The sequence below is a fragment of the Eschscholzia californica genome, unplaced genomic scaffold (assembly GCF_041429995.1).
Source record: "Eschscholzia californica isolate CP2 unplaced genomic scaffold, dmEscCali1.0.p SCAF_5, whole genome shotgun sequence".
In the NCBI taxonomy this organism is placed as follows: domain Eukaryota; kingdom Viridiplantae; phylum Streptophyta; class Magnoliopsida; order Ranunculales; family Papaveraceae; genus Eschscholzia; species Eschscholzia californica.
This window is the reverse complement of record NW_028238472.1, coordinates 9,445,832-9,517,920: the sequence shown is the minus strand read 5'-3', so window position 1 is coordinate 9,517,920 and position 72,089 is coordinate 9,445,832. Positions and strand designations below refer to the sequence as shown.

Here is a 72,089-nt window from a genome sequence, read left to right as displayed (position 1 = left end):
AAGAGAAGACAAATCACTTGGACTGATGCTAATTCCAGCTCCAAGAGTACCCTTTAAGTACCTAAGTACCTTCTTGAGAAGTACAAGATGTGATGTTCTAGGTTGATGCATGAATTGAGCCAAGTAATTGACTGCATAAGTAACATCTGGCCTTGTCATGGTAGTATATTGGAGGCCTCCTACCATACTTCTGTAGAAGAGTGGATCCTCAATAAGATCACCATCTAACTTTGAGACTCTCTTGCCATGAGAAACAGGAACCAAGCTTGGTTTACAGTCAAGAAGTGCAGCTTTATGAAGTAATTCAGCTATGTACTTGGTCTGTGTGAGTTGGAGTGAGGAGGAGGAGTGTGTGATCTCTATACCCAAGAAGTAACTAAGTGAACCCAGCTGCTTCATAGCAAACTCTCTGCATAAATCAGCCACTAGTCTACCCATCAAGACTTTACTTGAACCAGTAAGGATGATGTCATCCACATAAAGAAGAAATATGAGCATTTGATCACCTGCATGATATATGAACATGGATGTGTCTGAGGAACTCCTGAGAAAACCCCATTTAAGAAGATAGGTAGCAATCTTGGTGAACCAGGCTCTTGGTGCCTGTTTGAGGCCATAGAGAGCTTTGTGGAGGTGGCAAACCCAATCAGGGTGATGGGTATCTTCAAAACCAGTAGGTTGCTTCATATAAACATCCTCAGTTAAATCCCCATGAAGGAAGGCATTGGACACATCAAGTTGTTGGATAAACCACTGATGTGTAACAGCAATTGTCAAGGCTATTCTTACTGTTTGAATCTTAACCACAGGACTAAAGGTTTCTTGGTAATCAAGACCTTCTTGCTGATTATAGCCCATTGCAACCAACCTGGCCTTATACCTTTCTAAAGACCCATCAGACTTATATTTTACTTTGAATACCCATTTACACCCAAGAACATTCATGGAGGGAAGCTTGGGAGTAAGAGACCAAGTATGATTCTGTACTAGAGCTTGATGCTCTAAATGCATTGCCTGAACCCAATGAGGAGATGTGACAGCCTCCTTATAAGACTTTGGTTCAGGGATAGGGGAAATAGCAGCTATGAAAGAAGTGGGAAGAGCATGAGGAACAGTATAGTGAGCCACATGGTCTGGAATACCCTTAGGTTTGACAATACCACTTTTGAGCCTAGTTTGCATAGGATGCACATTTTGACCAATTTGGGAGGTGGAGACAGCCTGTGTGGAAGTAGTTGATGTAGTAGATGGAGAAGATTGAGATGGTTCATTGAGATATGGTGAACCAATATGAAAATCAGGTGAAGAGGAAGATGAAGGTGAAGTAAGAGAAGTGGACAACTCTTGATCATGTTGTGAATAGTCAGTATGGTAAGATGGAGTATTAGGTGAGGGAAGAGAGGGAAAATTTGGCAATTGGTGAATATAATAGGGAAAAGGAGATGCCTGTGTGGAAGAAGGAGTGAGGTCTGCTGATTCAGCAAATGGGAAGCAATTCTCATCAAAAATTACATGTCTAGATACATACTCCTTTTGAGTAGAAAGGTCTAGACATTTATAACCCTTATGAATAGGACTATAGCCTATGAAAACACATCTAGCAGACTTTGGACTTAGTTTGTCACTTCTAATGTCACCTAAAAAGGGATAACATATTGACCCAAAAACCTTAATCATAGAATAGTTTGGAAGTTTATGAAATAAAACTTCATAAGGAGTTTGAAAAGAGAGTACCTTGGTTGGTGTCCTATTTATTAGGTAAGCAGCTGTGTCAAAAGCATGAAACCAGAAGTTCTTAGGCATAGAGGCTTGAATCAGCAATGTATTACCCATGGAGGTGATTTGTCTGTTCTTCCTCTCAGCCTTTCCATTCTGTTGTTGTGTATATGGACATGAGCATCTAAAAAATATACCACATTTGTTCAAGTAAGCCTGAAACTCTCCTTTAGCTAACTCAGGAGCTCCATCACTCTGGAAGGATTTAATTGATGTAGAGAATAATTTCTCATAGTGTCTTTGGAAATGTTGAAAACATTTCAAGCAATCTGATCTCTGTTGCATTGGATAGATTGCTGAAGTCATCCATGAACAGGATATAGTATCTTACTCCTGTTTTGGTAGTGACAGGAGAGGGACCCCATACATCACTATGGATCAATTCAAGAGGACCATGAGTGATACTTTCAGATTGAGGAAAGGGGAGTTTCTGACTTTTACCTAATTGACAAGAGGTGCATAGAGAGTGAAAATCCTTGGAAGACAACTTGATCATCTTTTTCTTTTCCATTTCTATAATGATATCCTTTGAAGGATGCCCAAGTCTATTGTGCCATGTCTTAGCAGTTGCACTGGCAGTATAAGCCTCTTCATAGACATCCTGAGTGCTCTCATAAGGACTGATAGTAAAGTCAATACTATAAAGGTTATTGACCATTGGTCCTTCAGCAAGAGTTTCTTTTGACCACAAATCCTTAATGAGAAAACCCCATGGCAAGAATTCCACACTACAAAAATTTTCTTTGGTAAACTTAGAAATGGACAATAAGTTCTTTTGAATCTTTGGGACATGAAGGACTTTCTTAAGCTGAAAAGAGGATGCACCATCACAAACAGTAGATTGTCCTATATTATCAATGTTCAAGGACTTTCCATCACCAATCATAACACCATTACCACCTTCATAGATTGTACTGTTTCTCAAATTTTCCTTTGTATGAGTCATATGACTTGTTGCTCCTGTGTCAGCAATCCATTTCTTGTCTTCTTTAGTTTGACAAGAAATGTTTGCTACTTCAAGTGTGTGTGAGGGTTCATCAATACTATAGTGAGCTTGCTCATCTTCTTCAATGTTTTGATCTACAAATTCATTTTCCTCTTCCTCTTCTTCTTCTTCAACCTCTTCCAAGTGTAAATTTGCAAAGTTTCTTTGAGGGGGTTTGCTAGAAGAAGATTCAGAGAAGTCCTTGAATCTCATTTTGCACTGTCTTGCTGTGTGTCCCCATTTATAGCAAATTCCACAAGGATTTGTAGTATAGTCAAAGAAATTGTTTCTAGGTTGAAATGTACTTGGTTTAGCAAGTTGTCTATTCTGACTTCTTGATGAAGACCCTTCATAGGACTGATTCTGACTTGTCATTCTCTGATTCTGAAATGGTGATCTTATAGCACCTATATTTTGAATTTTCTTGACCCAAAAGACCTCATTCTCATCATTGATTTCTTGTTCCTTCAACCAGTGTTCATGATGAGTCAATCTGCTTCTAAGTTCAGCAAAATTCAAAGGCCCATCTCTATTTTGAATAGTAATTACAAATTGGGAGTATTCCTTCCCTAGACCTTGAAGTGCAATTCTAGCTAACTCAGAATCACCTACTCTATCATTAACTGCTATAAGTGAGTCTGCAAGATTCTTTATCTTGCTCAAATATTCAGAGATTGAAGATGAACCCTTCTTAATATTTTGAAGCTTATTCCTCAAAGAGGATTTCTTGGCTTCAAATTCTTGGGTATAGATTAATTCAAGATAATTCCAAATATCTCTAGCAGTTTTCAATCCTAATATATCAGAAGCTCTGATACCATGAAAGCAAAACTTAAGTTTTATTCATTTATCAATTCTATTTTATACACCAGATTATAGAGAGAGAGAGAAAGTTAGTTAGGAGGCTAATTGTCTTAGTAACTAACTTTCCACTTAACTCACTAAATACATACACACGTGCCACTCACTGTAAGTGAACTGTGTGTCAATAGAATCCTTAAGCCTAGCCCTTTATTGTAACCCAGAAGCCCATGTGAGAGCCCTATTACAAAACAGTTAATTCTGTTAACACCCATCTCCTTCTCCTTTCTCTTCTTCTAGCTTACAAAAGGGATGTTTTCTTTTTTGTATTTCCGCATAAATTGAACCATGAATTTGCACCCTCAAATTCTTTTTCTCATCAAGCCAGAGTCTACCCCAAGTCTTACTTAGACAAGAAAGAAAAAACGATACTTATCCCGGAGTAACTAGCCCGGAAACAAAATTAGATTGGCTGGCTTCCTAATATGGTTAGTAACAGAAAAAAGAGCATTTCCACAGAATTATATCAATGTATTAATATGGTCTAAGATGCAAGGTGAGAACCATTACTTAACTTCTAACCCCGTCCGACTGTTGTGATACTTGATAGTAACTACCTAAGCTTTACAAATAAGCTATTATTTCACACTGGCTAATTATAAATACATATAAGATATATATAGTATGTGATAGTTATAAGAGCTTACGAGCAATGGTAAACAACGGGGACAAACAGCTGGCCTAGTATCATTTTAGTGTTCATTAATACTTCCACTAAGAAACGGCTTCTCTTTTTTTCTCTATCTTCTTCTTCTTCTTTTTCCTTTTCTTTTCCTTTCTGATTTTTTGTTTAGTGGAAGTCTTTTTTTTTTGTGTGTTGAAAGGAATGGAAGTCATTTTAGCGTATTTTGGAACCACTTCTAAGCCTACTTAAAGTCATTTGGCACAGAGAGGAGGGGTACTGATTCATTTTAGTTGAACTGTTGAAGCTATTCAAAGCTATTGAATCCTGTGATATTTGTGGGTGAGTAGTTCTATGTTTTCAACTGGTGATTTTGCAATATCTAACAATCTTGGAATCAGCATTATGGGGTCCAGTAGTCTTTTTTTTTTTGTTGAAAGGGGTCCAGTAGTCTTTTAGTTTTTAGAAATACTGCTTGGCCCGAGTGGCCGGCCGACGTCAGCCCAAAATCTGACTTGGCTGGCCAGCTCGGACCAAATCTCATTTCCGTGTCCGTGATGAGAGAGGGAGAGTTTTAGAGAGATTTCGAGTTTCCTCTCTGGTTTTGTCCCATTTTAGACGAGAGAGAAAGAGAGGGAAAGAACGAACTCGATCTAAAGAGAATAATCTAGAGGAGCTGAAGAGGAAAACTAGAAAGACTAGGGATTCGTCAGAACAAAGGGTTATCATCTTCTCTAGAGATGGATCGAAGTGAAGAAGCTTGTTGACATCGATTCATCGTGGGTTTCTGTCGATGACATGGAAGGTCGAGATGGATCATGATAATGGGTACTTTGAATTAAGATGTTGTTTGTCATCTACTTGATCATCTCCAGTAAGAGGAAATGCTTGATGGGTCCTTTGAATGAAGATGTTGTTTGTCATCTACTCGAGGACTCAGAAAATTTGACGAAAAAGATCAATCTAATTTCGAATACTATTTTGTATTTTTGTGTAAATGTGTGTTGTATGAATGGTGAATATTGAACTTAATGTTTGTGTTATTGTATACTTCTAACCCTAATTACCCGAGTAACTTAACTGTAATTTTTATGTTTAACTTCCTAAGCCAAAATGTCAGAAGTTCCCCAAGTAAGTAAATGAAGGAAGACAATACATTCGTATTTCAAACCACGAGAGGACAAGAAAACAAAAGAAGATGCTCATTGTACTTCTAAGGTCAATGCGTCATTGTCTAATGAGCAAGTTCCTAATTCAACATTAATTGATAACCAAGGAGTTGCATACGGAGTAGCTCATAATCAAGGACTTAAATCTCCAGAAAATATACCTTCCACGTTTGAAGTCGATGCTCAAAGAGTTGAAGATGGAGAAACTGGTAAGCAACCAGTTGAACCTTCAGGAAAAGTCGAAGCTTCAACGTGATCCTGGATTTACCTCTTCAAATATGGCAGCATCCTATTAATAAAGAAGATGAGGTTCGAAGAGCTTATCCAAATGTTGGACCGTACCAACCAATACTTGATGAGTATCCACAAACTGAATTTGAAAAAACACTCTGTAGATTCCAAGCTTTGTGGTCAGGGTCGACCTTCAACAGATCTGTTGAAGGTCGACGGAACCTTCAACAGAGCTGTTGAAGGTCAAAGTTCTAGAGAGAGAGAGAAGAAAGAAAAAAAAATTTTAGAGAGAGAGAGGAAGAGAGAAAAAAAATTTGTTTTTTTCTTAGGTTTGAAGTCGCCGGCTGGAAATTGGCCGGCCGACGACTATCGCCGGAGAAGGTGATGAGGTGGCGTAACAGATGATGTGGCATGACTTGGCAGAGAGAGAAAACATGATGGAGGAGAGAGAGTGACGGTGTTATAACGGAAGGGGGCCATATGGGTATTTCTTGTAAAGTAGGGGGCCAGGCGGGAAGCTGATCACAAAGTTGGGGGCCATTAGGGAAATAACCCTTCTTATTATGAAAGACCAGGGAAAGTATTTGTTTTAGCCTAAAATCTGAATTTGTGAACTAAATCGATCAATGCAAATGAAAAAATCCGCTCGCACACAGTTAAAACTTAAAACCCATTGATGCACCAACGCAATGGATGTTAAAGGTTTATGCTTGTTGATTGTGTAATAGTATTAATTTTGGAAGATGCTACGGCAGGAAGATGCCTAATCTTGGCAGATAGGCAGAGAAAGGTTAGGTGGAATGAATTTTAATTGCCTCCTATTTAGAAATGGAGTTTGTGAAAAGGTTTAGTTATAACAATGAAAGCCAGTGGATTATCCCTACTACAATAACAAACTTGCAGAATAAATAAAGAGAGAGATAGACGGGCATAAGAAAGAGAGAGATAGAGAGACAGAAGATAGAGAAAATCACGAGATGAAGATTGGTGGGTAAATATCATCCTATGACACGCTCTACTGTAATGTGGTGTCGGGAGGGTGTTTTGTTAACGATCTCACATCGGTGGTGAGACGGAGTGTGCTGCTTCTCTTAAGAGGTTAAACACTCTTCCATAGTGAGGTCTTTTAAAACTTTGAGGCCTAGATGTGCCAAAGCAGACAGTACCATTAGCAGCCCAAAAGGTTGATCGACGTCATCCTATTACAATCACGATAATATCACACAAATTTCTAAGTCAAATTTCGAAAAAGACTATAAGAAACATTTCCCAAAGAACCAATATATAAACTTTAGTCACTTATAATGAGCTATCACTTAGAACACGAATAGTTTGACAGAAATAAATCAAACTAGCGGCTTACAGTTGTTGCCACCTTCCCCACCAAATACCATAGTTGACTTCCAATCACCTTGTTCTCCTAAGAAAGACGCGTCATAACCAGGGACGGATCCAGGATTTTCACCTTGGGGGTGCGGATTTATATACTTAAATAAATTATTTTTTTTGTAAACAGAGTAATTAACAAAATATTTATATTCATTAATTACATTAATACTTCAACGATTACAAATGAAATTGACCTCAGAGAGTTCATATTTTGAAATGTTTTCATAATCGACTCATTGTCAATTTCATCTCATTCCCAGTTCCCTCTCTCGTTCTATCTCTCTCTTTATTATTTATATTTCAGGGTTATACGAATTAGGGATTCTTCCAATTCTAACAGATTTATACAAGGGTTTTAACAGATTAGGCAAAGACAGACAGAGAGAGAGAAAATTCGATTTGCATCCTGGTTTCATCAATCTTCAGGCAATTTCGTAAATCTTCAAGCGATTTCATCGAAATCTTCAAGCAATTTCGTCGATATTGAAACGATTTCGTCAATCTTCAAGCAATTCCATTGATTCTAAGCGACTTTAGCAAGCTTCAATTTAAGTTTTCCAAGATTTGTGTTTTCAATTTTATCATCTAAAAGGTGGCAAATAATTAGATTATTTTCACACCTTTTCTTCTCATGCGAATTCGATTTTTACATACAAATGGAATCAAATTTTCTTACTAGGAATTTAGGATAGTTGAAAACTTGAAATATTAAAACTTAAAAATAGTTCAATGAGACTCGAACTCAGTACCTAATGGCTCCCACCCACCCAAAATGCAAAGGCTTAACCGTTGAGCTAAGTACTTCTCAATGTTATTTATAAACCCGATGGGGTATATAAGTTTGGAAACATAAATGTAAAAAAAAAATTAAAATGTTTGCAAAAGATTCGAACCCACATCCTCAAAATCTCGCCATCAAGCCAACCCACACCTTAACCACTAAGCCAAGGCTTTCTCTTTGTCATCTTGTTGCATCAGACCTTACATATAAGGTATACTTACATAGTTACATGTATATTTACTACTCCACTATTATATTTTTTTTTTCGGGAGGATCCACGGGGTGCGGCCGCACCCCCTCGCACCCCCATGGATCCGCCCCTGGTCATAACAGTCTTTGACATCTACTAGGGTCCTAATTTTATCCTCATTCACCTGCACAGGTTTTCCTTGATCATTAACAACCTCCATGTTGGATATGTAACAAACCCCATAGTATGATTTCTTATAAACACCAGTTCCCATTGGTGGCATTGGCAAATTATTTTCTGCCCCTGCTCTCCCACCATATGTAATGACTGAAGCACTATTTGATAGATGGGTGAAGAGTTCTTTTGGCCAATACCCTACTATTACATCATCAGCTGAACAACATCTCAACCACCAATTCCCACTTGTTGGATCCTGCATTCCAATACAAAATACTTTGAAATTCTCATTTTCTTTTTTTGAAACACATACATACTACTGCAAGGACTAAAATTCGACAGTGTCAACCAAGCCCACAAATTAAATTATGTCGTTATCTGTCCAAGGTGAAAGTCTCTCTCCATGATCATAGCCCAAGAGTATACACGTTGCAAACGTTACGCTATCCCTTCTTAATACCTAAATTCAAGATTGCAGTTGGCTCGTGACGAATGAATCAGCTCAATGATACAACAGAGGAGATCATCCAATGTCGAATGAAAACTCTTCTCTCTATCTCTCTCCAACTTATTAGCAAGGCATGGTATGGTGTCAAAATGATAATTTATACACATTCATTTTTCTTAGTTGGTATACCAATATTATATGTTGTCAAATTGAATCGACACGTCATGTTCTATAATCAAATGACCTTAAAATCCCCTAAAAGAAATATTTATAATAAAGTACTTACCCGAGATACGGAGATAATAAGGGCATATAGGTGTTCTCCAGACGAATAACGACTGAAAGCATCCCCCAAGACTATTGTAGGATGAACTTGCACAAAACCTGAGCATAGTGTATTAAAGCAGCCTGTCTGATATCCATTAGCCTGCGTTTCCCGCCCAAACAATATCAAAATTACTACAAATTTAAAACTTATCGCATCATTGTTTATGTGATTGAAAGTATATTTTCTTGTAACAATCATAATTATCAGATAAAATTATTCTCCATTATTGATGGTATGGTTGTTGAGTAGCTTCACCCGTCTTCTTTATTTGTTGGGGAAATAGAGTCTTCTTATATCACTTTTTTTCAATTTGATTGAGTACAGGATATGCGTAAATTTCTAGAATGACCACGAAAATTAAGAAACGTTGAATCTTACCGTCCAATATCCAAATAAGCGACTCATGTTGTCTTTCGATAACTGTGGGTATACCTGATTAATCCAATATATAGAAATTAATGTAATACTAATCAGATATAATAAGGGTAACAGAATTTGAGCAGTTGAAAAATGTTACTTACCATCCATCCAGCTTCTATACTATTTATTTCGGAAAATTGTCCATTTTGAATAGAAATTTGTCCAGTGGAAAATTGCCCAGAGATAACATTTGGATTGTACAAACCAATAATACCTTTTCCTCCATAATATTGTATTCTGTCATCCCCCGTATCAACAGCAGCAAACTAAAGAAAAAATAATAATAACTTAATTTAGGCATCAATTTCTCTCGAAGTTAGAATAAATCGTTACTAGCTTTCGATGCATTTGACATTTATGTTTTTCCAAGAACTCCTCCAAAAGTTAATTAAGGTTACCAAAGTTCTAAATGAAACTCATTTCAAAAGGGATTTTGTATTTTTTGTATTTTAATTAAAATTATTCATTCCAAATTAGTTTATACTTTCACCCTTGAAAAGAAAATGTCAGGAATATAAAATAAAATGTGAATATTTACAATAAGTACAAAAATACAAGGGATTCCAAAACTACATAATATATAAATATAAGATTACTTACATGGGTAACCATAGGTGTTAGAGGATATGTATCAGGATGGAATGATTTGGATACATATTTTGCATTTATCAAATCTTCTTTTGTTGTCCTTCTAATTGGAACAGTTCCTTCTGGGCACCTTTCATTCTGAACTTCAAATAAAGTCTTTGCTCCATTTTTGTATGATGAGGTTTTTTTACTGATAGATTCTTTTTCTATGATATCTGGTTTCAACTGCACGTATATAAACCGTTTATTTTTTTTTTTCAGAAAAATTAATTACCAAACTAAAGAAGATGAATTATCATTTTGTGAGACGGGAACAAAGATTTATACCTGAATTTTATGATTCTTGAGCAATGGATTGTCAAATGCTGGTTGTTTGTATATATCTACGCAATCGAACAAATCCCCAATACTAGTCTGTCAATCACCATAACAAAAATTACAAAATTTTAGTTTATTTACCAAAATATAATAATATTATATATGTAAAGTTAATGTTTGATTTATTCATATCTTAATATGATTAGTTTTTTTTTTAGATTTCGACATCTTCTAAAGCTGGAACAAGATCACGATGGAATAAAAGAAAGAGGCATATTACAAGATCATGATCTAATTCCACTCGATTGATGCAACCACTCGTGGTTGCAAAAATAATATTTAGGTTCATGTTTTAAAGTATAGGAAACACAAGGCCTAAAACAAAGACTACTATATCTTACTCGAATGGTCTTGAAGGAAGGCTTATTGAGAATTCTTAATTGTTCTCCGAACTCCAACTCATCTTCTTTTGTTAGAACTCTTCTTCCTTCTGCAACATAATAATTTTGATAAAACATAAAAATTATGGTTATCGCCAATAACAATGACTTTGAGTCCATAGTGAAATTCATCGATTGAAAATTTTCATGGTTTTGCATCTTATTTATTCACGAAAAAGGAACTTGATGAGTTGTTGTTGCGATTTTCTTCTTAAAGATTATACCATATAATTTAGGGAGGTAATCATGAGATAATACATTAGATATATTGCATTTATGATAAAAGCAAGAGGGCTGACTTAATGAGTTCAATCTCATAAATTGTCTTAAATTGTCTTAAAGATCTCAGTCCTAAAATGAATGACTTATTTTGAAAATCCAATTTTTTAATGGAACATCATTAATTAGAGTTTGACTATAAAGAATAACATGATTTTTCCAATTGTGCCTTCATTAATTATAATGAAAAAGCTTAACTTATTTTTAAATAAAGTTGACATTAAATTTATAGTCATGGATATTATTGGAAAGGGTAAAAAGTTCTTTTCTTTATTTTTAGAAACGGGACACTAAAATGGGACAACCAAAAAGGAAATTAGGTCATTCAATTTGGGACCGAGGGAGTATAATTTAAGGAGGTAATCATGAGATAATATCTTAGATATATTGCATTTTATGATAAAAACAAGAGGGTTGATTTAATGAGCTCAACCTCATAAATTGTCTTAAAGATTATAACATATAATTTAAGGAGATAATAATGAGATAATATCTTAGACATATTGCATACGATAAAACAAAGAGGTTGATTTAGTAACCTCATAAAGCGTCTTAAAGATTATACCATATAAATTAGGGAGGAAATCCTCAGATAATTAGGGAGGCAATGTCGATGAATTTACTGATAATACCCTAGAGCCTGAACGGTCTGATGACCTTGTTGTCTTGTTCCCTCCACCCGTGTTGTCTCACCATGATAGGACTGCAGTAGACGTTGATGTTCAGGATGATGGCTCTATGGGCAAGTTTGGGGATGACACGATTCTAAACTATCCGGTATTTGACACGTGTAAGGAGTCAGTCTTAGATGAAATGCTAGGAAGGCATGATATTATAACTGACTGCGAGGGTCCAGATGTCTTTGAGGACATTGATGACGTTAGGAACATGCTAGATAGTTTGTCAGACCATTTACCTAAGGAAAACATGGACTTGGTCCCTGAGCATGTTGCCTTACCCTTAGAGTTTAGTTTGACCTTGAACATGGTCTCAGACTCGGTTGTTGATCCCTTTTGAGACAATTCAGACGTCTCCTCATGTACGTCTATGGACATAGAGGACATTTTATCCACTAAGCTTGCAAATGACTTTCTGCCTTCGACTGATATATTGGGCCTTCACTGTTATGTCGATCCTTTTGATAACTTTCTAGTCGCTGGTCCTAGTATCTATACTTACTTAGTGGACAGTGCATCCACTAAGTTTGGGGATTGTCCTTCTTTTTTTATAGTCTTACATGCACTATCAACAGTTCACAAAAATGTGAGACTATCGTTCACTAAAAACTTTGTGTTTTGGGTGGACCCACAGATGTTTCGATTATTGGTTTATAGTTAGTTACACTTCTGGAATCTAATAGGTAGAATTCTTTCTATTTTTCGAGTCATCTGTTTTGTCTGGCTGAAGACGTCAAACTTGACGCTTTCTGGGAGGCAACCCACGGCTAGGACGTTGGAATCAGGTAATATCTTTCCCTTCACCCTGTCATTTTTTGCATAGTCTTCAGAACATTGAGAACAATGTTCGGTTTATGTTTGGGGATAAGGGAATGAATTTTTTGTTACGTCCTTATTTGAAAAATTTTAAAGGTTTCAAAGTTTCAAAATTTTTTGATTGAAAATGTGAGTCTAGTTGTTTTTGCTTGTTAATAGTTATAGAGTCTAGTTGATCGAGTTATCCATTTGCTAATGGTTTTTCCATGAATTTCGAGTCTTGAAGTTGTCTGTGCACTAGCCATGTGAGTGTTAGATTGGTGAAGTGTGGACTTTTCTAGGAGAACTTAATCGATCATTAGTGGAGACTTAACCCATGTGAGATTCTGAGTCTTTCTTTTTGCTTTGAGTGATCTCTTCTGCGCTAACTCCGAGTAGAGTGAAGAGCTACTCAACCTCGCAATAATCAAAAGAGCTCATTTGGTCTCTTGAGTTCAAATTTTACAACCACTAGGGATGTCCTCAAGAATGTGAACCTTTCTCTTGTAGTCTGATAAACTTGAAAACAGTGTCAACTAGAGGAAGATATAAACTCCATTCACCATTAGAACCCTGAGAATAAGGCATGAAGCAAAATGAAAAGAATTTTACCACAAGGAAAGAATAATGTGAAGAAAGTGGTATTTTGAGTTTTATTACCAGAAGTGTATAAAAAAAAGAAAAAAAAAAGAAAAATGAAAGAAAAAAGTATGTGTTTGTTTAGTTTAAGTGTTTATCCCTTGAAGTAGTTCTTGAAGATTTGAAGACGTCGAGTTCTCAGGAGTTCTAATTCATCCTTAGCATCTATTGACCTCTAGGAAACATTGTTAGACAGTTGATCAGGTGAGAAGAGTTGGTTAGCTTCCGCATTCCATATTAGTGGTTGTTTCCTTTCTATGAGATCAGTCGTTTACGAAAAATTTAGTCCGTCTTTTGTAATGTGTTGAGTTTTTCTTCATGCTCGTACTCACACATAGAGTGAACCATTTTTTAGTGACTTAAATTTTGAGTGTATGACCGTGAGGCAATATTCGGGTCGAAATGTATCGAGAAAAAAATCAAAGTCTTGTCTGTTATGAACCGAAATGATATTCATATTGGCTGGTCACGTGCACTTCGAGTCTAGATTACTAGTGAAGGGATTTTTAGCTTTTGTATGGTTTGGTCGACTTGGATTTCATTTCTATTAGCTTTTGAAAATCTACCGGATAAACATTGTTAGTCCATATCATATTAGACCCTTCTGCATTTTTGAGATTTTTGAATTTTGTGGGTATATTCACTACAAACCCATAGGAGACAAAACTCGTGCTCTTGGGTGACCCAGAGGCTTAACGGCTTGTTGCATGTGCTAAGTGCAATCGTGATTCCCTATGAAAGCGGTGAACTGGGCTTAGTTTTGTTTTTCTGTTGTGCTCGAGGACTAGCAAAATCTAAGTTTGGGGATGTTTGATGGGACATGAAAATATCCCGTCTTAGTCTATTAATTTGGGCTAGTTAGCCTATTTCGGGCAGTTACTATGATGATTTGGTTGTTTCTCTGTCTCAGGTCTCATTTACGGAGTTCGGTGCGAAGAATGATAAAAACAGGAGAAATACACATTAAGGGCATTTCGGTCATTCAGTGGTATTGGTGTTCTGGAAATTTTAGTGCTCGGTTGAAAAGTAGTGTCCAAGACGAACCCAACGGCGAAAGCGAGAGTCAAATTGGAGTCCGAACGAGGAAAATAGAGTAAGTCAAAGTTTTGTTCAAAATCGGATCTTTTTGTCACACGTGGCGCGGATCTGGCGTGAGGACGTGGGGCAACCTGACGGTGCGAGGGATAATTTTGGTACACTGGTGGGCACCACGGGACAAGGTTCGTGATCTGGACGAGTCAAGATCCAGTATGTCACATGGGCAGGCTTCAATACTCCCTCGTGCGAATTTGTGGAAGATGGATGGCGTAGATCTCTCCTACACACATGCCCGCATCCGGACGTGCGAGGTATATTCTTCCCCTCTACCGAGACGCACCAAATCATTCTCCTCACTACATCCAGCCTTTACCCGGGATTGGGTAATTCCCAAATTAATGGGAAATTTTTACTTACCTTTTCTCTTAATCTCTATCTCCTCTGGAAATAGTAGAGAGAAAAAGATAATGGAGAGAGATGGAATGTGATAGTTGAACAGAGAAGGAAATTTTTGAGATGAAATCAAAGATTCGAAATGGGAAGATAAATCGGGAAGCAAAGATTGAGAGTGATGGTTTGGGTAAAAGCTGAGTATAAAGGGGTGACATATATATTTTTAGAGAGGAAGGTGTTGTTTGTTTTTTTTTTATGTCTGAATCTGAATTGGCTGGATCTGAAAAGTCTGAACTTAATTGGCTGAATTTGAATTGGTTAGTTATTTTAGAAGTTAGATGTTTGTTTTCGAAATCTGAATTAGTGGATCTGAATTATAATTTTAACATATATACCCCTACTTGATATTTTACACAAACAAGCCCTAACCCTTCACCATTCTCTAAAATAAAAAGAAAACCCTAAACTCTTTATTCTCTCTCTCTCCAAGTCTCCAACAACCTCCCTCTCTCACCCTACCACTTTCAAACACTTATTCCGGCGAAAAAGTCTAGCAATGGAAGTCCGACGAGGTTTAGACTCTCTCAATCCCATTCTCTTTTCGTCCCTCTTTCTCTCTCCAACAGATCCGGCGTTATGTGGTGGTGGTGGTGGTTTGTGTGGTTTGTGTGGTTGTGTGGTTGTTGTGGTGGTGATCTAGGTTGTGTGGTTGCGGTTGTGGTGGTCTAGATTTAGTGGTTGTGGTGGTGGTTTCGATGGTGGTGGTTGTGTGGTTGTGGTGGTGGTTTCGGTGGTGGTGCTGATTTCGGTTGTGGTGGTTGTGTGGTTGTGGTCTAGGTTGTGTGGTTGTGGTGGTGGTGGTCTAGATTGTGTGGTGGTGGTGGTCTAGGTTGTGTGGTTGTGGTGGTGGTGGTCTAGGTTTTGTGGTGGTCTAGGTTGTGTGGTGGTGGTTTGGGTGGTGGTGTTGATTTTGGTGGTCGTGGTGGTGGTGTTGCTAAATAAAATAATGACTGAGAATAGTAAAATCTATGGGGGTATAAATGACATTTAGCACATTCCGACATTGGAGATTTGTTTTCAGACTTGTTTTGAAGTCTGAAAAATATGGGCTCCTTTTCAGCCAATTCAGACAATTGACCAAATTCAGACGATATTTCATATTTTCTTAAACACAAAAAACAAACATCTGAAATCTGAATTGATCCCCATTCAGATTTCAGATCTGAAAAATTTTAAAAACAAACATCACCGAAGTGATGGAGCCAAGATATTAGAGAGAAAGAGAATTTTGAAAGCAATCAGACTTGGGAATCCATATCTCTTTCCCTCACAGCAAGTTCTTGGGTAGAGAGTTGTAGATAGAAAGAATGAGAAGGAATCATGGAGGTTTGATCGAGATGATTGATAGGGAAAGAAATAAATTAGATTCAGATTTATAGAGAGATAAAATCTATGGAGGGAGATACGTTTGGAAATTTAACAGAGAGAGACAGCCACACCACAGAGATTTGGAATTTTGGATTTTTTTCGTCTTCTTTCTCTATAAAACAGGAACTCTTCATCAGACAAGGGTATCTCATCTCGGGGGATAATCCTCTCTTGAGCTTCATGTTATAATCTACAGAGAGACAGAGAGTATTTTAGAGAGAGAGAGAGAGAGAGAGAGAGATAAAAATAGAGAAGTTTCAAAGGGAGTTTTTGTTTTCAATGTTGTTCTTCATTTGAGAAATTAAGAGAGTAAAACAGAAAAAGAATGAGTGATTTGTAGAGTGAGACATAGAGGAAGACGAGCAAATTGGTTGTAGCAGAGAAAGACGAGCAAATTGGTTGGAAAATCCCTTATTCAAAGTTTTGATTCTCTGATTTGAATAAAAACAGTTGAGGAAGACGAGCAAATTGGTTGGAAAATTATTTTCCTTAGGGGTGCGTTTCGCTAGGGGTGTTCTTTGGTTCGGTATCCGGTAATTTGGTATCATCCGTTACCAAACCGCTCATGGTTTGGTTAGTGATTTTTCAAACCATTACCAAACCGCTCATGGTTCGGTTACTAACCAAACCATCATAAGCGGTTTGGATACTACTGGATACCAAACCATCCATAATACAATTTAGTCTCCATGAAAATTGGCGAATCAAGTTACTTTCTTCATACACTGACTTATAAAATCAAGAAAACACTCTTTAAAAATCTGGAGAAACAATCAAACTAACATAATACGTCGAAAAACGTTTGAAACATTAAAGACATGTGCAGACCACCGACCGAAATATTATGTAGTAGCTAGTATATTATCGATACATGAATTGTTTTAATATAATACTAGCTAGTAACATTATATTGTAGTGGTGTTGTTGTATTTGTATGAAACTATGGAGATATGATAGATATATTTTAAAAAAAAAATATGTAAATATACAATTATAAATATTAATTGAACTTAACTGGTTCGACTTGGTTTTAATGGTTCCTAAAAATTACATCCATATACCGAACCAAACTAGTTGGTTTTTGAAAATCTACAACCATACCAAACCACTCGTTGTTTGGCCTGGTTAGAAAACCGACTTGACCGGTTTGGATCGGTTTGGTTAGTGCTTTCTCAAACCGTTACCAAATTGCTCATGGTTTGGTTCCGTTACCAACCAAACCGTCAATGAGCGGTTCGGTCTACTTTTGCACAACCCTACGTTCCACTGCAACAGAGAAAATCAGCAAGAAATGTTTGATCCTTTTTCCATTTCCTCTCTATTCTTCGTATTTATTTTAATCTCTCACCATGATTAACTGACCCACCAATCTAGGGTTGGGATGAAACCATGTTCAATATTTTAATCGGGTTTTTAACGAAAATATCTTCCGGAATTCGTGCAGTTCATTACCTTGAATTTTGACTTATAAAAAGGGTTATTTCCCAAATTACCCCCAACTTTGTAACTAGCTTCCTGCCTGGCCCCCTACTTTAGCAATAATTCCCGTATGGTCCCCTTTTTCCGTTATCTTTAACATTCCGTTACTCTCTCTCCTCCATCTCATTTTCTCTCTCTGCCACATCATTTCAGCACGCCACATTATCGTCTTCACCGGCAGGGGTCGTCGGCCGGCCAAATTCCCGGCCGGCGACCTTCAAGTTTATTTATTTTTCTCTCTCTCCCTCTAAATTTTTATTTTTTTAAAAATTCTCTCCTCTCTCTCTCTCTCTAAACTCCGTTGAAGGGGGTTTCCCTTCGCCAGAGGCCTGTTCATCACGAACAGACCCAGATCAGGGCCTGTTTGTGATGAACAGACCTAGATCTGGGTTGGTTAGTGATGAACGGACCTCTGTTTATCACGAACAAACCTCACGAACAGACCCTGATCTGGGTCTGTTCGTGATGAACAGGCCTCCGGCGAAGGGAAACCCCCTTCGCCGGAGTTTAAAGAGAGAGAGATGAGAGAATTTTAAATAAAAAATAAAAATAAAATTTAGAAAAAGATAGAGAAAAAAAATTGAAGGTCGCCGGTCGGCGACCCCTACTGGTGAAGACGATGATGTGGCGTGCTGAAATGATGTGGCAGAGAGAGAAAATGAGATGGAGGAGAGAGAGTAACGGAGTGTTAAAGATAACGGAAAAAGGGGGTCATACGGGAATTATTGCTAAAGTAGGGGGCCAGGCAGGAAGCTGGTCACAAAGTTGGGGGACATTTGGGAAATAACCCTTATAAAAAAAAAGATTTCATTCGACTAATTATTGGTTCTTAAACTGATTGTATGTGGTGAATTCAGAAAATCCTAGGCTTTTTCCCCATTTGAGTTCATCTTTTTATTCGTTTTAATATTTTATTCATTTTATTTTATCACCAAAATCAATTTCAAAATCAAAACCGTACTAGTTCTAAGTTTTAGAATAGGTTTGACTAGTCTCTTTGGATCGACCCCGGTCTTACCGGAAAATTACAACTTGACACCTGTGCACTTGCGGGTGTAGACTTATTTAGGAAACATTTTAGGCCCAAACAATGATCGGTTGATCGATTTTTCAAGCGAGCCGAATTGAATATCAATACTGGCCCTGACTTTTGGGTGGCCCTAGGCGGACTTATACTACTTAAACACCGTTCTTGGCCCCTAGGCGGCCGAGTTGAAACATGGACCTTGACTTGGCCCCTACATTTTAAGTCGAAAAAATATAAAGTTGACATTTTTTATAAAGTTTATAGTTTTTAAAATTACACATAAAACAAATACTACTTAAACACCGTTCTTCTCGCCTTATTCTATATAAGATCACTAATCACATTTTCTTTTAGTATCTCTTTTGAAAAGAAAAAATTATCTAAAAAAAAATGTAGGTCATTGGACACGAACCCTTGACCTTAGGATCACTAATCAACTCTTACCAACTCTACTACCCAAACAAACTTGTAAAATATGTCCATAAAACAATACATATAATGATACTATCAATATATACATTATATAATGTTATATAAAATGGGTGCCCCCTAAATTTGGGGGCCCTAGGTGATCGCCTGGGTCGCCTAGGCCTAGGGCCGGCCCTGTCGAATATGGTTCCGTTCGGCCTTAAAGGCATTTGGTTCGATTTGGCCGACCGTTGCTCACCCCTAGTATTTCCTACTCTCTACTTCTATATAATGTTTTAGTACGATAAATACCTAAGGATTTGGTCGGTTTGGCTTGGGCGGGTTTTAGAAACCCCGACCGAAGTCAAACCAAACCAATTTAAGTTGCTCGGTTTTTCGGCCGGACCGAGTCGAACGGTGATAGGTTCGGCCCGAAATTCGATCGGTTCGGTTCGATTTGGTTTGACCGATTAGTTTGTTTTTTGCGCACCCCTATACTGGAGTAGAAAAGAGAAGGTGCAAGTCTCGACGAAAGTGGGCGAGACCTCAAGTCCCGGGCAAAGTAATATGAGATAACTAAGCCTGCCATAATGATGGGAAAATGGTAGGGGTGTTCGTTGGTTCGGTATCTGGTATTTTGGTGTCATCCATTACTAAACTGTACATGGTTTGGTTAGTGCTTTCTCAAACCGTTACCAAATCGCTCATGGTTTGGTTCCGTTACCAACAAAACCGTCAATGAGCGGTTTGGATACTACTGGATACCAAACCAGCCATAGAAACAGTTTATTCTCCATGAAAATCGACGAATCGAGTTACTTTCTTCATACATTGACGTATAAAATGAAGACAACACTCCTTAAAAACTTGAAGACATGTGCAGGCCATCGCTCGAAATATTACATAGCAGCCAGTAACATTAATTATACATGGATCGCTTTTGTCTAATACTAGCTAGTAACATTATATTGTAGCACTGTTGTTGTTTTGTATGAGTAATAGTTATTCTTATTTCTGACAAAAACTTGGTGAAAGATATGTATTTGTATGAAGTTATACAGATGCGATAGATATGTTTTAGAAAAAATTATGTACATATAATTGTATATATATATATATATATATATATATATATATATATATATATATATATACATTAATTGAACTTGATTGGTTCAGTTTGATTTTAATGGTTTCTAAAAATTACATTCACAAACCGAACCAAACGACTTGGTTTTTAGAAACCTACAACCGTACCAGATCACTCGTTGTTTGGTTCGGTTTGAAAACTGACTTGACCGGTTTGGTTTGATTGGTTCGGTCTATTTTTGCACACTCCTAGAAAATTGACGTGCCCATAGAGATGTCCTGAGAGAAGTATAAGGCTAACGCCTATTTTGTCCCGCCTCCATGTTCCACGGCGTAAGGCTTTAAGGTCTAGCTAATAAAAGAACATAGACCTGCAACTAAGCATGTAGTTTGAGTATTTTCTCCTGACGTGCAGACCAAACCTAAGATGGGGAGAGAGAAACTTTTCAGTTGTTTAAAAAAGTGAGCGAACTAAAGAGTTCACAAGATCTTCAAGTATAAACATTACGATCATAAGGAGATTAAGAAGAAGGTCGTGGTTGTTGTTCTAGCTAATATCGAATGGTGATCGAAATGTAGTATTCTTGTGTCTCAAGAAGAAGAAACTCAATTGAACTTCTTGATCTTAATGTGGCAAAGAGTATTATTCTTATTAGTAGGAAGTTGAAACAAATATATGTTTTGATAACTCAAGTTAATTCATATAAGATCTGTAGATGCTAACTCAAGTTAATTCATATAAGATCTCTGTGGATGCGAACCTAAACAGTTAATGATAGATATTTGATATCTAAAATACCGCTAATAATATCAGACTTCTTAATTAGGACCAATTTAAGTTGCTCGGTTTTTCGGTCGGACCGAGTCGAACGGTGATAGGTTCGGCCCGAAATTCGATCGGTGCGGTTCGATTTGGTTTGGTTTGACCGATTAGTTTGGTTTTTGCTCACCCCTATACTGGAGTAGAAAAGAGAAGGTGCAAGTCTCGACGAAAGTGGGCGAGACCTCAAGTCCCGGGCAAAGTAATATGAGATAACTAAGCCTGCCATAATGATGGGAAAATGGTAGGGGTGTTCGTTGGTTCGGTATCTGGTATTTTGGTGTAATCCGTTACTAAACTGTACATGGTTTGGTTAGTGCTTTCTCAAACCGTTACCAAATCGCTCATGGTTTGGTTACGTTACCAACCAAACCGTCAATGAGCGGTTTGGATACTACTGGATACCAAACCAGCCATAGAAACAGTTTATTCTCCATGAAAATCGACGAATCGAGTTACTTTCTTCATACATTGACGTATAAAATGAAGACAACACTCCTTAAAAACCTGAAGACATGTGCATGCCATCGCTCGAAATATTATATAGCAGTCAGTAACATTAATTATACATGGATCGCTTTTGTCTGATACTAGCTAGTAACATTATATTGCAGCAGTGTTGTTGTTTTGTATGAGTAATAGTTATTCTTATTTCTGACAAAAACTTGGTGAACGATATATTTTTGTATGAAGTTTTACAGATGCGATAGATATGTTTTAGAAAAAATTATGTACATATAATTGTATATATATATATATATATATATATATATATATATATATATATATATATATATATATATATACATTAATTGAACTTGACTGGTTCAGTTTGGTTTTAATGGTTTCTAAAAATTACATTCACTAACCGAACCAAACGACTTGGTTTTTTGAAACCTACAACCGTACCAGACCACTCGTTGTTTGGTTTGGTTTGAAAACTGACTGAACCGGTTTGGTTTGATTGGTTCGGTCTATTTTTGCACACCCCTAGAAAATTGACGTGCCCATAGAGATGTCCTGAGAGTAAAATCGAGAAGTATAAGGCTAATGCCTCTTTTGTCCCGCCCCCATGTTCCACGGCATAAGGCTTTAAGGTCTAGCTATTAAAAGAACATAGACTTGCAACTAAGCATGTAGTTTGAATATTTTTTCCTGATTTGCAGACCAAATCTAAGATGGGGAGAGAGAAAATTTTTCAGTTGTTTAAACAAGTGAGCGAACTAAAGAGTTCACAAGATCTTCAAGTATAAACATTACGATCATAAGGAGATTAAGAAGAAGGTCGTGGTTGTTGTTCTAGCTAATATCGAATGGTGATCAAAGTGTAGTACTCCTCTTGCGTCTCAAGAAGAGGAAACTCAATTGAACTTCTTGATCTTAATGTGGCAAAGAGTATTATTCTTATTAGTAGGAAGTTGAAATAAATATATGTTTTGATAACTCAAGTTAATTCATATAAGATCTGTAGATGCTAACTCAAGTTAATTTATATAAGATCTGTAGATGCTAACTCAAGTTAATTCATATAAGATCTGTGGATGCGAACCTAAACAGTTAATGATAGATATTTGATATCTAAAATACCGCTAATAATATCAGACTTCTTGATTAGGACCGCACACTAGGGTCCCCCAAAACAAGGTTCCCTCAAATAATTTATTCATTTATGATCACATAAAATTAATAGACACAATTGTACGGTTAAGTTTGTGGTCATCCAACTCAAAATTAATTGGCAATGAGTGGAGAGGACACAAACATTATATACTTGGTTGCTAGATAACCATTCTCCCATGTGGGACTATTCTCACACGCCCCCTCACGTGTTGTGTGGTTAGCTTAACACGTTTTTTTTCAAGTGATGTGGAACATGTGTGGTTTTTAAACCTATCACGTGTGGCCCTAGCTCTGACACAGTGTTAACTTTGTGGTCAGCCAACTCAAAACCAATTGGCAATGAGTGAAGAAGACCAAGATATTATGTGTTTTGTGGTTCTTAGGGAAGGAGCGTAATGGATGGGTGTCCGAGGGTAAAAAAACCAAGTTGTACGGGAATCATCAATGAGGCGGCAATGATGCTACATGACTTCTCCCCAGCGTTGGAGCTCCAAGATACACAACAAACCAGTGAGGTGCAGCTACTACCGGAAGTTGGTCGGTACCACCAAATGGTGACTTAAAGCTTAATTTTGACGCAACCTTTAAGAAAGGAAAAATTGCAATTGCAGTGGTTTGCAGGGCCGTGGCTGATAATTTTGGGGCCCAGTGCCAAATTTTAATCAGGGCCCTCATTTATTCAAATTAAGTAAAAAAAATTACACGCGAAGTTAAGAACACAAATTTGAAATAGTTTACCTATAAATATTACAAATTGATGAACCCAAATGAATGGTGTTGTTTTGTGATTATCCTAACCAAATAAAAGTCTCTTAATTTGTATAGAACTTTACAAATATTAGAGATTTGATTTTTCTTTTTTTCACACAATCAGAAACTAAAGTTGATTGGTAGAAGATTTGAAAGTGGGATAGCCTAGAGAGAGTTTGGTCGGTACAACTTACGATAAAAATTTTAACAAAAAAAAAAAGATGAAATAACAAAATAGTTTTAATGGGAACCATACCCAAGATCTATTGCACAGAAATTACGCAACTTACCAACTATGCTAGGTGAGGTTCAATGTTGTTTTGTTACTAGAGAAATGATATAGAGGGCGAAACTGTGAACCTGAGAAATCCCAATTGTCTCTTCTTCCTATTCAGATTTTTAAAATTTAAGTTTCACCCCACGAAATACAATAGTTGAAATAACAGTCCCTCCCTTTTTATTTGATCTGGACCGTCGAAATAGATCGACGATCCAGATTAAATATCGGTTTCTTGGGAAAGAATCGACTCTCTCTCTAGAGCGGACATTCAAAACCAAGAGTCTTTCTTAATCGTTTTTCCTTCCTATTGTTTGGTCGATTGAAGACGGTGTAGCATCTAGGGTTTGTGGCGACGATACTAACTCGAATCTACAACTACTTGAAAGCTCCAATCGAGTCAAAATTCGGCAGAAACCTTGAGGTATGAACTTAGAGTTTAATTTTCATACTGATGTGCTTGATGATGATTCATAGAGTACAAGGGCTTAAGGTTTTTATATATGTTAGAACTAAAAGTCGCGGAAGCTATCGAACCTATCCTAGAAATTGATCCGATTATGAAAATTAATCGAGAAGCTAAGCCAAAATTTTAAATATGCGAACAGAATTAACGAGGTTCGGCTTTGAAGCCTACGTCCTCGGGCGAACAAGAAATCTTTATTGAAGGATAGATGAAGACGACTCACACAACCCGCAAGTTCGTCCCAAGATGGTACCGTATAGAAATCAACCTTCTATATTAAATATTCGACGACCGAGAAATTAAACACCGCTCAAAACTATGAACAAAATTTCTCTCTTACTTGCTCTCACTCTATCTAGCTCTCTATTGAATAGAGCTCTTAAGTTGTTGTTGAGTTGTTGTTGAGTTGTTTGTTGATGATGATTTGATTGGACTCAAGACCCCCTATTTATATAATAATATAAGCCGACATATTGAATCCAATTTGAATCAATTTAGAAACCAAACTAAACCGCCTTGGCATAGCTTTTGGAAACTGCCTCAATTCAAACCAAAACCGCCACAAGCATTCATGAAACCGCCACAAGCAAACCGCCTCTATCCATGGCCATGAAACCGCCTCTTACTCTTAAAATTCTCCACCTCGTACACAATTTGATATGCTTCAAATTTTGGACGAACACCAGGATACTCCTTGTAAGATATATCTGCTTCTTGTAACTTCATCCGACTGCACCATATGACCATGGCTGCCTACGTACCCTTTTATAGGATCAAGCCTACCGTAGTTCTACCAACCCTTCACATAAAAATTACCTTGTCGCCATTACGCCCTTTCGGACAACTTAACAGGGGCCGATTTGTAGCAATTCCAAACAATGCTGAAACTTGCTACACGTCACCACTTTAGTCAACATGTCCGCGGGATTCTCATCTGTGTGTACCTTCATAAGAGAAACATCACCTTCCTCTATGACATCTCGTACAAAGTGATACCTGACATCAATATGCTTAGTACGAGCATGATGGAGATGATTCTTCGCCAAAGGGATTGCACTTTGACTATCACACCATACATCTACGCATTCCTGCTTAATCCCTAGATCGTCCAGAAGACCCCACAACCACAATGCTTCCTTCATACCCTCGGCCATAGCCATATACTCGGCCTCCGTAGTAGATAACGCAACTGTAGATTGTAACATAGATCACTGACTAACTGGAGCACCATGTACCTTAAATACATAACCAGTAGTAGATCGTCTTCTATCTAGATCGCCTTCGCATTCTGCATCCCGAATCGAGAAACTACTCGTTCGATGTAACCTTTCTGATTCAAGTACAGTTTCTTACTTGACTCTCTTAATCTCCATTCCCAGTTTTTTTTTTTGCAGCGCCCATGTCTTTCATCTCAAACTCTTGACTGAGTTGAGATTTCAACTTATCTATCTCCACCATGCTTCGAGAAGTAATAAGCATGTCATCCACATACAAAAGGAGATAAATAAAGTCACCTTCGCGAAGTTTCTTGATGTATACACAACAATCATAGTCACTTCTGCGAAAACCATGCTTTAGCACAAAAAAATCAAATCGTTTGTACCATTGGCGAGGGGATTGTTTCAATCCGTAAAGAGATTTCCTCAAACGACATACTTGATTTTCTTTGCCCTCAACTGTATCCCTCAGGTTGAGCCATATAAATTTCTTCTTCCAAATCACCGTGCAAAGAAGGCGGTTTTAACATCGAGTTGTTCCAGCTCAAGATCCCTGTGAGCAACAATACTCAATAGCACCCGAATAGAAGTATGTTTCACGACCGGGGAGAAAATCTCATTGTAGTCGACCCCTTCTTTCTGTGCATAACCCTTGGCCACTAGTCTTGCCTTATACCTTGTACCCTTAATCACGGAAGAATCCTCTTTCTTCTTGTACACCCATTTACAACCAATAACAGACTTACCTTCGGGCAATGGGACAACCTCCCATGTCTGGTTCTTGTGAAGAGACTCCATCTCTTCTTGCATAGCAACCAACCAACTCTCTATTTCCTCCGCGATAATAGCTTTTTTGAAGGTAACCGGCTCGTCGTCTTCCACCGAGAGTGCATATTCAACCACATTTGCCTGCCCGTAATGCCTAAGAGGTTTGTCTGACCCTAACCACTGTACCGTCTTATATAACCGTTTCGGCCTAGTGTGTACCGAAACATCCTGCTGTTGTTGTTGTAAAACTTGTGTACCTTCCCCTTGAACCTCCTCATGATCGGGTTCATCAATTTCCTCATCCTGAGTATTATCCTGATGCTCCACCTGATCATGATTCCTAGAAACATGTTGGCCTTCGACTTCTACTTCCACTACTTGAGCTTTAGTAGACCCAACATCACCAGAACTAGGCACCGTAGCTTTCGCCATAGCTACAATAGATGACTCATCAAACACCACATCTCCGCTGATTACAAACTTCTTGTCTTCCGTACACCATAGCCGATAACCCTTGACTCCTGTAGCATATCCTAAGAAAATGGCCTTCTTTGCTCTATTATCAAGTTTGTTACCTTTAACATGGTAATAGGCCGTACAACCGAAAACCCTAAGTCTCCTGTAATCTACAAGTCGAAGAAACGAGTAAGTAAACCTAAAATTATATATATCTCTTACTTTCTTATTTGTTGATACGCAAACTGATTCGTGATTTTGTCATTTAGTGCACCATGCTAAAACGCCTACATCTAATCCTGTTTGTGGTTCGGTTCCTGAACCGAATTGTGATATTACAACTACACAAGATAGTAGACTCAGTGGTATTGCAGATTGGGGTGAAAAGGAGATTTAAGAGGTGCAAATTTTTGTGTTAATGTGGATGACAAGACTAATTGGTGAATTTATTTTGAAGGAAGATGAAGATGTGCCTATGTTTCTTAATTTAGATGTTTATATTTGCTGAATTTATGTTTGAGATGATCTAAAGGTTTGGTTGAGATGTTTAGTTCATATGAAACATTAACTTAAGAAAGTGTTTGTAAGTTTTATAGTGAATTACATGGGTATTTGGCTGAAGCTGGAGTTTATGGTGTTAAAGTTGATGTTCATTGTATTTTAGTGTCTGACTTGATTATTCCTGCTAGATTTCTTGTTTGACATTGATCTCATGGAGAACTAATTTGCTCCTGTGCACAAGGTATTTTGCATTAATGCCTGACATTGAACTGATGGAGTAACCATAAGACTCCATGAAAATAATAAGTTCAATTTTTAAAATTGTACATCAAAACTCTAATTTCATATAAACAAAATCAAAATTTTCAAAGTTTTGTTGTCACTGGCACTACAGAGCACCTGTTCAAGACTAATGGGCATGGACACCTTCACAGTATAATTTTCATACATAACAAACCCTAGATTACAAGAAGAAACCTAATCAAAACTTAGTTCAATGATCAAACTTCAACTTCCATGGTTTTGATGTTCCTGTACACTACATTACTAACACCAGAAGTTATAAAGGCAAATAATTTTATAACAACACCAAATTAAGGAAGATGTGAACAAAGCTTAAGTTTAAATGCTGAAAACAATATAAATTTCATTCATTAGTTCGAAAGACTACACGAACAAGTTCATACTAGATCACTAATCTTGACCAAGAATGCTAAACATACACTGATACAACAATAACTAAAATGTAAACCACAAAAAGTTTATTTGCTTCTTTCTTTCTTATCCATCTTCAAATTAGGCGGCGTAGATGTACCAAGTTCGTCATTCATCATTCGCGAAGATGTTGGAATTGATGAAGAAGATGAAGCCGAGCCTTGAGTCAGCTCAAAATGAAATGAGATAGAACATCAATCCTCATCAACGAACACTTGTAATACATAAGTCCGGTAATGTCTTTCGATCTACACATTTTCATAATCATGTTCCCACCACCACAGAAACGTGGAATCTCTCCAAATGTAGTTTGAGACATACTGAAAATAAGAACAATAAGACTATAAATCAATCAATTTCTTATTTGCAATTAAGAACAAACATCAACAACTACTGCAATAGAGAGAGTCGAATTTTTCCCAAAAACATAGGGTTTTTCTTCCTGTAAAACCCGATATTAAAAATCAAGGGACTGCTATTTCAACTATTGTATTTCGTGGGGTGAAACTTAAATTTTGAAAATCTGAATAGGAAGAAGGGACAGCTGGGATTTCCCACGTGAAGTGGCCCGACACATAAACCGTAGGCCCACGGTAGGTTCAGACTTTCGCCCTCTATATCATTTCTCTTGTTACTATTGCTTCTCTAAATACTTTAAGTGAGAAGAAATATAAACCTAAATGGGCCCCTTGTGGTAAGGGGCCTAGTGCGGGTGCCCTGCCCGCACTGGCCCGTCCACGACCCTGGTGGTATGTAGAGACACTAAATGAAACATTATCATGGCTGAAGTGAGGAATATGTTGGCTGCATGTGCAACAATAACAGAAGCTCATGCGGCAAGACTTGTCGTTGAGATTTCAAGTTTAGCACGAGAGATTTGAATCGAGTTGCACATTTACTGGGAAAGGATTCTTTTATGTCCGGTAGCAATAGATTTTGGAATGTTATACAAATTCCAAGCTGCATTTTAAGCCAATTATTGGCGGAGAAATCAAACATTGTCATTGAGAATTTTAATCAATAATTGCAAGCTATATGCCTTTTCACAAAAAAAAAAATAGCTCTCCTCCATGTGGGACTATTCTCACATGTGCTTTCGACTATAATCGATTGTATTTCAAAAATTTTCAAAACAGATTTAATAGGCTAAACAACATTCTCTAGTTAGGCATTTTAAGACTGTGAGGCCCTGGAGTGCCAAAGCAGACGATATCTTTAGCATCTTAGAAGGTTGGTAAATATCAACATATGACACGTTATCTACACAATTATGTCTACTGTGATGTGGTGTCGGGAGGGTGTTTTGTTAATGATCTCACATCGGTAGTGAACGGAGTGTGCTACTTCTCTTAAGAGGTTAAACACTCTTCCCTAGTGAGGTCTTTTAAAACTGTGAGGCCTAGATGTGCCAAAACAGACAGTACCATTAGCAGCCCATAAGGTTGATCGACGTCATCCTATTACAATCAGGATAATATCACACAAATTTCTAAGTCAAATTTCGAAAAAGACTATAAGAAACATTTCCCAAAGAACCAATATATAAACTTTAGTCACTTATAATGAGCTATCACTTAGAACACGAATAGTTTGACAGAAATAAATCAAACTAGCGGCTTACAGTTGTTGCCACCTTCCCCACCAAATACCATAGTTGACTTCCAATCACCTTGTTCTCCTAAGAAAGACGCGTCATAACAATCTTTGACATCTACTAGGGTCCTAATTTTATCCTCATTCACCTGCACAGGTTTTCCTTGATCATTAACAACCTCCATGTTGGATATGTAACAAACCCCATAGTATGATTTCTTATAAACACCAGTTCCCATTGGTGGCATTGGCAAATTATTTTCTGCCCCTGCTCTCCCACCATATGTAATGACTGAAGCACTATTTGAGAGATGGGTGAAGAGTTCTTTTGGCCAATACCCTACTATTACATCATCAGCTGAACAACATCTCAACCACCAATTCCCACTTGTTGGATCCTGCATTCCAATACAAAATACTTTGAAATTCTCATTTTCTTTTTTAGAAACACATACATACTACTGCAAGGACTTAAATTCGACAGTGTCAACCAAGCCCACAAATTAAATTATGTCGTTATCTGTCCAAGGTGAAAGTCTCTCTCCATGATCATAGCCCAAGAGTATACACGTTGCAAACGTTACGCTATCCCTTCTTAATACCTAAATTCAAGATTGCAGCTGGCTCGTGACGAATGAATCAGCTCAATGATACAACAGAGGAGATCATCCAACTTATTAGCAAGGCATGGTATGGTGTCAAAATGATAATTTATACACATTCAGTTTTCTTAGTTGGTATACCAATATTATATGTTGTCAAATTGAATCGACACGTCATGTTCTATAATGAAATGACCTTAAAATCCCCTAAAAGAAATATTTATAATAAAGTACTTACCCGAGATACGGAAATAATAAGGGCATATAGGTGTTCTCCAGACGAATAATGACTGAAAGCATCCCCCAAGACTATTGTAGGATGAACTTGCACAAAACCTGAGCATAGTGTATTAAAGCAGCCTGTTTGATATCCATTAGCCTGCGTTTTCCGTCCAAACAATATCAAAATTACTACAAATTTAAAACTTATCGCATCATTGTTTATGTGATTGAAAGTAAATTTTTTTGTAACAATCATAATTATCAGATAAAATTATTCTCCATTATTGATGGTATGGTTGTTGAGTAGCTTCACCCGTCTTCTTTATTTGTTGGGGCAATAGAGTCTTCTTATATCACTTTTTTTCAATTTGATTGAGTACAGGATATGCGTAAATTTCTAGAATGACCAAGAAAATTAAGAAACGTTGAATCTTACCGTCCAATATCCAAATAAGCGACTCATGTTGTCTTTCGATAACTGTGGGTATACCTGATTAATCCAATATATAGAAATTAATGTAATACTAATCAGATATAATAAGGGTAACAAAATTTGAGCAGTTGAAAAATATTACTTACCATCCATCCAGCTTCTATACTATTTATTTCGGAATATTGTCCATTTTGAATAGAAATTTGTCCAGTGGAAAATTGCCCAGAGATAACATTTGGATTGTACAAACCAATATCACCTTTTCCTCCATAATATTGTATTCTGTCATCCCCCGTATCAACAGCAGCAAACTAAAGAAAAAATAATAATAACTTAATTTAGGCATCAATTTCTCTCGAAGTTAGAATAAATCGTTACTAGCTTTCGATCCATTTGACATTTATGTTTTTCCAAGAACTCCTCCAAAAGTTAATTAAGGTTACCAAAGTTCTAAATGAAACTGATTTCAAAAGGGATTTTGTATTTTTGGTATTTTAATTAAAATTATTCATTCCAAATTAGTTTATACTTTCTCCCTTGAAAGAAAATGTCAGGAATATAAAATAAAATGTGAATATTTACAATAAGTACAAAAATACAAGGGATTCCAAAACTACATAATATATACATATAAGATTACTTACATGGGTAACCATAGGTGTTAGAGGATATGTATCAGGATGAAATGATTTGGATACATATTTTGCATTTATCAAATCTTCTTTTGTAGTCCTTCTAATTGGAACAGTTCCTTCTGGGCACCTTTCATTCTGAACTTCAAATAAAGTCTTTGCTCCATTTTTGTATGATGAGGTTTTTTTACTGCTAAATTCTTTTTCTATGATATCTGGTTTCAGCTGCACATACATAAACTATTTTTGGGAGACGGGTTCAAAGAAGATGAATTATCATTTTGTGAGACGGGTACAAAGATTTATACCTGAATTTTATGATTCTTGAGCAATGGATTGTCAAATGCTGGTTGTTTGTATATATCTACGCAATCGAACAAATCCCCAATACTAGTCTGTAAATCACCATAACAAAAATTACTTACCAAAATATAATAATATTATATATGTAAAGTTAATGTTTGATTTATTCATATCTTAATATGATTAGTTTTTTTTTTAGATTTCGACATCTTCTAAAGCTGGAACAAGATCACGATGGAATAGAAGAAAGATGCATATTACAAGATCATGATCTAATTCCACTCGATTGATGCAACCACTCATGGTTGCAAAAATAATATTTAGGTTCATGTTTTAAAGTATAGGAAACACAAGGCCTAAAACAAAGACTACTATATCTTACTCGAATGGTCTTGAAGGAAGGCTTATTGAGAATTCTTAATTGTTCTCCGAACTCCAACTCATTTTCTTTTGTTAGATTTCTTCTTCCTTCTGCAACATAATAGTTTTGATAAAACATAAAAATTATTATTATCGCCAATAACAATGACTTTGAGTCCATAGTGAAATTCATCGATTGAAAATTTTCAAGGTTTTGCATCTTATTTATTCACGAAAAAGGAACTTGATGAGTTGTCGTTGCGATTTTCTTCTTAAAGATTATATCATATAATTTAGGGAGGTAATCATGAGATAATACATTAGATATATTGCATTTATGATAAAAGCAAGAGGGTTGACTTAATGAGTACAATCTCATAAATTGTCTTAAATTGTCTTAAAGATCTCAGTCCCAAAATGAATGACTTATTTTGAAAATCCAACTTTTTAATGGAACATCATTAATTAGAGTTTGACTATAAAGAATAACATGATTTTTCCAATTGTGCCTTCATTAATTATAATGAAAAAGTTTAACTTATTTTTAAATAAAGTTGACATTAAATTTATAGTCATGGGTATTATTGGAAAGGGTAAAAAGTTCTTTTCTTTATTTTTAGAAATGGGACACTAAAATGGGACAACCAAAAAGGAAATTAGGTCATTCAATTTGGGACCGAGGGAGTATAATTTATGGAGGTAATCATGAGATAATATCTTAGATATATTGCATTTTATGATAAAAACAAGAGGGTTGATTTAATGAGCTCAACCTCATAAATTGTCTTAAAGATTATAACATATAATTTAAGGAGATAATCATGAGATAATATCTTAGATATATTGCATACGACAAAACAAAGAGGTTGATTTAGTAACCTCATAAAGCGTCTTAAAGATTATACCATATAAATTAGGGAGGAAATCATGAGATAATTAGGGAGGCAATGTCGATGAATTTACTGATAATTCCCTAGAGCCTGAACGGTCTGATGACCTTGTTGTCTTGTTCCCTCCACCCGTGTTGTCTCACCATGATAGGACTGCATTAGACGTTGATGTTCAGGATGATGGCTCTATGGGCAAGTTTGGGGATGACACGATTCTAAACTATCCGGTTTGACACGTGTAAGGAGTCACTCTTAGATGAAATGCTAGGAAGGCATGATATTATAACTGACTGCAAGGCTCTAGATGTCTTTGAGGACATTGATGACGTTAGAGACATGCTAGATAGTTTGTCAGACCATTTACCTAAGGAAAACATGGACCTTGACTTGGTCCCTGAGCATGTTGCCTTACCCTTAGAGTTTAGTTTGACCTTCAACATGGTCTCAGACTCGGTTGTTGATCTCTTTTGAGACAATTCAGACGTCTCCTCAAGTACATCTATGGACATAGTGGACATTCTATCCACTAAGCTTGCAAATGACTTTCTGCCTTCGACTGATATATTGGGCCTTCACTGTTATGTCGATCATTTTGATAACTTTCTAGTCGCTGGTCCTAGTATCTATACTTACTTAGTGGACTGTGCATCCACTAAGTTTAGGGATTTTCCTTCTTTTTCTATAGTCTCACATGCACTATCAACAGTTCACAAAAATGTTAGACTATCGTTCACTAAAAACTTTGTGTTTTGGGTGGACCCACAGATGTTTCGATTATTGGTTTACAGTTAGTTACACTTCTGTAATCCAGTAGGTATCATTCTTTCTATTTTTCGAGTCATCTGTTTTGTCTGGCTGAAGACGTCAAACTTGACGCTTTCTGGGAGGCAACCCACGGTTAGGACGTTGGAATCAGGTAATATCTTTCCTTTCACCCTGTTATTTTTTGCATAGTCTTCAGAACATTGAGAACAATGTTCGGTTTATGTTTAGGGATAAGGGAATGAATTTTTTGTTAAGTCCTTATTTCAAAAATTTAAAAGGTTTCAAAATTTTGAAATTTTTTATTGAAAATGTGAGTCTAGTTGTTTTTGCTTGTTAATAGTTATAGAGTCTAGTTGATCGAGTTATCCATTTGCTAATGGTTTTTCCATGAGTTTCGAGTCTTGAAGTTGTCTGTGCACTAGCCATGTGAGTGTTAGATTGGTGAAGTGTGGACTTTTCTAGGAGAACTTAATCGATCATTAGTGGAGACTTAACCCATGTGAGATTCTGAGTCTTTCTTTTTGCTTTGAGTTATCTCTTCTGCGCTAACTCCGAGTAGAGTGAAGAGCTACTCAACCTCGCAATAATCAAAAGAGCTCATTTGGTCTCTTGAGTTCAAATTTTACAACCACAAGGGATGTCCTCAAGAATGTGAACCTTTCTCTTGTACTCTGATAAACTTGAAAACAGTGTCAACTAGAGGAAGATATAAACTCCATTCACCATTAGAACCCTGAGAATAAGGCATGAAGCAAAATGAAAAGAATTTTACCACAAGGAAAGAATAATGTGAAGAAAGTGGTATTTTGAGTTTTATTACTGGAATTGTATAAAAAAAAATGAAAGAAAAAAAGTATGTGTTTGTTTAGTTTAAGTGTTTATCCCTTGAAGTAGTTCTTGAAGATTTGAAGACGTCGAGTTCTCAGGAGTTCTAATTCATCCTTAGCATCTATTGACCTCAAGGAAACATTGTTAGACAAATGATCAGGTGAGAAGAGTTGGTTAGTTTCCCCATTCCATATTAGAGGTTGTTTCCTTTCTATGAGATCAGTCGTTTACGAAAAATTTAGTCCGTCTTTTATAATGTGTTGAGTTTTTCTTCATGCTCGTACTCACACATAGGGTGAACCATTTTTTAGTGACTTAAATTTTGAGTGTATGACCGTGAGGCAATAGTCGAGGCGAAATGTATCGAGAAAGTAATCAAAGTCTTGTCTGTTCTGAACCGAAATGATATTCATATTGGCTGGTCACGTGCACTTCAAGTCTAGATTACTAGTGAAGGGATTTTTAGCGTTTGTATGGTTTGGTCGACTTGGATTTCATTTCTATTAGCTTTTGAAAATCTATCGGATAAACATTGTTAGTCCATATCATATTTAGACCCTTCTGCATTTTTGAGATTTTTGAATTTTGTGGGTATATTCACTACAAACCCATAGGAGACAAAACTCGTGCTCTTGGGTGACCTAGAGGTTTAACGGTTTGTTGCATGTGCTAAGTGCAATCGTGATTCCCTATGAAAGCGGTGAACTAGGCTTAGTTTTATTTTTCTATATTGCTCGAGGACTAGCAAAATCTAATTTTGGGGATGTTTGATGGGACATGAAAATATCCCGTCTTAGTCTCTTAATTTGGGCTAGTTAGCCTATTTCGGACATTTACTCTGATGATTTGGTTGTTTCTCTGTCTCAGGTCTCATTTACGGAGTTCGATGCGAAAAATGATAAAAACAGGAGAAACACACATTAAGGGCATTTCAGTCATTCAGTGGTATTGGTGTTCTAGAAATTTTAGTGCTCGGTCGAAAAGTAGAGTCCAAGACGAACCCAACGGCGAAAGCGAGAGTCAAATTGGAGTCCGGACGAGGAAAATAGAGTAAGTCAAAGTTTTGTTCAAAATCGGATCTTTTTGTAACACGTGGCGCGGATCTGGCGTGAGGACGTGGGGCAACCTGACGGTGCGACGGATAATTTTGGTACACTGGTGGGCACCACAGGACAAGGTTCGTGATTTGGACGAGTCAAGATCCAGTATGTCACATGGGCAGGCTTCAATACTCCCTCGTGCGAATCTGTGGAAGATGGATGGCGTAGATCTCTCCTACACACATGCCCGCATCCGGACGTGCGAGGTATATTCTTCCCCTCTACCGAGACGCACCAAATCATTCTCCTCACTACATCCAGCCTTTACCCGGGATTGGGTAATTCTCAAATTAATGGGAAATTTTTACTTACCTTTTCTCTTAATCTCTATCTCCTCTAGAAAAAGTAGAGAGAAAAAGATAATGGAGAGAGATGGAATGTGATAGTTTTTTTTTGTTAAAAGGAAATTTTTGAGATGAAATCAAAGATTGGAAATGGGAAGATAAATCGGGATAGTTGAACAGAGAAGGAATGTGATAGTTGAACAGAGAAGGAAATTTTTGAGATGAAATCAAAGATTGGAAATGGGAAGATAAATCGGGAAGCAAAGATTGAGAGTGATGGTTTGGGTAAAAGCTGAGTATTCTTAAAGGGGTGACATATATATTTTTAAAGAGGAAGGTGCTGTTTGTTTTTTTTTTATGTCTGAATCTGAAGTGGCTGGATCTGAAAAGTCTGAACTGAATTGGCTGAATTTGAATTGGTTGAGTTATTTTAGAAGTTAGATGTTTGTTTTCGAAATCTAAATTAGTGGATCTGAATTATAATTTTGTTCTCTCTCTCTCTCCAAGTCTCCAACAGCCTCCCTCTCTGAACTTACCTCTTTCAAACACTTATTCCGGCGAGAAAGTCTGGCAATGGAAGTCCGGCGAAGTTTAGACTCTTTCAATCCCATTCTCTTTTCGTCCCTCTTTCTCTCGCCAACAGATCCGGCGTTATGTGGTGGTGGTGGCGGTTTGTGTTCATTTGGTGGTGTGGTTTGTGTGGTTGTGTGGTTGTTGTGGTGGTGATCTAGGTTGTGTGGTTGCGGTTGTGGTGGTCTAGATTTAGTTGTTGTGGTGGATGTGTGGTTGTGGTGGTTGTGTGGTTGTGTGGTTGTGGTGGTGGTTTCGGTGGTGGTGCTGATTTCGGTTGTGGTGGTTGTGTGGTTGTGGTCTAGGTTGTGTGGTTGTGGTGGTGGTGGTCTAGGTTGTGTGGTGGTGGTGGTCTAGGTTGTGTGGTTGTGGTGGTGGTGGTCTAGGTTGTGTGGTGGTGGTGGTCTAGGTTGTGTGGTTGTGGTGGTGGTGGTCTAGGTTGTGTGGTGGTGGTGGTCTAGGTTGTGTGGTGATCTAGGTTGTGTGGTGGTGGTTTCGGTGGTGGTGTTGATTTTGGTGGTGGTGGTGGTGGTGTTGCTAAATAAAATAATGACTGAGAATAGTAAAATCTATGGGGTATAAATGACATTTAGCACATTTCAGCATTGGAGATTTGTATTCAGACTTGTTTTGAAGTCTGAAAAATATGGGCTCCTTTTCAGCCAATTCAGACAATTGACCAAATTCAGACGATATTTCATATTTTCTTAAACACAAAAAACAAACATCTGAAATCTGAATTGATCCCCATTCAGATTTCAGATCTGAAAAATTTTAAAAACAAACATCACCGAAGTGATGGAGCCAAGATATTAGAGAGAAAGAGAATTTTGAAAGCAATCAGACTTGGGAATCCATATCTCTTTCCCTCACAGCAAGTTCTTGGGTAGAGAGTTGAAGATAGAAAGAATGAGAAGGAATCATGGAGGTTTGATCGAGATGATTGATAGGGAAAGAAATAAATTAGATTCAGATTTATATAGAGATAAAATTTATGGAGGGAGATACGTTTGGAAATTTAACAGAGAGAGACAGCCACACCACAGAGATTTGGAATTTTGGATTTTTTTCGTCTTCTTTCTCTATAAAACAGGAACTCTTCATCAGACAAGGGTATCTCATCTCGGGGATAATCCTCTCTTGAGCTTCATGTTATAATCTACAGAGAGAGAGAGAGAGACAAAGAGGATTTTAGATAGAGAGAGAGATAAAAATAGAGAAGTTTCAAAGGGAGTTTCTGTTTTCTATGTTGTTCTTCATTTGAGAAATTAAGAGAGTAAAACAGAAAGAGAATGAGTGATTTGTAGAGTGAGATATAGAGGAAGACGAGCAAATTGGTTGCAACAGAGAAAGACGAGCAAATTGGTTGGAAAATCCCTTATCCAAAGTTTTGATTCTCTGATTTGAATAAAAACAGTTGAGGAAGACGAGCAAATTGGTTGGAAAATTATTTTCCTTAGGGGTGCGTTTCGGCTTCGCTGCAACAGAGAAAATCAGCAAGAAAAGTTTGTGATCCTTTTTCCATTTCCTCTCTTATTCTTCATATTTATTTTAATTTCTCACCATGATTAACTGACCCACCAATCTAGGGTTGGGATGAAACCATGTTCAATCTTTTAATCGGGGTTTTAACGAAAATATCTTCCGGAATTCGTGTAGTTCATTACCTTGAATTTTGAGTTATAAAAAGGGTTTTTCCCCAAATGGCCCCCACCAACTTTGTGACCAGCTTCCTGCCTGGCCCCATACTTTAACAATAATTCTCGTATGGCCCCCTTTTTCCGTTATCTTTAACATTCCGTTACTCTCTCTCCTCCATCTCATTTTCTTCTCTGCCACATCATTTCAGCACGCCACATTATCGTCTTCACCGGCAGGGGTCGTCGGCCGGCCAAATTTCCGGCCGGCGACCTTCAAGTTTATTTATTTTTCTCTCTCTCTCTCTCTAAATTTTTATTTTTATTTTTAAATTCTCTCCTATCTCTCTAAACTCCGGCGAAGGGGGTTTCCCTTCGCCGGAAGCCTGTTCACCACGAACAGACCCAGATCAGGGCCTGTTTGTGATGAACATACCCAGATCTGGGTTTGTTAGTGATGAACGGACCTCTGTTTATCATGAACAGACCTCACGAACAGACCCTGATCTGGGTATGTTCGTGATGAACGGGCCTCGGCGAAGGGAAACCCCCTTCGCCGGGGTTTAGAGAGAGAGATGAGAGAATTTTAAATAAAAAACAAAAATAAAATTTAGAAAAAGATAGAGAAAAAAAATTGAAGGACGCCGGCCGGAAATTTGGCCGGTCGGCGACCCTACCGGTGAAGACGATGATGTGGCGTGCTGAAATGATGTGGCAGAGAGAGAAAATGAGATGGAGGAGAGAGAGTAACGGAGTGTTAAAGATAACGCAAAATGGGGGTCATACGGGAATTATTGCTAAAGTAGGGGGCCAGGCAGGAAGCTGGTCACAAAGTTGGGGGCCATTTGGGAAATAACCCTTATAAAAAAAAGAGATTTAATTCGACTAAATTATTGGTTCTTAAACTGATTGTATGTGGTGAATTCAGAAAACCCTAGGCTTTCTCCCCATTTGAGTTCATCTTTTTATTCGTTTTAATATTTTATTCATTTTATTTTATCACCAAAATCAATTTCAAAATCAAAACCGTACTAGTTCTAAGTTATAGAATAGGTTTGACTAGTCTCTTTGGATCGACCCCGGTCTTACCGGAAAATTACAACTTGACACCTGTGCACTTACGGGTGTAGACTTATTTAGGAAACTTTTTAGGCCCAAACAATGATCGGTTGATCGATTTTTCGACCGAGCCGAATTGAATATCAATACTGGCCCTGACTTTTGGGGGGCCCTAGGCGGACTTATACTACTTAAACACCGTTCTTGGCCCCTAGGCGGTCGAGTTGAAACATGGACCTTGACTTGGCCCCTACATTTTCAGTCGAAAAAATATAAAGTTGACATTTTTTATAAAGTTTATAGTTGTTAAACTTACACATAAAACAAATACTACTTAAACACCGTTCTTCTTGCCTTATTCTATATAAGATCACTAATCACATTTTCTTTTAGTATCTCTTTTGAAAAGAAAAAATTATCTAAAAACTAATGTAGGTCATGGGACTCGAACCCTTGACCTTAGGATCACTAATCAACTCTCTACCAACTCTACTACCCAAACAAACTTGTAACATATGTGCATAAAACAATACATATAATGATACTATCAATATATACATTATACAATGTTATATAAAATGGGTGCCCCCTAAATTTGGGGGCCCTAGGCGATCGCCTGGGTCGCCTAGGCCTAGGGCAGGCCCTGTCGAATATTGTTCCGTTCGGCCTAAAAGCCATTCGGTTCGATTTGGTCGACAGTTGCTCACCCCTAGTATTTCCTACTCTCTACTTTTATATAATGTTTCAGTATGATAAATACCTAAGGATTTGGTCGGTTTGGCTTGGGCGGGTTTTAGAAACCCAGGCCGAACCAATTTAAGTTGCTCGGTTTTTCGGTCGGACCGAGTCGAACGGTGATAGGTGGGCGAGACCTCAAGTCCCGGGCAAAGTAATATGAGATAACTAAGCCTGCCATAATGATGGGAAAATGGTAGGGGTGTTCGTTGGTTCGGTATCTGGTATTTTGTTGTCATCCGTTACTAAACTGTATATAGTTTGGTTAGTGCTTTCTCAAACCGTTACCAAATCGCTCATGGTTTGGTTCCGTCAACCAAACCGTCAATGAGCGGTTTGGATACTACTGGATACCAAACCAGCCATAGAAACAGTTTATTCTCCATGAAAATCGACGAATCGAGTTACTTTCTTCATACATTGACGTATAAAATGAAGACAACACTCCTTAAAAACCTGAAGACATGTGCATGCCATCGCTCGAAATATTATATAGCAGTCAGTAACATTAATTATACATGGATCGCTTTTGTCTAATACTAGCTAGTAACATTATATTGTAGCAGTGTTGTTGTTTTGTATGAGTAATAGTTATTCTTATTTCTGACAAAAACTTGGTGAAAGATATATTTTTGTATGAAGTTATACAGATGCGATAGATATGTTTTAGAAAAAATTATGTACATATAATTGTATATATATATATATACATTAATTGAACTTGACTGGTTCAGTTTGGTTTTAATGGTTTCTAAAAATTACATTCTCTAACCGAACCAAACGACTTGGTTTTTAGAAACCTACAACCGTACCAGACCACTCGTTGTTTGGTTTGGTTTGAAAACTGACTGAACCGGTTTGGTTTGATTGGTTCGGTCTATTTTTGCACACCCCTAGAAAATTGACGTGCCCATAGAGATATCCTGAGAGTAAAATCGAGAAGTATAAGGCTAACGCCTCTTTTTTCCCGCCCCCATGTTCCACGGCATAAGGCTTTAAGGTCTAGCTAATAAAAGAACATAGACCTGCAACTAAGCATGTAGTTTGAATATTTTCTCCTGACTTGGAGACCAAATCTAAGATGGGGAGAGAGAAACTTTTTCAGTTGTTTAAAAAAGTGAGCGAACTAAAGAGTTCACAAGATCTTCGAGTATAAACATTACGATCATAAGGAGATTAAGAAGAAGGTCGTGGTTGTTATTCTAGCTAAATATCAAATGGTGATCAAAGTGTAGTATTCCTCTTGTGTCTCAAGAAGAGGAAACTCAATTGAACTTCTTGATCTTAATGTGGCAAAGAGTATTATTCTTATTAGTAGGAAGTTGAAATAAATATATGTTTTGATAACTCAAGTTAATTCATATAAGATCTGTAGATGCTAACTTAAGTTAATTCATATAAGATCTGTGGATGCGAACCTAAACAGTTAATGATAGATATTTGATATTTAAAATACCGCTAATAATATTAGACTTCTTAATCAGGACCACACACTAGGGTCCCCCAAAACAAGGTTCCCTCAAATAATTTATTCATTTATGATCACTTAAAATTAATAGACACAATTGTACGGTTAAGTTTGTGGTCATCCAACTCAAAATTAATTGGCAATGAGTGGAGAGGACACAAACATTATATACTTGGTTGCTAGATAACCATTCTCCCATGTGGGACTATTCTCACACGCCCCCTCACGTGTTGTGTGGTTAGCTTAACACGTTTTTTTTCAAGTGATGTGGAACATGTGTGGTTTTTAAACCTATCACGTGTGGCCCTAGCTCTGACACAGTGTTAACTTTGTGGTCAGCCAACTCAAAACCAATTGGCAATGAGTGAAGAAGACCAAGATATTATGTGTTTTGTGGTTCTTAGGGAAGGAGCGTAATGGATGGGAGTCCGAGGGTAAAAAAACCAAGTTGTACGGGAATCATCGATGAGGCGGCAATGATGCAACATGACTTCTCCCCAGCGTTGGAGCCCCAAGATACACAACAAACCAGTGAGGTGCAGCTACTACCGGAAGTTGGTCGGTACCACCAAATGGTGAATTAAAGCTTAATTTTGACGCAACCTTTAAGAAAGGAAAAATTGCAATTGCAATGGTTTGCAGGGCCGTGGCTGATAATTTTGGGGCCCAGTGCCAAATTTTAATCAGGGCCCTCATTTATTCAAATTAAGTAAAAAAAACTACACGCGAAGTTAAGAACACAAATTTGAAATAGTTTACCTGTAAAATATTACAAATTGATGAACCCAAATGAATGGTGTTGTTTTGTGATTATCCTAACCAAATAAAAGTCTCTTAATTTGTATAGAACTTTACAAATATTAGAGATTTGATTTTCCTATTTTTGACACAATCAGAAACTAAAGTTGATTGGTAGAAGAAATTTATAAAATTAAAAGATTACGTAAAGATTTGAAAGTGGGATAGCCTAGAGAGAGTTTGGTCGGTACAACTTAAGATAAAAATTTTAACAAAAAAAAAAAGATGAAATAACAAAGTAGTTTTAATGGGAACCGTACCCAAGATCTATTGCACAGAAGTAACGCAACTTACCAACTATGCTAGGTGCGGTTCAATGTTGTATTGTTACTAGAGAAATGATATAGAGGGCGAAAGTGTGAACCTACCGTGGGCCTACGGCTTATGTGTCCCGCCACTTCACGTGAGAAATCCCAATTGTCTCTTCTTCCTATTCAGATTTTCAAAATTTAAGTTTCACCCCACGAAATACAATAGTTGAAATAACAGTCCCTCCCTTTTTATTTGATCTGGAACGTCGAAATAGATCGACGATCCAGATTAAATATCGGTTTCTTGGGAAAGAATCGACTCTCTCTCTAGAGCGGACATTCAAAACCAAGAGTCTTTCCTAATCATTTTTCGTTCCTATTGTTTGGTCGATTGAAGACGGTGTAGCATCTAGGGTTTGTGGCGACGATACTAACTCGAATCTACAACTACTTGAAAGCTCCAATCGAGTCAAAAATCGAAAGAAACCTTGAGGTATGAACTTAGAGTTTAATATTCATACTGATGTGCTTGACGATGATTCATAGAGTACTAGGGTTTAAGGTTTTTATATATGTTAGTACTAAAAGTCGCGGAAGCTATCGAACCTATCCTAGAAATTGATCCGATTATGAAAATTAATCGAAAAGCTAAGCCAAAATTTTAAATATGCGAACAGAATTGACGAGGTTCGGCTTTAAAGTCTACGTCCTCGGGCGAACAAGAAATCTTTATTGAAGGATAGAAGAAGACGACTCACACAACCCGCAAGTTCGTCCCAAGATGGTACCGTATAAAAATCAACCTTCTATACTAAATCTTCGACGACCGAGAAATTAAACACCGCTCAAAACTATGAACAAAATTTCTCTCTTACTTGCTCTCACTCTATCTAGCTCTCTATTGAATTGAGCTCTTAAGTTGTTGTTGAGTTGTTTGTTGATGATGATTTGATTGGACTCAAGACCCCCTATTTATATAATAATATAATCCGACATATTGAATCCAATTTGAATCAATTTAGAAACCAAACTAAACCGCCTTAGCATAGCTTTTGGAAACCAAACTAAACCGCCTCTTACTCTTACAATTCTCCACCTCGTACACAATTTGATATGCTTCAAATTTTGGACGAACACCAGGATACTCCTTGTAAGATATATCTGCTTCTTGTAACTTCATTCGACTGCACCATATGACCATGGCTGCCTACGTACCCTTTTATAGGATCAAGCCTACCGTAGTTTTACCAACCCTTCACATAAAAATTACCTTGTCGCCATTACGCCCTTTCGGACAACTTAACAAGAGCCGATTTGTAGCAATTCCAAACAATGCTGAAACTTGCTACACGTCACCACTTTAGTCAACATGTCCGCGGGATTCTCATCTGTGTGTACCTTCATAAGAGAAACATCACCTTCCTCTATGACATCTCGTACAAAGTGATACCTGACATCGATATGCTTAGTACGAGCATGATAGACCTGATTCTTCGCCAAGTGGATTGCACTTTGACTATCACACCATACATCTACGCACTCCTGCTTAATCCCTAGATCGTCCAGAAGACCCCACAACCACATTGCTTCCTTCATACCCTCGGCCATAGACATATACTCGGCCTCCGTAGTAGATAACACAACTGTAGATTGTAACATAGATCGCTGACTAACTGGAGCACCATGTACCTTAAATACATAACTAGTAGTAGATCGTCTTCTATCTAGATCGCCAGCATAATCTGAGTCAACATAACCGCTTACCTGACATGTGTCTCCACCAAAGCACAAACCCGTATCAGCGGTACCCTTCAAGTACCTCAAGACCCACTTCACAGCTTCCAAATGTGTCTTCCCCGGGTTTGCCATAAACCTACTAACCACACTGACCGCTTGTGAAATATCCGGACGAGTACACACCATAGCGTACATCAAACTGCCAACTGCACTAGCATACGGTACACGATCCATATGATCCTTCTCCACCGTAGTAGTGGGAGATTGTTTTCCCGAGAGCCTGAAGTGTGGTGCCAAAGGTGTTGACACCGCCTTCGCATTCTGCATCCCGAATCGAGAAACTACTCGTTCGATGTAACCTTTCTGATTCAAGTACAGTTTCTTACTTGACCGCTCTCTTTTAATCTCCATTCCCAGTATTTTTTTTTGCAGCGCCCATGTCTTTCATCTCAAACTCTTGACTGAGTTGAGATTTCAACTTATCTATCTCCACCATGCTTCGAGAAGTAATAAGCATGTCATCGACATACAAAAGGAGATAAATAAAGTCACCTTCGCGAAGCTTCTTGATGTATACACAACAATCATAGTCACTTCTGCGAAAACCATGCTTTAGCACAAAAAAAATCAAATCGTTTGTACCATTGGCGAGGGGATTGTTTCAATCCATAAAGAGATTTCCTCAAACGACATACTTGATTTTCTTTGCCCTCAACCTTGTATCCCTCAGGTTGAGCCATATAAATTTCTTCTTCCAAATCACCGTGCAAGAAGGCGGTTTTAACATCGAGTTGTTCCAGCTCAAGATCCCTGTGAGCAACAATACTCAATAGCACCCGAATAGAAGTATGTTTCACGACCGGGGAGAAAATCTCATTGTAGTCGACCCCTTCTTTCTGTGCATAACCCTTGGCCACTAGTCTTGCCTTATACCTTGTACCCTTGATCTCGGAAGAATCATCTTTCTTCTTGTACACCCATTTACAACCAATAATAGACTTACCTTCGGGGAATGGGACAACCTCCCATGTCTAGTTCTTGTGAAGAGACTTCATCTCTTCTTGCATAGCAACCAACCAACTCTCTCTTTCCTCTGCGGTAATAGCTTGTTTGAAGGTGACCGGCTCCTCGTCTTCCACCGAGAGTGCATATTCAACCACATTTGCCTGTCCGTAATGCCTAAGAGGTTTGTCTGACCCTAACCTCTGTACCGGCTTATATAACCGTTTCGGCCTAGTGTGTACCGAAACATCCTGCTGTTGTTGTTGTAAAACTTGTGTACCTTCCCCTTGAACCTCCTCATGATCGGGTTCATCAATTTCCTCATCCTGAGTATTATCCTGATGCTCCACCTGATCATGATTCCTAGAAACCTGTCGGTCTTCGGCTTCTACTTCCACTACTTGAGCTTTAGTAGACCCAACATCGCCACAACTAGGCACCGTAGCTTTCGCCATAGCTACAATAGATGACTCATCAAACACCACATCTCCGCTGATTACAAACTTCTTGTCTTCCGTACACCATAGCCAATAACCCTCGACTCCTGTAGCATATCCTAAGAAAATGGTCTTCTTTGCTCTATTATCAAGTTTGTTAACTTTAACATGGTAATAGACCGTACAACCGAAAACCCTAAGTCTCCTGTAATCTGCATGTTCACCTGACCATACCTCGTAAGGTATGCCGCCATCTAAAGAAGATTGTGGAGACCCGTTCACAATATAACAAGCTGTAGCAACAGATTCTGCCCACCATTCTACGCCTAATCCCGAATTGGAGCGCATACATCTAGCCTTCTCAAGTAGTGTACGGTTCAATCTCTCTGCGACTCCATTCTGTTGAGGTGTGTTTACTACTGTCCAGTGTCTCACAATGCCTTCCTGATTACAAAACTCCTTGAATGCCCCATCTGTGTACTCGGTCCCATTATCCGATCTCAACGTCTTCAGCTTTCGACCAGTTTTGTTCTCAACCATTGCTTTCCACACCAGGAATGTGTTGAATACCTCATTCTTATGCTTTAGAAAATAAAGCTAGACAAATCTCGAATGATCATCAACGAATGTAACAAACTACCTGGAACCACCTTGGAAGGTAACTTTGCCGGTCCCCAGACATCGGTATGTACGTAGTCTAATACCTCTTTGCTCCTGTGCTTGCTTGTAGAGAACGTCACCCTGTGTGCCTTCCCGAACACACAATGCTCACAAAACTCCATGCAAGGCTTCTTCATGTCCTTTAACAAGCCTTTCCCGCACATCAAAGATAGACCCTTTTCTGACATATGCCCAAGGCGCATATGCCAAAGCCTCGTACTAGCCGTTGGATCCCTTCCACTGATTCCTACTCCTACATCTCCCGTAATTGTTGTCCCCAAAAGTTTGTATAAATTACCGTAACGAGTACCTCTCATTACCACCAAAGAACCCTTAACGACTTTTATGGAGCCATTCTCTATAATTATCTTACAACCGTTCCGCTCTAACACACCAAGGGAAATTAGATTTTTCCGCAAATCGGGTATGTGTCTTACGTCCGTCAATGTTCTCACCACTCCATCGTGCATCTTGATCCGTATTGTTCCGAGTCCCACAGTTTTACATATACTATCATCACCCAGTATAATTGTACCACCATCAATACTCCTATAGGTAGTAAACCACTCCCTATTTGGACACATATGGTGTGACGCCCCTGAATCAAGCATCCACTTATCGGAGATCTTCTCAGACACCTCTGTTACCGAGAAACATTCGTCAGGGTCTTCTGACACATATCCCGCCTCTTGCATCTCTTGTTTCCCTTTGTAGCCTTTGTTCTTTTGCTTCAACTTTCTCTTTGGACAAGCCGCTTTAAAGTGGCCAAGCTCACCACAACTAAAACACTTTTTCTTGAAAGTGCCTCTTGATTTGGATCTAGATTTCCCGCCCTTTCCCTTTCCCCTTTCATTACTCCTCCCCCTCGTTACAAACAACCCTTGTGCTTGATCCTTGTCTACTCCACCTGACGTCATACTGCTAGTAGCAACCTTACGAAGGTCATCCGCTAATAACGAATTTCTCGTCTCTTCCACGCTTAGACTGTCACCAACAAGCATCAAAGTTTGAACAAGGTTCTCATAGGATTTAGGCAATGAAAGTAACAATATGAGGGCTTGGTCCTCATCCTCAACCTTAACATCAATATCCTTCAAATCTGAGATAATCCTGTCAAACCTATTCACATATTCCTGAATAGAAGAACCCTCTTCCATTCTACATGTGAATAATTTGGATTTTAAGTACCCCCGATTCGTTAAAGTTTTCGTCATGAAATTGCTTTCTAGCTTTAACCACACACTCGCCGCCGTTGTTTCTCCGTCTACTAGGAACGCCACGTCCCTCTCAAGACACAACATAATGGTTGCCCGTGCTTCGAGATCTAACTCCTCCCAATCCTCATCTGACATATCTCCTGGTTTCTTTCCCGTCAACGTCTTGTGTAATTTCTGTGAGATTAACAGATTCTTCATCTGCATCCGCCAATAAGAAAAATCGTTTTTCTCATTGAACTTCTCTATCTCATATTTCCCTGATTTGATCGTACCACTTCTCGATCTCATCTTCTCTTCGTTCAATCTCAACAAGGCTCTGATACCAATTGTTAATACTAAAAATCGCGGAAGCTATCGAACCTATCCTAGAAATTGATCCGATTATGAAAATTAATCGAAAAGCTATGCCAAAATTTTAAATCTGCGAACAGAATTAACGAGGTTCGGCTTTAAAGCCTACGTCCTCGGGCGAACAAGAAATCTTTATTGAAGGATAGATGAAGACGACTCACACAACCCGCAAGTTCGTCCCAAGATGGTACCGTATAGAAATCAACCTTCTATACTAAATCTTCGACGACCGAGAAATTAAACACCGCTCAAAACTATGAACAAAATTTCTCTCTTACTTGCTCTCACTCTATCTAGCTCTCTATTGAATTGAGCTCTTAAGTTGTTGTTGAGTTGTTTGTTGATGTTGATTTGATTGGACTCAAGACCCCCTATTTATATAATAATATAAGCCGACATATTGAATCCAATTTGAATCAATTTAGAAACCAAACTAAACCGCCTTGGCATAGCTTTTGGAAACTGCCTCAATTCAAACCAAAACCGCCACAAGCATTCATGAAACCGCCACAAGCAAACCGCCTCTATCCATGGCCATGAAACCGCCTCTTACTCTTACAATATATTAGGGTTTTTATCTCTTAGGAATACAATATTGATTTTAATATTTAGTAACCATTTTTTTTTAAGAATCAGTAGTTTTTTACTTGTAGGGTTTTTATCTCTATGTTATGCTTTAAATACAATATTTAGTCAATATTGAGCTTAAATCATTGAATAGGTTCAATATTTATTTCAATTTAAATTCAAATTCTTGTGGTTCATTTTAATAGGATTTGAGCTAATTCTTGTTTATGACAAGCTTTCATGTTATATGTTTGGTTTTATATAGAAATGACTTCAGATGCATCAGAATGTTCAGAAGGTTCAGAGGTCGATGTTTATGAGTGTGAGGATGAAAGACACAATGTTCAATTAGACTCAGAAGTAGAAGTAGAAGCACCTAGGACTGGGATGGAGTTTAATACGGTTGAGGAGTTGTACCGGTCCTTCAACAAACTAGCTATTGTGGCTTCTGCAAATGAAAGAAGTACCGACTACTTGAAAGCTCATCTCCTGAAGTTTAAGCGAAAGACGAATTTCCAAGATAATGTGAGCAGTGGCTCTGGTTATACCGTTGATTGTGCGGAAAATGCACGACGTGATATTCTTGATCCAGTCTCATGTAAGGCGAAGGGGAGTCCTCGAGAAAATAGATTTAAAAGGAAAAACTACAAGTCGAAGAAACAAGTAAGTAAACCTAAAATTATATATATCTCTTACTTTCTTATTTGTTGATACGCAAACTGATTCGTGATTTTGTCATTTAGTGCACCATGCTAAAACGCCTACATCTAATCCTGTGTTCCTGAACCGAATTGTGATATTACAACTACACAAGAGAGTAGACTCAGTGGTATTGCAGATTGGGGTGAAAAGGAGATTTAAGAGGTGCAAATTTTTGTGTTAATGTGGATGACAAGACTAATTGGTGAATTTATTTTGAAGGAAGATGAAGATTTGCCTATGTTTCTTAATTTAGATGTTTATATTTGCTGAATTTATGTTTGAGATGATCTAAAGGTTTGGTTGAGATGTTTAGTTCATATGAAACATTAACTTAAGAAAGTGTTTGTAAGTTTTATAGTGAATTACATGGGTATTTGGCTAAAGCTGGAGTTTATGGTGTTAAAGTTGATGTTCATTGTATTTTAGTGTCTGACTTGATTATTCCTGCTAGATTTCTTGTTTGACATTGATCTCATGGAGAACTAATTTGCTCCTGTGCACAAGGTATTTTGCATTGATGCCTGACATTGAACTGATGGAGTAACCATAAGACTCCATGAAAATAATAAGTTCAATTGTTAAAATTGTACATCAAAACTGTAATTTCATATAAACAAAATCAAAATTTTCAAAGTTTTGTTGTCACTGGCACTACAGAGCACCTGTTCAAGACTAATGGGCATGGACACCTTCACAGTATAATTTTCATACATAACAAACCCTAGATTACAAGAAGAAACCTAATCAAAACTTAGTTCAATGATCAAACTTCAACTTCCATGGTTTTGATGTTCCTGTACACTACATTACTAACACCAGAAGTTATAAAGGCAAATAATTTTATAACAACACCAAATTAAGGAAGATGTGAACAAAACTTAAGTTTAAATGCTGAAAACAATATAAATTTCATTCATTAGTTCGAAAGACTACACAAACAAGTTCATACTAGATCACTAATCTTGACCAAGAATGCTAAACATACACTGATACAACAATAACTAAAATGTAAACCACAAAAAGTTTATATGCTTCTTTCTATCTTATCCATCTTCAAATTAGGCGGCATAGATGTACCAAGTTCGTCAATCATCATTCGCGAAGATGTTGGAATTGATGAAGAAGATGAAGCCGAGCCTTGAGTCAGCTCAAAATGAAATGAGATAGAACATCAATCCTCATCCGAACACTTGTAATACATAAGTCAGGTAATGTCTTTCGATCTACACATTTTCATAATCATGTTCCCACCACCACAGAAACGTGGAATCTCTCCAAATGTAGTCTGAGACATACTGAAAATAAGAACAATAAGACTATAAATCAATCAATTTCTTATTTGCAATTAAGAACAAACATCAACAACTACTGTTGTAATAAGATGTGAAATTTCACAATTTGGAGATGGAAACATGGAGATGTTGAGTAATCACTGTAGTTGGGATTTCGCCTCCTCATACCTCAGACAAATTAAAATCAATATTGTACTCTTCATAGATAAACACAATAATAGATCAAAAAATCTACTTAACTAAAAATTTAAATCGATGTTGTACTGCTAATAGATAAAAAGGGAGATTTTATAGGGCCTCCTCATTTTTGTTAAAAGGGCCCCCCTCAATGATAATTTACCAAGTAAAATGGTTCATGGGGAGGCCTTTTAACAAAATTGGGGAGGCCCTATAAAATTTCCCAAAATAAAAACCCTAAAACCATCATCTACATGGGTGGGAAAATGAAACCCTAATTTCATACCTCAAGATTTTGGTGGATTTTGACTCGATTCGAGCTTGAAAGTTGTAGATATGAACGAAGATCGTCACCAGAAACACTAGATGCAGTACTGTCTTCAATCAACCAAAAAAGAAATGAGCAAAATTGATTGAGAAATGAATCTCGGTTTTAAATGTATGTTCCTGAAAGAGAGAGAGATAGAGAGAGTCGAATTTTTCCCAAAAACTTAGGGTTTTTCTTCCTGTCAAAACCCGATATTAAAAATCAAGGGACTGCTATTTCAACTATTGCATTTCGTGGGGTGAAACTTAAATTTTGAAAATCTGAATAGGAAGAAGGGACAGCTGGGATTTCTCACGTGAAGTGGCGCGACACATAAGCCGTAGGCCCACGGTAGGTTCAGACTTTCGCCCTCTATATCATTTCTCTTTTTTTTTTTTTTTTTTTGTTAAAGGCTATATCATTTCTCTTGTTACTATTGCTTCTCTAAATAATTTAAGTGAGAAGAAACATAGACCTAAATGGGCCCCTTGTGGTAAGGGGCCTAGTGCGGGCGCCCTGCCCGCACTGGCCCGTCCACGACCCTGGTGGTATCTAGAGACACTAAATGAAACATTATCATGGCTGAAGTGAGGAATATGTTGGCTGCATGTGCAACAATAACAGAAGCTCATGCGGCAAGACTTGTCGTTGAGCTTTCAAGTTTAGCACGAGAGATTTGAATCGAGTTGCACACTTACTGGGAAACTGGGAAAGGATTCTTTTATGTCCGGTAGCAATAGATTTTGGAATGTTATACAAATTCCAAGATGCATTTTAAGCCAATTATTGGCAGAGAAATCAAACATTGTCATTGAGAATTTTAATGAATAATTGCAAGCTATATGCTTTTTTCACAAAAAAAATAGCTCTCCTCCATGTGGGACTATTCTCACATGTGCTTTCGACTATAATCGATTGTATTTCAAAAAATTTCAAAACAGATTTAATAGGCTAAACAAATTCTCTAGTTAGACATTTTAAGACTGTGAGGCCCTGGAGTGCCAAAGCAGACAATATCTTTAGCATCTTAGAAGGTTGGTAAATATCATCGTATGACACGTTATCAACACAATTATGTCTACTGTGATGTGGTGTCGGGAGGCTGTTTTGTTAACGATCTCACATCAGTGGTGAGAAGGAGTGTGCTGCTTCTCTTAAGAGGTTAAACACTCTTCCGTAGTGAGGTCTTTTAAAACTTTGAGGCCTAGATGTGCCAAAGCAGACAGTACCATTAGCAGCCCAAAAGGTTGATCGACGTCATCTTATTACAATCAGGATAATATCACACAAATTTCTAAGTCAAACTTCGAAAACGACTATAAGAAACATTTCCCAAAGAACCAATATATAAACTTTAGTCACTTATAATGAGCTATCACTTAGAACACGAATAGTTTGACAGAAATAAATCAAACTAGCGGCTTACAGTTGTTGCCACCTTCCCCACCAAATACCATAGTTGACTTCCAATCACCTTGTTCTCCTAAGAAAGACGCGTCATAACAGTCTTTGACATCTACTAGGGTCCTAATTTTATCCTCATTCACCTGCACAGGTTTTCCTTGATCATTAACAACCTCCATGTTGGATATGTAACAAACCCCATAGTATGATTTCTTATAAACACCAGTTCCCATTGGTGGCATTGGCAAATTATTTTCTGCCCCTGCTCTCCCACCATATGTAATGACTGAAGCACTATTTGAGAGAATGGGTGAAGAGTTCTTTTGGCCAATACCCTACTATTACATCATCAGCTGAACAACATCTCAACCACCAATTCCCACTTGTTGGATCCTGCATTCCAATACAAAATACTTTGAAATTCTCATTTTCTTTTTTAGAAACACATACATACTACTGCAAGGACTAAAATTCGACAGTGTCAACCAAGCCCACAAATTAAATTATGTCGTTATCTGTCCAAGGTGAAAGTCTCTCTCCATGATCATAGCCCAAGAGTATACACGTTGCAAACGTTACGCTATCCCTTCTTAATACCTAAATTCAAGATTGCAGTTGGCTCGTGACGAATGAATCGGGTCAATGATACAACAGAGGAGATCATCCAACTTATTAGCAAGGCATGGTATGGTGTCAAAATGATAATTTATACACATTCTTATATCAAAACCAATATTCTCATTCGATTCATTATCTTGGGGAAATGAAATTGAGATACGTAGAACTGGTTACAATTTTTATTTATCTAACACATTGTATGTAACTATGGATACAATACATTATATCATAAATGAGTTGAGAACTATTCGTTTTTGTGTTCCAACAATAAAAATATCATCTTGTCGAAACAAAGTTGTATATGTGATGTACATGATAAAACAAATACAAATTAGACAGTAAAGTAAGAATATCTATAGTTTATAATGAAATTCGAATCTCAAACGTAAACTCCAACCTCCGTATGCTTGAGAAATCCCCTAAATTTGTTTTTCTTCGATATATTTGAAACTACAAAGTTGAAAAAAGTAAATAATAAGAATAAAATACAAACATTTGCTTTACATTCACCTGTAGACATAATAAAATTGTGTTATAAGTTATGATCAGTCACAGTATTCTCCTTAGTTGTCTTCACACAAACAATTACTTGCAAGGAAAGTAAATAATTGTTAGGAGGTGCAGAAGGGTGGAAGAATGGAGAAGAAATTTAGCAGAATATACTTCAATGAAGAGGAAGGGCATACGTAACATGTTGTTAAGCAGCAATTAGTACAACCATGGGCGTTCCGAATTTGGAAAGATTACACGTTGCAGACTTAGGTACAACTTGAAACTCAAACACCACAATATTAACTTAAAGATATGCATCAATCTGCCATTAGCACGCCATAAATCGCCGAGGATGAGAGGCACACTTTCAAGTTATAGCAGCCATCCTGAAATTGTTCAACAAAGCTCATAATGATAGGTTTTAGAGTGAGAAACAATAAATCTGCGGAGATTTGTGCCCCCAATAGACATGTACAGGTATTTTCAAGCAAACTTGTCAACATCACCTCGTTCACAATAAGAACTAAAGACAGAAAAACCATTGAAAATAATTGGATTCACATTGCGTAATCCTGTTTACTTGGCCAACACCATCCTCACAAACTCCTCATAGTTTACTTGGCCATCCCCATCCACATATATTTCTCTGATCATCTCGCCCACTTCTTCATCAGTCAATTTCTCCCAGATTTGTCATCACATGCCTTAGCTGCTCCATGTTGGTATAAAAAACAAATACAATTTATTATGATAGGATATCTTCCAATGGTCGGAAAATATTTTGATAACTTAGTGTCTTCTGTAATACATATTATAAGTTTTGATGTAAGAGCTCTTTGCTCGATTGGTGCACTCTTTACACCATTGTCAATATATTATAGACCTTTAAGAAAAAAATGCAAAACCACAATGTACACAAAGTATGAAGAACCCAATTTTGTATTGTTTTTGTAATAATAAAATGAACAAATAACGATCATACAAATATATAAATGAATCAATAGGGCCTATCTCTGCAGCTGAAATGACACCATTACGATCCTTGTCAAAAACCTTGAAAGCTTCCTTGAGTTCTTCTTCGGAATCAGTATCCTTCAAGAGTAGAAATAGAAATTTTAACCATGTCAACATAATTATTCTGAAATTTTTAAATTTAATTGAAGAAAGAAAACGTGTATTACTTCTTCCAAACATTCATGATCTTAAATTTCAAATACACAAATAAATCAAGTGAAACAAATATAACAAAACATTAAGATATAATATTTTCATGAAGAAAGAAAAAGAGGCGAAATTTAATGGGTAACAACTATACCTATATGGGTTTAGAATCACTATTATGGTGTTCCGTGACAAAATGTTATAGATGAAATTTTTTTTTGGATTTGAATGAAAGAAACACCATTCGGACGCTAACCGATTAATATGTAGGGTTTGTAAAGACTTTGCGACCTTAAAAGTGGAGTCAAACTCCATATGGTTGAGATATTAGTTGGAAATATATTTTCTCCAATAATCAAAATTCAAAACTACAGAATTGGTAAATTAAATAATAATAATGAAATACATATCTATCCCTAGAAAAAGTTACATAAAATAAATTTTCAAGTGGATTTTGGAAGAAATCTATTCTAGCGACATGTAGACTGTAATGAGAACAAACAATCCAAGTGACGTTTCCATATCTAATGTTCTAGAAGAAGGTATTTAAAAAAATCCATTACCAATTATAAAAGGCATGGAGTAGTTCACTTAGCGTTAAAGTGACCTGTAGATATAAAGAAATTGCGTTATAAGTTATAGATTGCCCACAACACTCTGTTTAGTTGTGGTTCGTAACGTGAATAATTAGAGTATCAAGAAGGATAAATGTCAATGATTGTCAGATGATGCATAATTGTGGGAAAAGACGAAGAAATTTAGTAGACTACACTTTAACGGATAGAAGGTTATATGTAGCATCCCAATAAGGCGTAGCACCGGACGTGACCAGTTTCGAAAGATAGACATTACAGTTGAACATGTGTTATGTCTTGACGGAAACAATAAAAAATTTTAATTACAGTAATAGAGACCAAAAAAGTACTTAAATATACTAAAGATTCCATGTCTTGTGTAATAAAATACCTAATGACTTGTGTAGTTGAATAGTACTTTTGTTGTCCTATTGAGTTTGAAACGAAAACGCTTTAGTTATGTTCTTTACTTATGGTGATTGTAAACATCCATACAAATGCGTATGAAATTAAATTTAAGCGACAACCCAAAGAGACCAATGTGGCTATAAGACGACCTTGTTAACTATAGCTGAACTAAAATTAGGAGTTGCATTGATGGATTTATTGAGTAATTTGAAACTTGAACATAACAAGACTAAACTAAATATATGGATAAAAGAACCCTTTGCTGCACCAAATGTTTCAACTTGATTTTATGGCACCATGATAACCTACATTAAATTTAAGCGACAACTCAATCAGACCAATGTAGCTATAAGACGACCTTCTTAACTGTAACTGAACAAAAATAAGGAGTTGCATTGACGGAATTGTTGAATAATTTTAAACTTAAACATAACAAGACTAAACTAAATATATGGATAAAAGAACATTCACGATGTTCGTGGTAACCTACAATTTTTTTAAACTGAAAACAATTAAAGAGGTAAAAAAATAATATAACAGATAAGTAAAGTTAGTGTGTCGTACAGAAAATTAATGATTCAACCTTTGTGTGAAGCCAAGCAACTACAATAAGAACATTCACGATGTTCGTTAGTACGTTCCGATCAGGAGGAAGATATACATATCTAAAATGGGAAGGATGTTAATGAGGACTGAGGAGAACATGAAACTAACTTTTATGACAAACCAAATAATTTATTTCACTATTAGATGACTGGATCAAGAAATGAGGATGTCTTCACAATTTTACAATGAAAACTCATTACCAAAGAAAGGAGAAGGAAGTAACATACTCAAGATGAGGAAGAAATGTGTATTCCACGACAATCTTGTAGCTATAGGTTCACTAACAGGAAGAAACCCCATATTGACTCCCCTACTTTGGTTTCCAGTAAAGCCGACATCTTTGGTCAACTATGCAGGTAGACAACTCGAGTCCTTCACAACTTGTGCTTCATTTTGTTGATCCTTATTATCTGTTGATATTGGCTTAGTTGCTGAATAAAATTTGACTAATTTGCTTAATGTCAGGTTGGTACGTAATTTAGGGGGAAGACTTCTTTCCCTACTAAGTTACCAAAGAAATGGAAAACTAAAGAGAAATTTCTTCTCTTTTCCTAACCGTAAAAGTTAATCAAACAAAAATTAAAGGTAATAAGAGCAAAACATATATGTACTTGTTTAGTTGTCTTTTGCTTCATAAGTCAAGTTTTCATCTTTGAAATCCACAAATGCAATGTTCCTTAGCCTCAACATAACAATAAAGACCGGTCAAGCGGATGAATATTGAATGCAAAGTCCCACCTAAATAACCCAACCAGTAAATATATAATTTGCAGGCATGTATGGAAGGTTACCAATTTATAGTTCATGGATCTTATAGGAACAAAGGTAGGATTTCATTTTTTATTTATTTTTCATGCTCCTCTTTGCATTAATATGCTGGCGGTTTACTACAATAATCAGGACATCGGTATTCAGAATGACCACCAATATCAATTAGAAGCAAAATCGAACATCCATGTGAAAAATTAATATATTTGAACATGATTTACTCAAAACGGCTTACAAGAACAATCTAATTGATAAACAAAAATTTATAGACTAATTCGAACTATGAGGTTGTTATGGGAGGAGAGCGATACCTTCCTCCAGAGCAAAGACAGACAAAGGAAGCACCGTAGTGATCAGAAAAGAGTCGAGAGAGTTTCTCGTGATCAGGAGATACCGAAAAAAGGGTCCCTCCTAATAGTGAATCTTCTTCTTGTCCTCATGTCTACATTGGTGTTGTCTGCATATGATGATGAAATTAATTCATTTGCTACCGCTGCAATGGAAGAAATACATCCAGGAGAGAAATCAATAATAAGCAGTTGATTAAAGTTAACAAAAGAAAGTCATACCAAATGAGAACGTGAAGAGATTGTTGTCCATTGCCATATATTATCCGAAATGAAATTTGATTGAAAACGTCGAAATTTTGTTCAAGTAGTTGTCCTGTTACACCATCAATGACTTCACATAAGAATAAATAATCTCGTAAGCAATTGATATAACTGGAACATAAGAAATTTAGGCAACAACAATCTGCGAGTATCAAACCTACAACCTCTTTTAGTTAGAATCGGTTGCACGCCCATTAGAGTACAACCCATTTGCTATATAAAGAAGCTTTGAATCGGTAACAATCAATTTTCTAATGTAGATCTGAGAGGATGAAGGATAAACTGTGTAAATTATAGCCAAGATACAGTTATAGAATAGTTCTATATTCAAACAAAGTTGTTCCATGGAGGAATTTGACCAGGTAGGTAGTTTGCACCTTATTGGAAATGTTGATTACGGTACATATCAAATAAAACACGGAACACTGTAGGAGCAAAGGTAACCAGGAAGCAAAATTTATGAAAATAAAATTCAATTGGTTGAGTCATTTCCCCAAACAAGTTGTGTCATAAATAAAAAGAACTATGGACAAGTGGAGGGTGAAAGTATTCACTCAATCTCGTCCAATACTCGGTACTTCTTAACAAATAAAAAAAAAAGTAGATAAAGATGTCATAAAATCTAAGACAGTGAGAGAGTGAGACATTGAGAGAGGAAGGTGAGATATTGCGGAGAATTTTAAGTATGAAATAATTACAAAAAAATTGAGAGTGGGGGATGAAGAGGTAAGGAAGGAGGATTAGATGAAAGGGATAAATGGGAAAGTGAAAAAAATAGAGGATTTGAGAGACAGGGATGGACATTGACAGAGAGGAATGAGAGATATGACAAAGAATTTGAGAGTGCATATTCAATGAAGCGCTTGCACGAGAGGGGAGGGATTTTGGTGTTTGAGATTCACTGGGCGCGGTTAGGAGTTGATAAGGCGAGGAAGACAAACATGGAAGAATAGTTGTCTGTGTGGCTACCCAAGTTTTTGTTGTTGAGAGAGAAAAATGAATTTCTGAGAGAGAAGAAGGAAAATGTCATGTTTGGTATGCGAATGAGGTAATTGAAGGGACAACGAAGAGGTAATTGAAGGGACAATCAAGTGTAGATGGACAACAACAAAATGAATGGATTGTTTTGAATGAATAGTGTTTGTCCTAGTCACATGTATGTGTGGTCACCAAGTTACCCGGAGGAGCTTTCATTTTGTCCTAGAACTGGGTAGAGTTAATTCAACTGAACAGAGAGAAGTTCAAAAGATGAATCGACCCATAGGAGAGGAACATACCGTGAAAGATGGGCGAAAGCTTTTGGTTATTAATGTGCGATTCAATTAAAAGGTCTGGACTAAACGATAAATAAATCATATCAAATTTGACATCTGTTTGAACCATGAAAGAGGAAAGTTGCCTTTTTTTTTTAGGAAAGGAAAGTTGTCCTTTTAAAATGTCTATGTGGCTATCAAATTATGTCTTAAGCATGACCCCCCGTCCTACTGGCGGGGTAATGCCCTTTAAACAACGCGAAAAAGTAGACATGATATTCGATTATTTTTTTTAATTAGTATCCTGATACCCTCTAAAGATAGGTGTAGTTGTCTAGAGGTATAAGATTTGTCGTTAGTTATTTAAAAGTTTTGAAATTACAAAACTTTTTTGATTTTGATGTTTAAATCTATTTACAATTTTTTTTTAAAAATATTTCTAGTTTTCTTTTATAGATAGCTAACTGCCCCCATATTATAGGTTTAAGTCCAATTTAATACAATCAATCTAGACCCATTTAAAAAAAAAATCAAACTCCAACTTAGGTGTAGTAGACATATGTTTAAGTTTTTTTAAAGTATGTCTTACAAAAGACATGAAAATTAGAATTGTACGATTCTAGCCACATAATATTCAGCAAACAAAAATTCGCTATGACATAGAAGGCATCTCCATCAATTCATAAAGGGGTGCTATTATAAAAATTGTAACTTCACTTTCCCTCTTTTCTTGTTTGTTGGATTATCAAACCAACTCCATATCACAACAATTCAAAGTGAGAACAAGAAAATATTAACAAAATTAAATTGTGAGATAAATTGATAAATACGTAACATGTTCTACCTTGTTATTAGAAACGGAACCAAAAATTTTGTTTGGAGTACAAACACGAAAAAATTTGTCAAAGTATAAGTTCTGGTATGAAATATAATTTTCATATATATTTTTCATTTTGATTTAAGAGGAAATGACTCAATATTAAAAGCAGAATACAAGAGTGAACATGAAGGTACGAGAAGATACGAAAATGAGTCTCCACCAAGGCAATAAACCTAATCTTTCAATTATATAATCAGTAAAAGGAAGAAGGCAACTGTTGCACCAATCAGTTATACCCGCTTACTTCTTTTTTTTGTTGAGATTATATCCGCTTACTTGATTATCAATCTTGTATGAGCGTACCAGTATATGATACCACAAAATCACTTATTGCTCTTACTGTTCATTTAGATATTTCATCATCCTAATAGAAAAAAATCCAATAAGAATACTAAAGAACAAATACCCATCATCATTATTGATAGTTTGAAACTTTTCATCACTGAATGAAACATATGAGCATAACATTAATAAAATACTTGATCTGTATCAATTCTCCTTCCATGAATATATCAACTGTTGCTTCGACGTATGGGGAAATGGTTCTTTCTTATATATGGGAAAAATAATTTGGTTCATGAAAATGCTACGGAATTAGTAATTAGAATTGACTAATACTAAATTGATATTTTATGGACATAACATTTAACATAATTGTTCATCTTCCTAAATTTTTCTTTGAGAGGCTTAATAGGTTCAAGAAGCTACAATTAATTTAATAATCACCTATTAATCACTACTGAGATTTGTTCATCTTCCTAAATCGTTCTTTGAGAAGTTTAATAACTTCTGGAACATCAACTAATTTATTAGTTAGCTATTAAAATTTATTAAGATATATTTTGAATAAAATCAATACAATTGTTGATCTTCCTCAATGGCTCTTTGGGAAGCTTAATAGGTTCATGAATTTGAAACTAATTTAGTAATTAACTACTAATTATTAATGAGTGGAAGACTGATCTAAAGGTTAAGATTATAGATGAAAGAGAAGGGAGGACTATGATTTGTCATAATCTTTGTCCTAGTCAGCAAATCATATGTTTTGGTATGCCTAGTCACATTGTCCTAGTCACCATCTAAGAGCATTCATTTTGTCCTAGTCACAAGTATCTGTTTTGTATAATAGATTATTCATTCCAAATTAGTTTATACTTTCACCCATGAAAAGAAAATGTCAGGAATATAAAATAAAATGCGAATATTTACAATAAGTACAAAAATACAAGGGATTCCAAAACTACATAATATATAAATATAAGATTACTTACATGGGTAACCATAGGTGTTAGAGGATATGTATCTGGATGAAATGATTTGGATACATATTTTGCATTTATCAAATCTTCTTTTGTTGTCCTTCTAATTGGAACAGTTCCTTCTGGGCACCTTTCATTCTGAACTTCAAATAAAGTCTGTGCTCCATTTTTGTATGATGAGGTTTTTTTACTGATAGATTCTTTTTCTATGATATCTGGTTTCAACTGCACGTATATAAACCGTTTATTTTTTTTCAGAAAAATTAATTATCAAACTAAAGAAGATGAATTATCATTTTGTGAGACGGGTACAAAGATTTATACCTGAATTTTATGATTCTTGAGCAATGGATTGTCAAATGCTGGTTGTTTGTATATATCTACGCAATCGAACAAATCCCCAATACTAGTCTGTAAATCACCATAACAAAAATTACAAAATTTTTGTTTATTTACCAAAATATAATAATATTATATATGTAAAGTTAATGTTTGATTTATTCATATCTTAATATGATTAGTTTGTTTTTTAGATTTCGACATCTTCTAAAGCTGGAACAAGATCACGATGGAATAAAAGAAAGAGGCATATTACAAGATCATGATCTAATTCCACTCGATTGATGCAACCACTCATGGTTGCAAAAATAATATTTAGGTTCATGTTTTAAAGTATAGGAAACACGAGGCCTAAAACAAAGACTACTATATCTTACTCGAATGGTCTTGACGGAAGGCTTATTGAGAATTCTTAATTGTTCTCCGAAATCCAACTCATCTTCTTTTGTTAGAACTCTTCTTCCTTCTGCAACATAATAGTTTTGATAAAACATAAAAATTATTATTATCGCCAATAACAATGACTTTGAGTCCATAGTGAAATTCATCGATTGAAAATTTTCATGGTTTTGCATCTTATTTATTCACGAAAAAGGAACTTGACGAGTTGTCGTTGCGATTTTCTTCTTAAAGATTATATCATATAATTTAGGGAGGTAATCATGAGATAATACATTAGATATATTGCATTTATGATAAAAGCAAGAGGGTTGACTTAATTATTTCAATCTCATAAATTGTCTTAAATTGTCTTAAAGATCTCAGTCCCAAAATGAATGACTTATTTTGAAAATCCAACTTTTTAATGGAACATCATAAATTAGAGTTTGACTATAAAGAATAACATGATTTTTCCAATTGTGCCTTCATTAATTATAATGAAAAAGTTTAACTTACTTTGAAATAAAGTTTACATTAAATTTATAGTCATGGGTATTATTGGAAAGGGTAAAAAGTTCTTTTCTTTATTTTTAGAAATGGGACACTAAAATGGGACAACCAAAAAGGAAATTAGGTCATTCAATTTGGGACCGAGGGAGTATAATTTAGGGAGGTAATCATGAGATAATATCTTAGATATATTGCATTTTATGATAAAAAAAAAGAGGGTTGATTTAATGAGCTCAACCTCATAAATTGTCTTAAAGATTATAACATATAATTTAAGGAGATAATCATGAGATAATATCTTAGATATATTGCATACGATAAAACAAAGAGGTTGATTTAGTAACCTCATAAAGCGTATTAAAGATTATACCATATAAATTAGGTGGCTATCATGAGAAAATTAGGGAGGCAATGTCGATGAATTTACTGATAATACCCTAGAGCCTGAACGGTCTGATGACCTTGTTGTCTTGTTCCCTCCACCCGTGTTGTCTCACCCTGATAGGACTGCATTAGACGTTGATGTTCAGGATGATGGCTCTATGGGCAAGTTTGGGGATGACACGATTCTAAACTATCCGGTATTTGACACGTGTAAGGAGTCAGTCTTAGATGAAATGCTAAGAAGGCATGATATTATAACTGACTGGGAGGCTCCAGATGTCTTTGAGGACATTGATGACGTTAGAGACATGCTAGATAGTTTGTCAGACCATTTACCTAAGGATAACATGGACCTTGACTTGGTCCCTGAGCATGTTGCCTTACCCTTAGAGTTTAGTTTGACCTTCAACATGGTCTCAGACTCGGTTGTTGATCTCTTTTGAGACAATTCAGACGTCTCCTCAAGTACATCTATGGACATAGTGGACATTCTATCCACTAAGCTTGCAAATGACTTTCTGCCTTCGACTGATATATTGGGCCTTCACTGTTATGTCGATCATTTTGATAACTTTCTAGTCGCTGGTCCTAGTATCTATACTTACTTAGTGGACTGTGCATCCACTAAGTTTGGGGATTGTCCTTCTTTTTTTATAGTCTCACATGCACTATCAACAGTTCACAAAAATGTGAGACTATCGTTCACTAAAAACTTTGTGTTTTGGGTGGACCCACAGATGTTTCGATTATTGGTTTGCAGTTAGTTACACTTCTGTAATCCAGTAGGTATAATTCTTTCTATTTTTCGAGTCATCTGTTTTGTCTGGCTGAAGACGTCAAACTTGACGCTTTCTGGGAGGCAACCCACGGTTAGGACGTTGGAATCAGGTAATATCTTTCCCTTCACCCTGTTATTTTTTGCATAGTCTTCAGAACATTGAGAACAATGTTCGGTTTATGTTTGGGGATAAGGGAATGAATTTTTTGTTAAGTCCTTATTTCAAAAATTTAAAAGGTTTCAAAATTTTGAAATTTTTTTATTGAAAATGTGAGTCTAGTTGTTTTTGCTTGTTAATAGTTATAGAGTCTAGTTGATCGAGTTATCCATTTGCTAATGGTTTTTTCATGAATTTCGAGTCTTGAAGTTGTCTGTGCACTAGCCATGTGAGTGTTAGATTGGTGAAGTGTGGACTTTTCTAGGAGAACTTAATCGATCATTAGTGGAGACTTAACTCATGTGAGATTCTGAGTCTTTCTTTTTGCTTTGAGTGATCTCTTCTGCGCTAACTCCGAGTAGAGTGAAGAGCTACTCAACCTCGCAATAATCAAAAGAGCTCATTTGGTCTCTTGAGTTCAAATTTTACAACCACTAGGGATGTCCTCAAGAATGTGAACCTTTCTCTTGTAGTCTGATAAACTTGAAAACAGTGTCAACTAGAGGAAGATATAAACTCCATTCACCATTAGAACCCTGAGAATAAGGCATGAAGCAAAATGAAAAGAATTTTACCACAAGGAAAGAATAATGTGAAGAAAGTGGTATTTTGAGTTTTATTACCAGAAGTGTATAAAAAAAAGAAAAAAAAAGAAAAATGAAAGAAAAAAAGTATGTGTTTGTTTAGTTTAAGTGTTTATCCCTTGAAGTAGTTCTTGAAGATTTGAAGACGTCGAGTTCTCAGGAGTTCTAATTCATCCTTAGCATCTATTGACCTCTAGGAAACATTGTTAGACATTTGATCAGGTGAGAAGAGTTGGTTAGCTTCCCCATTCCATATTAGTGGTTGTTTCCTTTCTATGAGATCAGTCGTTTACGAAAAATTTAGTCCGTCTTTTGTAATGTGTTGAGTTTTTCTTCATGCTCGTACTCACACATAGAGTGAATCGTTTTTTAGTGACTTAAATTTTGAGTGTATGACCGTGAGGCAATAGTCGAGGCGAAATGTATTGAGAAAGTAATCAAAGTCTTGTCTGTTCTGAACCGAAATGATATTCATATTGGCTGGTCACGTGCACTTCGAGTCTAGATTAGTAGTGAATGGATTTTTAGCGTTTGTATGGTTTGGTCGACTTGGATTTCATTTCTATTAGCTTTTGAAAATCTACCGGATAAACATTGTTAGTCCATATCATATTTAGACCCTTCTGCATTTTTGAGATTTTTGAATTTTGTGGGTATATTCACTACAAACCCATAGGAGACAAAACTCGTGCTCTTGGGTGACCTAGAGGTTTAACGGCTTGTTGCATGTGCTAAGTGGAATCGTGATTCCCTATGAAAGTGGTGAACTGGGCTTAGTTTTATTTTTCAGTTTTGCTCGAGGACTAGCAAAATCTAAGTTTGGGGATGTTTGATGGGACATGAAAATATCCCGTCTTAGTCTCTTAATTTGGGCTAGTTAGCCTATTTCGGGCAGTTACTCTGATGATTTGGTTGTTTCTCTGTCTCAGGTCTCATTTACGGAGTTCGATGCGAAAAATGATAAAAACAGGAGAAACACACATTAAGGGCATTTTGGTCATTCAGTGGTACTGGTGTTCTGGAAATTTTAGTGCTCGGTTGAAAAGTAGAGTCCAAGACGAACCCAACGGCGAAAGCGAGAGTCAAATTGGAGTCCAGACGAGGAAAATAAGGTAAGTCAAAGTTTTGTTCAAAATCGGATCTTTTTGTAACACGTGGCGCGGATCTGGCGTGAGGACGTGGGGCAACCTGACGGTGCGAGGGATAATTTCGGTACACTGGTGGGCACCACGGGACAAGGTTCGTGATCTGGACGAGTCAAGATCCAGTATGTCACATGGGCAGGCTTCAATACTCCCTCGTGCGAATCTGTGGAAGATGGATGGCGTAGATCTCTCCTACACACATGCCCGCATCCGGACGTGCGAGGTATATTCTTCCCCTCTACCGAGACGCACCAAATCATTCTCCTCACTACATCCAGCCTTTACCCTGGAATGGGTAATTCCCAAATTAATGGGAAATTTTTACTTAACTTTTCTCTTAATCTCTATCTCCTCTGGAAATAGTAGAGAGAAAAAGATAATGGAGGGAGATGGAATGTGATAGTTGAACAGAGAAGGAAATTTTTGAGATGAAATCAAAGATTGGAAATGGGAAGATAAATCGGGAAGCAAAGATTGAGAGTGATGGTTTGGATAAAAGCTGAGTATTCTTAAAGGGGTGACATATATATTTTTAGAGAGGAAGGTGCTGTTTGTTTTTTTTTATGTCTGAATCTGAATTGGCTGGATCTGAAAAGTCTGAACTGAATTGGCTGAATTTGAATTGGTTGAGTTATTTTAGAAGTTAGATGTTTGTTTTCGAAATTTGAATTAGTGGATCTGAATTATAGGTTTAACATATATACCCCTACTTGATATTTTACACAAACAAGCCCTAACCCTTCACCATTCTCTAAAATAAAAGGAAAACCCTAAACTCTTTATTCTCTCTCTCTCTCCAAGTTTCCAACAGCCTCCCTCTCTCAACCTACCTCTTTCAAACACTTATTCCGGCGAGAAAGTCTGGCAATGGAAGTCCGGCGAAGTTTAGACTCTTTCTTCGCTTTTCGTCCCTCTTTCTCTCTCCAACAGATCCGGCGTTATGTGGTGGTGGTGGCGGTTTGTGTTCATTTGGTGGTGTGGTTTGTGTGGTTGTATGGTTGTTGTGGTTGTGATCTAGGTTGTGTGGTTGCGGTTGTGGTGGTCTAGATTTAGTGGTTGTGGTGGTCATGGGCGGACCCATGTGAGGGCAACAAGGGGCAGTTGCCTCTGGTGGTTTTTGTAATTTTTAAACAAAGTTAGGGTAATTTTGCCTTTCACTTGAATTCCCTTTTAGAGGTTGTTTCGACTTTCTCAAAGAGGGTTGAGGATTAAACCCATCCAATAGGTTTTAACCGAGTGTTTTGGTGGTAGAGAAGATTGGGAGGGACGGAGGAGATTAACAGGCTTTGACTCATTTTATCTTTCTCAAAGTTCTTTAATATTTCATTCTTTTTGTTTGATTCAATCATTCCCTAATGATAAATTGAAATTGTTTGCTTCTTCTTTGTAGATTGTTTTAGGGTTTTATTGGTTTTCTCTTTCAATTGTTATAGATTAGTTTAATCTTTGATGAAGTGAACTTATGCAAAATCCTAGATTTATAACGATTATAGTTTTTAGTTTTTCTCACTAAATTATTTTAGGGTTTTTTCTGTTTCTCTCTAAGTTTTTCAATGATGAAATTTGATAAAGAAAACTTGTACAAAAATCTATATTCATAATTGTTTTTCTCTTTTTTTTTTGTTTGAAACTCTTATTTTGTTGTTTCTTTCTAAATTTTTCTTCTTTATATATTTAAATAAGAAAACTTATGTAAACCTTAAATAGTAATAGAATTTAACTCGAAACTAAATTTGTTTTAAATTAGTCTCTCAAACTCTTCAATGAAGATCAGGTGTTTACTATTTAGTCAAATCAGGAGTTTGCCTCCCCTGACTTGAAATCCTGGTTCCGCCTCTGGTGGTGGTGGTTTCGATGGTGGTGGTTGTGTGGTTGTGGTGGTTGTGTGGTTGTGGTGGTGGTTTCGGTGGTGGTGCTGATTTCGGTTGTGGTGGTTGTGTGGTTGTGGTGGTGGTGGTCTAGGTTGTGTGGTCGTGGTGGTCTAGGTTGTGTGGTTGTGGTGGTGGTGGTCTAGGTTGTGTGGTGGTGGTGGTTTAGGTTGTGTGGTGGTGGTGGTCTAGGTTGTGTGGTGGTCTAGGTTATGTGGTGGTGGTTTCGGTGGTGGTGTTGATTTTGGTGGTGGTGGTGGTGGTGGTGTTGCTAAATAAAATAATGACTGAGAATAGTAAAATCTATGGGGTATAAATGACATTTAGCACATTTCTGCATTGGAGATTTGTTTTCAGACTTGTTTTGAAGTCTGAAAAATATGGGCTCCTTTTCAGCCAATTCAGACAATTGACCAAATTCAGACGATATTTCATATTTTCTTAAACACAAAAAACAAACATCTGAAATCTAAATTGATCCCCATTCAGATTTCAGATCTGAAATTTTTTAAAAACAAACAGCACCAGAGTGATGGAGCCAAGTTATTAGTGAGAAAGAGAATTTTGAAAGCAATCAGACTTGGGAATCCATATCTCTTTCCCTCACAGCACGTTCTTGGGTAGAGAGTTGAAGATAGAAAGAATGAGAAGGAATCATGGAGGTTTGATCGAGATGATTGATAGGGAAAGAAATAAATTAGATTCAGATTTATAGAGAGATAAAATCTATGGAGGGAGATACGTTTGGAAATTTAACAGAGAGAGACAGCCACACCACAGAGATTTGGAATTTTGGATTTTTTTCGTCTTCTTTCTCTATAAAACAGGAACTCTTCATCAGACAAGGGTATCTCATCTCGGGGGATAATCCTCTCTTGAGCTTCATGTTATAATCTACAGAGAGACAGAGAGAGACAAAGAGGATTTTAGAGAGAGAGAGAGAGAGATAAAAATAGAGAAGTTTCAAAGGGAGTTTCTGTTTTCTCTGTTGTTCTTCATTTGAGAAATTAAGAGAGTAAAACAGAAAGAGAATGAGTGATTTGTAGAGTGAGATATAGAGGAAGACGAGCAAATTGGTTGCAACAGAGAAAGACGAGCAAATTGGTTGGAAAATCCCTTATCCAAAGTTTTGATTCTCTGATTTGAATAAAAACAGTTGAGGAAGACGAGCATATTGGTTGGAAAATTATTTTCCTTAGGGGTGCGTTTCGGCTTCGCTGCAACAGAGAAAATCAGCAAGAAAAGTTTGATCCTTTTTCCATTTCCTCTCTTATTCTTCATATATTTATTTTAATCTCTCACCATGATTAACTGACCCACCAATCTAGGATTGGGATGAAACCATGTTCAATCTTTTAATCGGGGTTTTAACGAAAATATCTTCCGGAATTCGTGTAGTTCATTACCTTGAATTTTGAGTTATACAAAGGGTTATTTTCCAAATGGCCCCCAACTTTGTGACCAGCTTCCTGCCTGGCCCCCAACTTTAGCAATAATTCCCGTATAGCCCCCTTTTTCCGTTATCTTTAACATTCCGTTACTCTCTCTCCTCCATCTCATTTTCTTCTCTGCCACATCATTTCAGCACGCCACATTATCGTCTTCACCGGCAGGGGTCGTCGGCCGGCCAAATTCCCGGCCGGCGACCTTCAAGTTTATTTATTTTTTTCTCTCTCTCTCTGATTTTTTTTTTTTTTAATTCTCTCCTATCTCTCTAAACTCCGGCGAAGGGGGTTTCCCTTCGCCGGAGGCCCGTTCACCACGAACAGGCCCAGATCAGGGCCTGTTTGTGATGAACAGACCCAGATCTTGGTTTGTTAGTGATGAACGGACCTCTGTTTATCTTGAACAGACCTCACGAACAGACCCTGATCTGGGTCTGTTCGTGATGAACAGGCTTCGGCGAAGGGAAACCCCCTTCGTCGGAGTTTAGAGAGAGAGTTATGAGAGAATTTTAAATAAAAAATAAAAATAAAAATTTAGAAAAAGATAGTGAAAAAAAAATTGAAGGACGCCAACCGGAAATTTGGCCGGGCGTGCTGAAATGATGTGGCAGAGAGAGAAAATGAGATGGAGGAGAGAGAGTAACGGAGTGTTAAAGATAACGGAAAAAGAGGGTCATACGGGAATTATTACTAAAGTAGGGGGCCAGGCAGGAAGCTGGTCACAAAGTTGGGGGCCATTTGGAAATAACCCTTATAAAAAAAAGAGATTTAATTCGACTAATTATTGGTTCTTAAACTGATTGTATGTGGTGAATTCAGAAAACCCTAGGCTTTCTCCCATCTGAGTTCATCTTTTAATTCGTTTTAATATTTTATTCATTTTATTTTATCACCAAAATCAATTTCAAAATCAAAACCGTACTAGTTCTAAGTTTTAGAACAGGTTTGACAAGTCTCTTTGGATCGACCCCGGTCTTACCGGAAAATTACAACTTGACACCTGTCCACTTGCGGGTGTAGACTTATTTAGGAAACTTTTTAGGCCCAAACAATGATCGGTTGATCGATTTTTCAACCGAGCCGAATTGAATATCAATACTGGCCCTGACTTTTGGGGGGCCCTAGGCGGACTTATACTACTTAAACACCGTTCTTGGCCCCTAGGCGGCCGAGTTGAAACATGGACCTTGACTTGGCCCCTACATTTTCAGTCGAAAAAATATAAAGTTGACATTTTTTTATAAAGTTTATAGTTGTTAAAATTACACATAAAACAAATACTACTTAAACACCGTTCTTCTTACCTTATTCTATATAAGATCACTAATAACATTTTCTTTTAGTATCTCTTTTGAAAAGAAAAAATTATCTAAAAACTAATGTAGGTCATGGGACTCGAACCCTTGACCTTAGGATCACTAATCAACTCTCTACCAACTCTACTACCCAAACAAACTTGTAAAATATGTGCATAAAACAATACATATAATGATACTATCAATATATACATTATACAATGTTATATAAAATGGGTGCCCCCTAAATTTGGGGGCCTTAGTATTTGGCCCCCAAATGGCATAATTGTATATATACATTATACAATTAAGCCATTCGGTTCGATTTGGCCGACAGTTGCTCACCCCTAGTATTTCCTACTCTCTACTTCTATATAATGTTTCAGTATGATAAATACCTAAGGATTTGGTCGGTTTGGCTTGGGCGGGTTTTAGAAACCCAGGCCGAACCAATTTAAGTTGCTCGGTTTTTCGGCCGGACCGAGTCGAACGGTGATAGGTTCGGCCCGAAATTCAATCGGTTCGGTTCGATTTGGTTTGGTTTGACCGATTAGTTTGGTTTTTGCTCACCCCTATACTGGAGTAGAAAAGAGAATGTGCAAGTCTCGACGAAAGTGGGCGAGACCTCAAGTCCCGGGCAAAGTAATATGAGATAACTAAGCCTGCCATAATGATGGGAAAACGGTAGGGGTGTTCGTTGGTTCGGTATCCGGTATTTTGCTGTCATCCGTTACTAAACTGTACATGGTTTGGTTAGTGCTTTCTCAAACTGTTACCAAATCGCTCATGGTTTGGTTCCGTCACCAACCAAACCGTCAATGAGCGGTTTGGATACTACTGGATACCAAACCAGCCATAGTAACAGTTTATTCTCCATGAAAATCGACGAATCGAGTTACTTTCTTCATACATTGACGTATAAAATGAAGACAACACTCCTTAAAAACCTGAAGACATGTGCATGCCATCGCTCGAAATATTATATAGCAGTCAGTAACATTAATTATACATGGATCTCTTTTGTCTAATACTAGCTAGTAACATTATATTGTAGCAGTGTTGTTGTTTTGTATGAGTAATAGTTATTCTTATTTCTGACAAAAACTTGGTGAAAGATATATTTTTGTATGAAGTTATACAGATGCGATAGATATGTTTTAGAAAAAATTATGTACATATAATTGTATATATATATATATATATTAATTGAACTTGACTGGTTCAGTTTGGTTTTAATGGTTTCTAAAAATTACATTCACTAACCGAACCAAACGACTTAGTTTTTAGAAACCTACAACCGTACCAGACCACTCGTTGTTTCGTTTGGTTTGAAATCTGACTGAACCGGTATGGTTTGAAAACTGACTGAACCGGTTTGGTTTGATTGGTTCGGTCTATTTTTGCACACCCCTAGAAAATTGACGTGCCCATAAAGATTACGTAAAGATTTGAAAGTGGGATAGCCTAGAGAGAGTTTGGTTGGTAAAACTTAAGATGAAAATTTTAACAAAAAAAAAAAGATAAAATAACAAAATAGTTTTAATGGGAACCGAACCCAAGATCTATTGCACAGAAATTACGCAACTTACCAACTATGCTAGGTGCGGTTAAATGGTGTATTGTTACTATTGCTTCTCTAAATACTTTAAGTGAGAAGAAATATAGACCTAAATGGGCCCCTTGTGGTAAGGGGCCTAGTGCGGGCGCCCTGCCCGCACTGGCCCGTCTACGACCCTGGTGGTATGTAGAGTCACTAAATGAAACACTATCATGACTGAAGTGAGGAATTTGTTGGCTGCATGTGCAACAATAACAGAAGCTCATGCGGCAAGACTTGTCGTTGAGCTTTCAAGTTTAGCACGAGAGATTTGAATCGAGTTGCACACTTACTGGGAAAGGATTCTTTTTTGTCCGGTAGCAATAGATTTTGGAATGTTATACAAATTCCAAGCTGCATTTTAAGCCAATTATTGGCGGAGAAATCAAACATTGTCATTGAGAATTTTAATGAATAATTGCAAGCTATATGCCTTTTCACAAAAAAAAATAGCCCTCCTCCATGTGGGACTATTCTCACATGTGCTTTCGACTATAATCGATTGTATTTCAAAAAAATTCAAAACAAATTTAATAGGCTAAATAACATTCTCTAGTTTGGCATTTTAAGACAGTGAGGCCCTGGAGTGCCAAAGCAGACAATATCTTTAGCATCTTAGAAGGTTGGTAAATATCATCGTATGACACGTTATCTACACAATTATGTCTACTGTGATGTGGTGTCGGGAGGGTGTTTTGTTAATGATCTCACATCGGTGGTGAGACGGAGTGTGCTGCTTCTCTTAAGAGGTTAAGCACTCTTTCGTAGTGAGGTCTTTTAAAACTTTGAGGCCTAGATGTGCCAAAGCAGACAGTACCATTAGTAGCCCAAAAGGTTGATCGACATCATCCTATTACAATCAGGATAACATCACACAAATTTCTAAGTCAAACTTCGAAAAAGACTACAAGAAACATTTCCCAAAGAACCAATATATAAACTTTAGTCACTTATAATGAGCTATCACTTAGAACACGAATAGTTTGACAGAAATAAATCAAACTAGCGGCTTACAGTTGTTGCCACCT

At 37.0% G+C, this 72,089-nt stretch overlaps 2 protein-coding genes across 3 annotated transcripts in view; both read right to left on the bottom strand.

Annotated features, from left to right (window-relative positions):
• Positions 1-29,087: 29,087 nt before the first annotated feature.
• On the bottom strand, positions 29,088-61,464 carry LOC147536887 (protein neprosin-like). Of its 2 annotated transcripts, none has more exons than XM_086642563.1 (7): positions 61,295-61,464; positions 60,903-60,989; positions 60,591-60,803; positions 30,561-30,725; positions 30,418-30,471; positions 29,998-30,138; positions 29,088-29,555 (listed from the first exon to the last, which is right to left on the bottom strand). In XM_086642563.1, the coding sequence occupies exons 1-7, from the start codon at positions 61,451-61,453 to the stop codon at positions 29,169-29,171; spliced, it is 1,206 nt and encodes a 401-aa protein (XP_086498689.1). In that variant the 5' UTR covers positions 61,454-61,464; the 3' UTR covers positions 29,088-29,168. The 2 variants fall into 2 exon arrangements, with proteins under 2 accessions (XP_086498689.1, XP_086498690.1); XM_086642564.1 differs by lacking the exons at positions 60,591-60,803; positions 60,903-60,989; positions 61,295-61,464 and adding exons at positions 31,059-31,271; positions 31,355-31,441; positions 31,732-31,897.
• Positions 61,465-71,940: 10,476 nt separating this feature from the next.
• The window catches only part of LOC147536886 (protein neprosin-like), a 3,013-nt gene continuing 2,864 nt past the window's right edge, over positions 71,941-72,089 (bottom strand). The window contains exon 7 of the mRNA XM_086642460.1: positions 71,941-72,089. This exon is cut by the window's right edge and continues 356 nt beyond it. Within this exon, the coding sequence (XP_086498586.1) occupies positions 72,059-72,089 (31 nt within the window). The 3' untranslated portion in view covers positions 71,941-72,058.

Coding starts and splice junctions, on each gene's coding strand:
- LOC147536887 (XM_086642563.1), bottom strand. CDS start 61,453: ATGGACTCAAAGTCATTGTTATTGGCGATAATAATAATTTTTATGTTT. Junction 60,804..60,902: donor TCAAGAATCATAAAATTCAG/GTATAAATCTTT, acceptor ATATACGTGCAG/TTGAAACCAGATATCATAGA. Junction 30,139..30,417: donor GCTTATTTGGATATTGGACG/GTAAGATTCAAC, acceptor CGGAAAACGCAG/GCTAATGGATATCAAACAGG.